The sequence below is a fragment of the Bacillus rossius genome, chromosome 6 (assembly GCF_032445375.1).
Source record: "Bacillus rossius redtenbacheri isolate Brsri chromosome 6, Brsri_v3, whole genome shotgun sequence".
Lineage (NCBI taxonomy): Eukaryota > Metazoa > Arthropoda > Insecta > Phasmatodea > Bacillidae > Bacillus > Bacillus rossius.
In genome coordinates, this window is record NC_086334.1 from 921,660 (window position 1) to 992,368 (window position 70,709).

At 40.6% G+C, this 70,709-nt stretch overlaps 1 protein-coding gene across 1 annotated transcript; it reads right to left on the reverse strand.

Annotated features, from left to right (window-relative positions):
* Positions 1-18,227: 18,227 nt before the first annotated feature.
* Positions 18,228-53,589, reverse strand: LOC134532457 (uncharacterized). The gene is made up of 6 exons (XM_063368866.1): positions 53,471-53,589; positions 39,381-39,524; positions 33,648-33,751; positions 27,954-28,247; positions 24,592-24,807; positions 18,228-21,763 (listed from the first exon to the last, which is right to left on the reverse strand). The coding sequence occupies exons 1-6, from the start codon at positions 53,514-53,516 to the stop codon at positions 21,545-21,547; spliced, it is 1,023 nt and encodes a 340-aa protein (XP_063224936.1). The 5' UTR covers positions 53,517-53,589; the 3' UTR covers positions 18,228-21,544.
* Positions 53,590-70,709: the final 17,120 nt, after the last annotated feature.

Genomic DNA, 70,709 nt, shown 5'->3' on the forward strand with positions numbered 1-70,709 from the left:
TGGGCTCGAACCCACGATCCTCGCCGCGTCTCTTCTTGTGCCCGCGCGAAAGTGCGCCTTAAGGCCCCGCCTACCTGGCCACACACACGGTGCGCAGGACCTCAGCTCAAGATATCCGAGTTTACGAACCGCATTTACGAGTTCTCTGAGGGCCGATAAGTACATATTCTGGTATCCGGAATAAGTTTTAAGACTCTATTTTTAGAAGAGTTAAAATGGCTAAAAGGTGTGTTTTCAGAGTAATTTTTAGGCATAAAACAACTGGTACAAATACTTGCAAGCACTTGCATTACACTTTATCCGCCATATAATATTACTGTTACCGCTCAAATTTCACACTTGTCTAATACCCTACGAGAAGACTGCGCGCCAGTCCACAGCCTTAGAGGCGACACCGCACTAGAAGCACCAGCGAGCGTCGCACTTATCGTCCCAGGACTGGCCGGGTCGCACAACCCAGAGTGTTAACGCGCCAGTTACAAACCTCTCATGATATCTCTGAGTTGTCTGAATACGAATAGCATCTAAGAGCCGTTAAACGTCTCTAACAAGTGTCGTTTCGAGTTTTCGTCTTTAACGTGTATTTTTTTGACAGTTAAAATAGCTGAAACGGGTGTTTTCAAGTATGTTTCTAGGTATGAAACACACTATAGCTAGTACTGTAAAGTATACGGGAAAGTGAAGGAAACCTTTGTCTTTAATAATGAATGAGTCACCTGGAAGACTGCACGCCAGCGCACAGCGCACGCGCACAGGCGAACAAGCAACGGCGGTGTCTTAATTCAAGATGGCCAAATTTTTTATACAATTTAATTAATTAACTTTTTAATGACTATTGAAAATTTTCCCGATTTTCTAGCATAAAAATTATGTATTTCAAGATGGCGGCTGTAAAAAATTTGCAATCGTGACGTAATAATTCAAAATGGCATAAACTTATAGAAAACGAAATCGTGGATGTAAAATTCAAAATCGCTCAATCTAGGATGGCGGATCCAAGATGGCCGCCGGGGTCAAAGTAAAAGGTCAAGGTCAAAAGTCAAAGGTTTAGGTCAAGGTCATATAATATTGCAACCGTGACATCACAATCCAAGATGGCGTCGACAATCCTCATCCTCAGCCTGGCGCCGGACCGGCTAAGCTATACTACTGAGGTATAATTAGCTACAATTTTGTATTAATGTAAATACAACACATTTAAAACACGTTAATGTGTACATTAAATGTCACCATAAAGAACGAATTATAAATTAATAACAGTTTGCTAAATAGATATTCAAAAAAATTTAATACACCATAATAAGTTCGATGTTTAGTAAACACATTAAATTTTAGAAAACTTTCATTTAAGGGATCCATTTGACGTTAAACAGCCTTACTACTTAATGTAAAAAAATTGTCTAACTATCCTAAAATATTGGAAATTAATTTGTAGATTATCTGCCAAATAAACATAATAATAAGCCAGGAAATATTTACGTTAAAATAAATTAAAAGAAACTAACAATTGGTTGCCAGAGTGATAAAATACTTCCTGGCTTCTGGGTTGAGATCGTGGTCTGTAAATAAAACAGTTTAAAATTTTGACGTTTCAACATGTTTTTTAAAAGTAATTTCATTGGTTGGCTTACAACTGTTGTTAAGTTCGTAATCACCCTTAATGATTACCACCAAAATACATGTCAAAATAAAGGCACGTGGATATTTCATAAACGTAGTCCCAACCGAAAGGCCGAGAAGGAGGAGGAAATATGATTATTAATGTTGACTCGCAAGTATTCTTAGATCCCCGTGAGCTCGCCTTCAGCGTATCGGGGCCAAAGTGAACGTGTTGTTGGGCTGTAGCGATCCAGTGCGGAGGAAAAAACTCCCTCCCAAGCTGTGCAGTTTCTTCATCCCTTTCCACGTGCCTTACCGTTGCCAATCACAATCACGTCTGCTTGTCGCGTGGTCTCGGAGGCTGGGCTGGACCGCCGGCTGTACCCCCCCCCCCCCTGACCCCGTGACCATTCATCTTCCCCGATATCCCTTCATTTCATGCTGCACCTCCGAAGGAAAAAAAAATCTAAAACAACATAAATAAGTCAATTCCCGGCTCTGATTCCTTTCCCTCGCGCTGATTCACAATTCGGAAGTGTTCTTTTTGCCGGGCGGGCCTCGACTTGGAGATAGACATCGACGTGCGGCAAGACACTCACTGGGAATGAAAGAAAATAAAGAAGAAAAGGGAGTAGAGTTACTACCCCCTCCCCCCTTTTCGTATATAGGCGACAGTGTTTTCGTGCGGCTGTCGGTCGTGTTAGCCGGGTCAGCGAGGAGGAGGAAAAAACCCGAAATGGAAATACAATGAAGGAAAGTGATCCGGACCTTCTCCTAGGGGCTTTACTGCCCCGGTGTGGGGGGGGGGGAGGGCTGCTGGCCCATTCGACCCACGGGCCGCGGTATAAATGCCGGTCTGTGAACCGCATCAGGCACCAGTCTACAGCTGACCGCCCTCCGAGGTCTGGCAACTAGCTCACAGGTGAGTCCGCGGCTGCATGTCTGTATTCGTACACAGTTGCCAAGGGATACAAGCAACATATTGTAACTGAACAAAACATGGCTATTTTTGCATATATTAAGTACCTACGTTTTTAGAGATAATAATGAGTATTTACTACGAAAATTGGCGCATAATTTTATATTTTAATTTATGTTTCATTCCAGCATAATTTTTTAAACCAAGGAATATATAATTTAATATTCAATAATTTGACCTTATTCGTTTTATCATGCTTATCATGTGAGCAGTCAATACTCCAAAGCTATTCAGGGAACGGTTTACAAATAAATTTAACTTACTGGAGGTACTGGGACAACTCAAAGCATAAATGCCCGGGTGAAATCCGAACCCAGAATTATGGCGAACATTATTTGGTAGTTTTCATGTACATGTACAAACATCTGTAATTTTTCATGAATACTTCTGTATCATTTACAAATATAATATATTGAGGTTGCCGTCGGTTACCAGTGTGAGAAGGGGGGTGGGGTGGTCCGTTGCCTCGAAAGCTATAACAAAAAAAGGGGGGGGGGTACATACATGGGAAGGGGTTTAAGCGACTGAAGCGTCTCTCACAAATCACCCATTATCATAACTGATAACAATGTACACTGGGTAGAATAACGTTTTATTTCCTATGGGTAAGTTGGAAAGGCATTGGTTTCTGAACACGAATCTCGTTTTCTTTTTAACATGCTTTTGGATCGCAATGATAATATTTTAACAGTAGATAACTATGTAATGATTTTATTATGTGTTCATGTTACGTCCTGCAATATCAAAGAACACGTAGTAAGACAGGAAGATCACCAACACAGAATACATTTTCAAAATGCACACTATTAAATCATTTTTGAATAAATCAAAGTAATTTTGGTTTTACAACGAAGACATTTATTAGTGACAGTAAAGTTATGCTGTCACTTCGTGGATATGACAAACCTATTTTGTTTTCACCAAATTTTAATTAATTTTTTTTGTAGATTTGTGGTGGACATACACATTTTGTTTTCAGCGTGCGTTCGCTTTACCGCTGAAGATTATCTAAAGCTATTTGTTTTTGTAGCATGCCCGGAGAGATTTCAATTTATGTTAGGTTGCTGCTATAGCACTAAGAGTGTAAACATTGGCTTGTATGTACGCGTAAAAGTGTTGATTTTTTTTTTGTCTACAGGCTAAACCTTCTACAACCGCAAACCGAAACAAAATGAAGGTCCAGTGTGCAGTTTTCCTGTTTTGCTTCGGTAAGTTAAACAAGGGTGTTGGGCAAGTTCAACTCATAAACTAAAGAAATAATTATTTTGTTGTTCAGTAGCTGTCGATTTGTGTGAATCAACAACTCAAACAACAGGGTTTTATAATGATGTTATAATACCCACACACGAGTTTTCCTGCTGTCTTTAAAGTTGAAAATAACACTTGGTACTGGAATGAACTAGGACTTGAGACAACACAATGCTATAATGCAACAGGTGCAAACTTTCATGAACCGTTTAAATTAGAATATTCACTGCTAACTTTAGTATAAAATGGAACAAATAGAGGGTGAAAATCTTACAGAGAAACTTATGGGTAGTTTTCCGAACTGTAGAACAATTAACCCTCAATTTTTTAAATAATATATACTTATAAAAACACATGACAAATATTCCACTTCTTAACCGAACTAAATGTTAACAGTTATATTTTTCCCTTTTAAACATTTTTTATTGCGTACTTCTAGAGAATAATTAGTAAAAAATAACTAAAAAATGGCGAACTTATTATTTTAATTTTGATTCCAATCCAATCATAGCATTATCCATTGCAAATATTTACTCAGGTATCTTCCTTCACTTCTGATCTTCTTTAGACCAAAAGTTTTTGGTAAAACGTTTCAATCGATATTTCGCACTTCATTTCGGACTTAATCTACTCCAAACGCGGTCCGTATGGCCTCATATACAATATATCGGATGTCCAGCTATGATTTTGAATCAAAATAAAAAGGTTACGTATGAAAACCTGTGCCTTGTTATTCCACTACAAAAAATATATAATACGGGTTCGAATCATCCTGATTTCGGTTTTCCCGTGGCTTCCTGAAATAAGTTCTGGAAAATGCTGAAATTATTCCATACTATAGGCCATGAAAAATTACTCCTCCAATGATCCTTGATTTATGCCGTGTGTTTCAGTCCCCAGTAACTTCGCCGACAGCAGTCTTAAATACTTAGCATAAAGAAGGACAAGACAAGAGTGCGCATTAGTATCTGATCTTCTATCTCCTTAAAATATACTTAATGCAATTACTATGATACAACATTGTTAATATATCTGAGGTAACGAAATTGAGAATCAAGAAGCGTTTCATTGGTGTTGCTACGAATGCATACGTGTACGCTAGAGGTAAAATATACATGTCAATTTTTTATTAAATAGTGTTGTGCAATAAAACATCAAACTATTATCTTCAAAAAAGTATTTTCCTCTAGTAACTAATACCAAGACTATTGTTCTAAATTTTCATAAAACAGTTCCCATTACTAGCGAATAAATCTGAAAATAAAGTTGAAATAATTCGAAAATTTGTTCTCATGGAAAATTAATATCTTGTGACATGGATTTATTTCTCCTTCGTAGTATAGAACATCTACATAGCTCATTGCAAGAATATATTTTATCTTAGAGATAGAATTTCATCACAAAAAGGGTTCAATTAATGTTTCAAAGGGAAGAAGACTAGGAAAAGTTTCTACAATACTTTACATAAACCACCATGAATAGGTTTCATAATATGTTTCATAAAAAATTTCTTACCCCAATACTGAGCTATCTACGCCTAATATGAGGGACGCTAGACCAGACTAACAGACTGAAGTAAGTTTCCTGTTATTAGTTATTTTTTGGACAGTCGTGTTTAAGTTGGGCTCCTCGCGTACTTGACATAACATACGTTACTGAAATGGTTTGATGGCTCGCTAATCATTGTTCTGCTCTGCTTCCCGAGGTTTCGCCGCCGGCTCCGCCCAGGAGGAGGGGCAGCGCGCACAAGGGTCAGACGTCAGGGTGAGTTCTGATGCCTCCAGACATATCATGAAACTACACATATTCAACTATTTATTTTATGTGCCAATACATAAAAGCATAATTTCACCAGCATTACACCAGTATAACCAAAAATTCTGTTTCTTCAAGGACTTAAATTGATGTTCATAAGGAGCAATTGAAAACAAATTTTAAGCTATATGTCACAGTTATTTATCGATATATTGCCACGCTAACACTATAGCTACGTGTTATGTGCCAAAGAACACACAAATATTCATTAAATTCATTAAATTCATCGCTCTTGGTATACTCCTGTTATTAAGAATATGATGATTTCAAACATAATAAAAACATGACTAAAAATTGAAGGGCTCCGGAACATAATTAAGCAATTTACCATTTCAAGTTTCTTGGGGTGTGGGATTCAGCCGCGTCGGGAGCAAAGTTTCACAGGCGTTTCGATTGGCATCGCAGTAGCCATCGTCAGTAGGTGCTACCCTGAAGATGGCGACTGCAATGTCAGCCGAAACATCGGTGAAACCTTAGCCCTCGACGCATAAACCCGACAAGTCGAGACACTCCAGAAAATGGCCACAAAGTCTGAGATGTTTATTTACATTACCAATTATTAATCTGAACGTTTTGGAAAAGAAATGTGTAGTTAACTCAGAGCCGAGAAATTCTTTACTTACACCACTAGGTTCCGAAGTCACTTAATTCAACGTGAATTTGTTTATAATGTTATAATTAAATACTGGTTTTGATAAGTAGTACAATTAGTAGTGAGAATCTTCACGAAGCCAGCTAACAAATAAGAGTTGCATATGTTCACTTTCCTGACGCAATTGTAGGGCGCCACTGTGGTTATGTGGTCAGATCACTAACCTCCCACGTGCGATCCGGGTTCGATTCCCGGCTGCGTCGAAATTGCATTTTCCGCGATTAGGAAAACGTATTGGACGTTGCCATGAGCCGGTAGGTTTTCTCGGAGTACTCCCAGTTACCCCCGTCAGTTAATTACGTCGCTGGTCCATCATTCACATTGCTTCACCGCTCATCGACTCTACTGACTTCGGTACTGACGAGGTGATAAGACATGGTCTCGCTCACTGACTTGCGTAGTGCATTTTCTGGGCATTACTATTAATGGAGAATTTTTTCCTGTCATTATTCATTTATCTCCTTTGCATTTTATTTTTCGTCTCAAATTTTCGTGACACGTCTTCACTAATTATTATTATCTGATAGCGGAAAAGATACACTAAACTATTAACAGTTGCATATGTTACAATTTGAAATTAACGTTTCGTAAAAAAAATACATGTCAAGAAACTTTGTGATCCAACAATAAATGTAAGAGGTGTGGGAACAGATTAACAGACCGAGCGTAAGAGAACCGCCTAGTCAGGGGCGTATCTGTGTCAGTGAGGCGGGTGGTAAGTGCGACGCTAGCTGGTGCTTCTAACGTGGTGTTGCCTCTAAGCACAAGTTTATGAACTAGTGCACAGTCTTTATGTCGTGCATAGGGTAACTATGATATTTGATCGGTAAAAGCATACTATTATATGGTGGGAAAATGAATATAAAGTTCTAATAAAGCTCCTTGAGTGCTTTCAAGAATATTTTCCTGGTGTTTCATACGTAAATATTGTTCCAAAAATACGCATTTTAGCCATCTTCAATCTTCTAAAAATGCAGTTTAAAAACTAAATCCGCAAAGAGAACCGATAATCTGGTCAGCGCATTCTTAAATGCAGTTGGTAAATAGACATCTTCAAAACGCATGGTTTTTTTTCCTGAATCTCTGCACGCTGGATGTGTTCAGGTAGGCGGGGGCCTTAAGGGTGTGTGTTCAGGTAGGCGGGGGCCTTAAGGGTGTGTGTTCACGTAGACGGGGGCCTTAAGGGTGTGTCGACCAGTAACGGGACATACTCCCTTAAGGCCCCTGCCTACCCGGGCACACACACGGCGCGCAGAGCTTCAGGAAAAACAACGTGATTTCTAACACATCTCAAGATATCCGAGTGGGGGTCTGCTTACGAAAAGCATTTAAGAGTTCGCTGAGTGCCGAAAAGTACTTTTGATTTAGGATTTAGTTTTTAAACTGTATCTTTAGAAGAGTTAAAATGGCTAAAACGCATATTTTCAGAGTAATATTTAGGTGTAAAAAAACCAGAACAGATTCTTGAAATCCCTTAAGGGACTTGCATTACATCTTTTACTTCATTTCTCGGCCATATAAATTTACTGTCACCGCTCATATGCACTGGGAGAAGACCGCGCGCCAGTCCAGAGGAGACACCGCGCTAGAAGCACCAGCATCCCGCCTCACTGACACACACACACACCTGACCTCGGTCCCGGCACGGTCCGCAGGTGAGGCGGCACTACGCCGACGACCTCCACGCCTTCGGCGCCGACGACGGCGGCGACTACGGCTCGTACGGCTACGGGGGCGGCCACGGGGGCGGCCTGCTGTCCATCGCCCAAGTGGCGGCGGACCAGGCGCACCACGCCGTGGCCAGCCAGCTGGAGTCGGGCGCGCAGGCCGCCTTCCAGGCCAAGAGCAGCCTGGCGCAGCACGCGGCGGCGGCGGCGGGCACGGCGGCTGCTGCGCTGGCGGGCAAGCAGGTGGGTGCCGCGCTGTGTGGTGTACTGGCATGCACGTGCTCACAGGAGCGACGAAACCTGATCCAAGAGAAGGGGTAATGTGAAGAGCTGTAGGACTGAACAAGTGTCGCGTTACAATTATTTCTCTTGTACTGTCTAGACCTTGTTCACTACATTTATCTGCTAGATCTTCGAAATGTGATCACGCACTTTTTTTCGTAACAGCATTGAATATATATAATGTATAGAAGTCGCGAGCCCAGGTTAAATTTTCTGTCCGGTTTCTCAGAAGAATTGTTGTAGTTCCAAGCTCCGCCGCTGCGATCGCTTTCATCGCTGGGTATCGGCCGTATACGCCCCTGGCGGTATTTGGCAGAACTAGGTTAACCAGCCCAGTCGTGACATCATCCTTCACCCCCCCCCCCCCCCCGCGAAAATCCCAGACCAACGATTCAAATTACCCGGCAGGTCTTATCAGCATCGTTAGGCGACCTTGAAGAGGAGCTTCCCTTACCGTCGTTTGAGAATGATGAAATCCCAAAAGAAGCTAGCCACGTAAATCACTGAATGATGGGATTCTGTACCCGAGTGAAGTGAAAATTAGCTATTAAAACTTTGTATTGGGCCAATCGTCAGTGTTACGTTCAAAATATGGTTTTATTTTAAAAGTAAACTACTTATTTAAACTATATTTCGCGTTTGTACAAATTTACTTTTAGATATTGGCAAGGAAAATCAACATACCTTAAACAACCTTCTCTTATTCAACGTTATCTATTAAGTAGTAAAAGGGGTAGATATTATTTTTAAAAATAAAAATAAAAATGTAATCCACTAAATCAGTATTGGCAAGATATATATATAAATTCAATATTAAAATACGCACATTAAAATTTTTTGTAATTAACTTTTTTCGGTAATAAAAATTCAGGATGATTTTGGTTTAATTGGTTTACGTATATTGCTATATTTTCTAAATCACATAGAAAAGGGAAAACAGTGCATCAGTGAAAATTCAAAAATTTAGTTTAAGTAATACTAGCCATACCAAAAGATCAATATGCGAGATAAGAAATTTGGTAACTGCTCTACATTTCAAATAAAAATGCATTGGTTTCATGAATACTGAAATGTATGCGTAATAAGGCATATTATGTTATTATACTAAGCATGACTCTAACTAAAAAAATTACAGTAATTTAAAACGATGGCAGTCTTAACATACAATAAGTGCGCGAGCCTTAGTTTATTTTTTAATTGGCTTCTTCGTCAGATGGAAAAGAGTTAAGTTTTCATCAAGGAAAAATATATTCTCAAAGTCACTAAACCGGGAGATAGAAAATAAGGTAGGTACTTAATTTTAAATAAAAGTTAAAATAGACTTACGCTAAACCAATTAAAAATAAGTCGTAAAAATATTTTTATTTATTAAATATGTTCTATACTTGACAGTTCTTTGTGTATAATTCTTCAAAAATCTTTTAAATTTAATGCATATTTTCTTAAAATGGTAGAATATCAGCAATACCCGGAAATTACGTGAGCAAAGCCACGGGTTATTAGATACACTTTTATTATAAAATAAAAACAATTATGCATTTGTAAATCACGAATGTGATATTTTGTTTATTGCTTCACAACATTCATTTGCCAGTCTCAAATTTCATCGTACCACTTGTCAGAAATGTCACCAAAAATGAGAGATAGTTTTTTTTGACGAATTTCAATGACGAGGAAACCTTTCGCAAGACTTTTTTCTTCGCAGTAGTCACTGGGACACCATTAATTTAAATCCACTAAGATAATAAAATTGTATGTATAATGATTTGTTTTTGTATATTTATATAACTTCCCAACCAATTTTTAATGATTTTCATGTGAATAAAAACATGTAAAGCAATTTAATTAACTGTGTCATAATACTTCTGATTAGATGGAAATACAAACTTTTCATCAGTAATATACGATGATAAAAATATTTATTATTGCAAAATAATATTCACTGTTCAAATGCAAATTTAAATAGATTATTCATACATGTTTCCTGCTAATTAATGGTTTAAAATAATTTTTTAGTATAAAATCATTTTTCTCTTGTGTTAAAATGGGTTGCTAAAATGAGGAATTATAAATTATGTCACTTACTAAGTCCGTGCACAGATTTACACAAAACAGCAATGTAAATAATCTTTTTTGGTAGTTTCTAATTTTGTGCCCTGGATAACATGAATTTGGTTTAATTCATACCAAAGTGAATTTTTTGAACAACTTAAATTGATGTCATAAATAAATATTTATTTTATATTAAAAATCCACAAACAGTTTTTAAAATATAATATTTATCACGCCAGATGGAATAATAAACAAAAAATAGCTCTTATATGTTGTCTGTGTTTAAAGAATTAATTGTATTATATTTCATGGAAATAATATTTACCTTTCGGTTATTAAAAGAAAATATATTTGTATTCAAAATACTTGCGCATCGTTTTTACGAGCATAAAGGCCGGGATACATTCGCAATAGCACGCAAACAGCACACAGATAGCACACACGCACAGAGATAGCACAGAGCTTGATGCTACATTCACGCACAACACAACACAAAATAATACCGGAAGCATTCAAAAAAGTTTTTTAAATGTAAAACTCCCGTTCACAATTTTGGTCACTGAAGTTGGCATACGTGACGTTTGTTTAGATTCGTGTGTTGTTATTGTGGTACGGTTTTCGTTAAACCCAGAAATATTTTAAATATTTCAAAGTTTACGTACAAAACACAATGAGCATTCAATAATATATATCACTGTTTATTTCAAATCCGGCTTCTTTAACACATTCAGACACAGAGTTCCAAGCATTTAATTTAGCTTCTTCATTTTTGTATCCTGCGGATCCCCTGTCATACAAAATATTTTTACTTTCTATTACAGCTATCAAAAAGCTATCAAATGTGCCTTCCATTTTTATGTTATCGCGTGTTTGAAAACAATAACAAACTACTCAAGTCAAGAGCACCAATACTTTCGTGACAATTGTTCTTTTATAAGCCCACTCGAGTAGTACTTAAACTGTTTGCTGATTGGCTACCACCATGGTCGCGCACAGAAAATAACCTAAAAGTTAAAAGTTAATGAACTTTCTGTGCGCCGATCCTGTGCTATTTTTCTGTGCGCGTGCTATTTGCCAATGTGGCAGCTCATATCTAATAGTGTATGTTGAACTTCTGTGCGTCTGTGCTGTTTGCTTGCTATTGCGAATGTAGCACGGGCTTAACTTGTGTATCTAACCTCAAAGCAAGGAATATAAAGAGTGGGAACTCAATGCTATAACAAACACTCTTATTTTCTTTGGAGATCCGGGAAATGTGCGTTATTTATAAGCAACTTAACATAGTAAATCGTTAACTTTTCAGATCTATGTTGGCAAAATTGATTTTTTTTGTGGTCATTCGCTACTGGGAATATTCACCATATAACGTTTAAGATTATTTATTTTGAATTACGAAACAACCAAAACATTATGTAAAAATGCTTCATCTTATGTTAAAAAAATTATAAACTGCATAGCAACAAAGTATGACATCATACCATTAGTTTCAGTTACTAATAACAACACGTGCACGCGTTTGAACAGTCATCGCAGCCATAGTTGTTTCATAGCTACCAAAATCATTCAACGTTGTCAAGAATTATTCCAAATTATGTTTTGCCATTTTACTCAATGCGCCACTCCGTTAACACAACATTTTATAAATTCTGAACTACGAATGTCAGTGGGAATGTACACTATACTGTACATTCCATTCTGATACGCTTTAAGAAATTTCTGTAGTTTTCTTATTATTAAAACTTAATTTTTGATGTTGGCATCTTTTAACCGCACTTTTTTTTTTTTTCGGTGGCCGTACTCCTCCAATTCAGTTGCGCCCGCCCGTATCTAAGCGCTCGGATTTCAACAAAAGGCACCGCCTATCGATAGAGTGAAACAGAGAATTACGCGCACGACCTTGAAAAAAGCGACGCTACAGCGCTCTGGCGTGGAAGCTGGTAACTACGAGTACCCTCTTGTGGAAAGAAGAGCTGTCTAGCGGCGGAGCTAACAACTACCTCAGTTTTGGATCCGAAAATTGGAATAATAAATCCTATCCCCTCGCGACTTCTATAAGTTATATATATTCAATGGTAACAGCTAGACGTGTGTAATCTCAGCCGATCAGACTGCGATAGCCGTGACGAGTCACGAGTTACGACTGATCCAGTTGTCGCTCAGAACTGGAGGAACTGGAGGAACGGAATGGGCGCTGGGTGTGCCGGCAGGTGGTCGTGGCGCAGCTGCAGCAGCAGGTGAGCGAGCTGCGCGCGCAGCTGCAGGCGGAGGCGCAGCAGCTGCAGCAGGCGCAGCGGGCGGCCGCCTCGGCGCAGCAGGCCTCGCACAAGGCGGAGCAGCAGGTGCGCGCACTGTCCGCCTCGCTGAGCGCGGCGCAGGAGACGGCTCAGCAGGCGGCGCGCGCGGCGCGGGACTCGGCCGGGGAGCTGGCGGCGCAGAGCTCCATGCTGGCGCAGGCGGAGCTGCGCCTGGCGCAGGCCTCGGAGCAGCTGTCTGCGGCGCAGGCCGGCCTGCGGGCCACGGGGCAGGCGGCGCACCGGGCCTCCGGCGCCGCAGACACGGCGCGCCAGCACGCCGCCGCCTCGCTGCCCCACCACCACCACCTCTACTGAGCCCTGCCGGAGCTGCGCTCACACTAGTGCTTAGGCTTGCTTTCCTGACTGCAGGGCTGCATGTGCAGCCTGCTCTCAGCAGGAAATAATGATCGAACCGTAACGACACTTAGAATTTCCAAGGCAATGAAAGGGAAAAAATTATGACTTTAAAACTAAAGCATCAAATTTGTAATTTTTTTTTTTTGCATTTTGACTTCATGCCTGTATTATAAAATGCTTTACTTGCTCTGGCTGTATTATCTCCGGAAAAAAATTGTATTTGATATTTAATTAACTATGATCCTGAGTGTTGTGTCGGTTCCTCATGTTTAAAACGCTTGTATGCTGTATACTGAAATACTCCCAGCATTGTTTAGATATTAGTGTACTTTCAATTTTGTATTGTTTTATGTACCACGAGCTATTTTATAATAAAAAAAAATTATGCCTATAGTGTGTAGTTTTGTCCTTGAAACAGATATCCCAGCAGAAATTATAACTATCGAATCTTTTCGTATGTGATAATTTCATTCAGTGTTCGGGACTCAGGAAACCTGGCTAGTGAACAACAAGTCCCAGGTTCTAACCTCGTAAAATCCTGGAACTGGTGTTTTGTTGAAACTTTCCTTTCAAAATGAAAAGTCGACTATAAATGACCGATAGAAAGGGTTTGTATAAAATCATACCAATATCCAATTTCCGCGTTTTTTTCTGTCATTCAAATTATGATTCAACTGTTAGGTCTACAGGCATCTTTTGTGCTATATTTAAAGATAAATAGATTTGCTACAACTTCAATTCTGACTATTTTTGTCGTAGAATCAGTATGTTCCCCAATATATGGCTCAAAATGTAACTCAAAACTTAAAATTTCGCAATTTAGAAAAAAAAAAGACAAATTATGGCAAGAGTGCGTTTCTCGGTACCACATATACTGTTGAAATTATAAGCGCGAAAGATAAAAAAAAGGTACGAAAATATTGCTTTTTTTTTGTGAATATCTCAAAACGCACTAGGAAATTTTGTTGGATAACTCCATATTCGAATTCAGCAACCCAAAAAACATAAGGAATGACAATTAAACCAACAAGTGGATTTTTTGCAACGTGATATTACCATTTTCCTGTATTATAGTAAATTAATTCGAACTAATGAAACACTTTCATCTCTTGTATTGCTGGGTTTCGGGAACAGTGGATTCTGTACACAGCTTCTGTGACAAAACTCAGTACTCAAGCTTCTAGGCATGTTAATAAAGCAAAACGCATAGGTTTTATTTAATTATAATAGGTTGGAATGTGATGATTGATGTTATTTTGGACACTATTGAGAATGATAACGAAACTATTTACAAGCACATGTTAATATTGTAGTCGTTCATAAAAACTGACTTTGGCCAAATTTCAGAACAAGATCAGTGACGACAACATGTTACTCTCCACAGCAAGTGTCTGATCTTTAAATGAGTTTGATATGAATTGGCGCGCATAAAGTAAATATTAGCTTCAACATGTTATAGCCTATTTATGTATTTAAAAAGTTCAAATTCTCACGTGACTTACTTGAATACTAGTCACTATGTCTATGGAACATGTCATGTTGACAATTTAATTAATAATACATAATAACCGAAATAAGATAATTTAAAAGTAAAAAATAAATAATATGGTGTATTATTATAGCTATCCAAAACATACGGATTTGCGGAGAGTAAATCAAATCCTCAAAGTCTGTACTAAACCGAAACCTAAAATGTTCGCTATAAATAACTGATATTAAAATTGCAATTATTCTGATCGCGATAATAGTGACTAGGAGGATAGTTATATTAAATGACACATCTTCACGTTGTAAGTGAATTACCGCTGGTTAAGAAAGTCGACCATGACCACAATGTAAGTCAAGACAATGCTCACCAATGAAACCAAAGTACCATTGTTCATACTGAAATACCCATACACTGTAAAGTTCATGCTGTGTATTTCAGTCTGAGTGAGAAACCTGTGCACTTGTTTGGAAGCGTCTCCTTCTAGCCTGGCGAGTATGTCGATCTTGGCGAGTTGACTCTTCAAGGCCTCCGTCTTGTCGCAGATGGAGTTGCAGAAGTAGAGGATGAACACCAACCTCATGAGCATGACGAGCGACAGGTATATGCCGAAGAAGCTCACGTTGGAGTGCGCATTGAGGTTCTCAGCGGACCTGAGGTTCATGGCCACCGAGAAGCGCACTATCATCGCAGCCAGATAAAGCGCGAAAGTAACGAGAATCTGCAGCTGGAACTTGGAGTTGATGAGGCGCGCGATGTCGGACAGCCTGTCGTAGATGGCGATGAGCCGGTGCAGCTGATGGGCCGCCTGCGTCTCCTGGAAGGTATCGAGGATGGTGACGACTTCGCCCAGCAGGTACACCAGACGCTGCTTCAAGAGGAAGAGAAGAGTTGTGAACTCCAGCAGCAGCGCCCAGTTGAGGGTGTGGTACATGCAGTTGACGAAGAAGGCGTTCAGTCGAGTGACAAAGTGCTCGTCGGGCGGTCTCTCGACCACGAACATGAAGACAGTGAAGGACGTGAGAGTGACGGAGAGCAAGCAGACTATCTGTTTGCGCAGCAGGACGAAGGTGCTCCGGTACAGCGACGCCCTCTGGTGGATGAAGTCGTCGTCCAGGGCCTGCAGCTGCTGGAGGACGGAGTCCGTGCGCCTCCAGCGGTAGGCGAGCGCCAGGAGGATGAAGGCGAGGTCCGTGGCGAGCGACAGGCACCGGTGCGCGGCGAAGGTGAGCGCTTGCTCGTCGAACACCTGCGAGCTGAACAGCTGCGGCGAGAACTGCAGCTTGAGCAGGGACGACGCCGCCAGCAGCACGAGCAGGGTGTAGCTGTAGGCGCACCACAGCCACGACAGCTCGTAGCCGGCGCCGCGGCGCGTCACGGGGGCCACGCCCACCAACTTGCCAAGGTAGCAGAGCGGGGTCAGCGCCGAGCGGACGGTGTGGATGTCCTTCATGGCGCCTGCTCCCTTGTGCCGGCCCCGGGCCCAGGTGGACCCCGCCGCACGGCAGGGTCGATACAACCAATCCCCGTAATGTCAGGATAAACAACTCGCCCCGACACACTTCACCTGCTATTCACTCCATCATCCGTCACTCGGCCTTAAACAACTTCAACGATTCCAAAACTATGTGTACATACAACATATGTTTGTCTGCCATGTTGAAATGTGTAAGTATTCGATAACAAAAAAAATTATATATTTTTTAATTTATGTGTACGGGTTAGTTATCAGAAAAAAAATATGAAATCGGTTGATGGCACTTTCTATTTTCTGTAAAAAAAAAAACACATTATTTTTTTCTGATGTCTTACAGCATGGAAATTAAAAAAAAAGGTAATTTTGTTAAAATGAAAATTCAAATTTTTCAAGTTATTTTTTTAATCATCATTAAAAGCCATAACTTGATAAATGTTTTTTTCACTATGACTTATCAAATGTATATGTTTCTGCTCTAGAATTAACAATTCATCCAAAAATTGAATTTCAACCAATGATAATATTATAACCTAGATTTTCTCAAAATTATGAGACTGGCATTTAGATCGTTATTTATTTCAAGTCTTTTATTATGGCTAACAGAGAATAAAATACCTATTAAATTTTAGTTTTTGCCACTTCTTATGACAACTCATCGTTGTTAATCACTGACATAGAAAATTCGAACCTAGAATGTAAACAGTTTAAAGTTAACCAGTCCGGATATCCTAAAACCGTTATATTTTATCTATTATTAATCTGGTAATTAATGTTTTCAGTGATTTAAAGTTCTTCTATATTTCCATTTAAGCTGTAATTTCTCAAATCTTACCGTATTTTAGTAATTTAAAAGTGTGGTTCCCATGGTAACATCGGCAATATATTTGTCACTTTAATAAAAAAAGGCTTCATATTTCCTCCCAAAATTTACATTAAATATTTTTAATGTTGCAGTACTAAAGAAACCATATTTATCTAAATAATCTAAAAAGATTTTTACAGTGCTAAATTATGTAGCGGAGCACTTGCAAATATAATTAAATGAAAAATGTAAATTGTAACAAAGTGGTTTAGAATTATAATTATAAGGGGGTTGCTTGAAATTAAACAATAAAACCACAACCTGATACACAAGAGCAGATGGTAACTTTCTTTGGGGGAAAAACTACGTAACTCAAACAAAAAGAACCAAATCATTATTAAGGTAGAGCTGCGAGAGTATTTACGACATTGCCATTATGTCAGGGATCTATTTCCCTCCCACACAGGAGGTTACAGGGTATGACTACTTACTATTCATAAAGGTTTAAATAAAATAATCTAAATAACTTAAAACTTAATCCTATAAACATAAACATTATAACAGAGATAATGCTTTATAAAATATAATACTCGTATAAGTTTCAGTTTCAGAAATAATTACTTAAAGTGTCAACATTCATTAAGTTATCGATAACGAGACCAGTTGTGATTAAGGAAGTACTCGAACTTTAGTAAAGTAAACATTGCTAAACTATTCGCTTAGAGACTTCAAACTAAATACTTATTATGAAGTTACTATCGACTGAGTCTTGGATAAAAATTTTAAATTACATGAACTGGAACTCCTCTATGTTATCGTAGATTAGATGTGTCATTTCACGAATTAACACTTATCACCATGAACTTTCAAAAGTTTGAACGTTACAGCTTCTTTACGTCTTAGGTTTTTACAGCCATAAGTTTCGTGATATTTTCTTGCATAGTTTCTTGCTGATAGAGGTTAATCATTTGTAGTAACCGGTTTCCGATCCCAGTATAGCCATTATAATTATAATTTCGGAGTTACATGATGTCCACTTAACTTTTGTATTATTTTACTTTAGGACATCCTTGAGCTCAATATAATCATATATTTCTTAACACAATTGACAACATATTTGATAGGAATATATCTGATAATGTGTGGTTTTGATCCCTTTGTTATTCAGAGTTTATTTTATTAAACTCAAATACCAAAGACGAAGAACAATTAGTAGTGAAAGTAGATTGCAAAGAGAGTAACTAACAAATTTACTAATAAAAAGACTGTGTAATCTAAAATGAATAATTAGTGAAATTCCTATCTCTAATGCAAACAGATAAAACAGAAAATTCCCGTTAAATATAATAATTAGAAACTGTCACATCAAATAAAATTGTAATTAATTATTATAACTAAATGGAAACATTTAATAAAATAATTTTTACAACATAAGTCAAAAAGGGATTAATATTTGCACAAATATAAATGAATTTGAGCATAGAGGTTTATATTTTAAAATAAAACACCCATGTGCTTTTAAAATTTAATCATTTCTCATATTTAAAACAAAATTATTTAAATCTGATAACATGTGCTGTAGTCCTTGTAATTTAAAAACAAAAAAAAAATTGCATTGCACTAACAAGTCACTTAATTACAATAAAATTACAAGTACAAGCTTGGTTTTAAATTTACACTTAATTATCTAAAAATATATATATAATTTCTTTGTGCGAAAAATCAATATGTTTTTTTATTTGTATTTAGCATTACTTTGTCTTAAAAACTATATATTTGAGACATTATAATGTTCTTGCTGTAATTAAATACAAATTTTTTTATGTACTCGTAATTTTGAACAGACATTCACCTGATTTTAGTATGCAATATTTATTAGAAACATTCGTATTAATTTTTTTAATATATTCTAAGGTTTACGATGTGTACCATATGTAATCTTATTTGATAACAACCAGTCTAAAACCCTTTTTACGAATATAGCCATAAGAATATTTAAAGTCAAGTAATAATTATTGTTTAAACAATATTACATATTTTTTTTTTACTTAAACTGCACACAATAACACTGACATGGCACGCACTGCTTTTACAAACAAAATTACGTTCAAAGGAATTATCTATATTGATCGCCCTTCTTTGCAGTCTTTGTGTAGTACGGTATGTATATATGGGTACAGCGTATTCCTGATTTTGATACACATATTCTGCTGACTAACTCATATTTCACATTTGTATACAGTTATTATAAGCATTAAGAAACATAATTGTATTCAATCTACAAACATAAAATTATGTTACGTAAGCAAGCAACCTCAGTTCGGCTGTGAATTTATCTGAATTCAAAAACTTATTTCAATTGGTGCACACAAAAATTTTGCCGTTCTCTTAAACCACGTAATGTGAACTATTTATTCTGCTAAACTCCAAAATAACCATTATAAAGAAACATTCTCAATCTATACAATATATTCTAATTCTAATCCGTAAAAAATGTTTAGTATGAATAGAATACCTATATGTTTTACTAAAATCAAATTATCTTCAGTGGCTAATCTCTATCGTAATTTAAGTGAAATGAAAATTCTAAATGTTTTTAAACCGTGTTATTAATAATAAAACTATCTTCAACTGCTAAATCTTTAAAATTTTTAAAGTTATTGTTATTATCACATGAAATCAAGTTTTTAATATCGTCTAAAAAAAATTTTGTACAAAAAAAGTTTGTGTAAACAATATAAAAATATCTTAAGTTTTCTGTTTTAAAACTGATAGGTGTATTGTAGAGGCTGTTTTACTGCTCTTTGCTCTGCGTGGGTATCAAAATTCAACAAGTCTCACACCGAATATATTTCGCCTTATTTTTTCATTGATCATTGTTTCCAGCAGACATAAATTATGTAATTATGTAATTACTGAAAGTTAGAGCAAAATTAATACTCATAGCACTTGGCAGATCGTCTCTGAGCCAACCTCATTAAGTATAGTCCAGACGGGCTTGAAACCCAAACACAACTGGAAGAATTGGTGAACAGGAGAGAAAAATTAGTCAGGAACATTAAACCAAGCTTTTGTAAGGCAAAAAGGTAAACTGGAGTAAGTCAACTTTATAAAATACCTTCAGCTTGTCAGTATTTAGTTATACTTCCAAGCGAGAGAAACATTTTTTAAAGTTAATAATTTATTGACAAATAGTGCCTACACATATGCATTTAACTCTGTAGGCCACAATGAGTTTCAGACACTATCTGGTTTTCGCTAAAGACGATATCATAAATTAGATTTAAATAAATCAAAAGCAGTAATTTATCAGCCGGTACACTGCGACATCAGTAAAAGAACACTATGGGTAAATGACGAATTCAAAACTACAAAGCAAATTTTACAGGACGTAACTTTTGAGTGATCACAATATTTAAAATTTACGCTCTTTATTTTGTCACACACACTACCCCAATCAGAAATGTATAATTGCATCAAACACAACCACTGAAATAGATTTCAATATCTTGGATCCGTTACCAAACTACGATGTAACAAAAACCTTCAAAAAATTGTATACATGTGATCCTCGTCTCTCGTACATTCACAATTTCATTTTCGATATTAGGTATATCTATGTATGTAAGAATACGTTTAGAAACTACTTTAATATCCATATGACTGTTCAGAACGATAAAATAATTATCATATCAGTCTATATTCTAAAGTTAAAAATATATACTGTAGATCAGAGAAAACTAGAATGCTAACTTAAACATCCTAATTTACACGTATCCCTGCTTTAGAGAAAAATGATTCTTCATGGATGAAAGGAAATATAATTTAGATGTGATCAACAAACTAAACATTTCTATGGAATTTCTGGAAGTGCCATAAAACCTGGAAGAATGCGTGTTAATAAACATTTAAGTCTAAATTAGTAATATTTTACCCGTTGCAATGGGCCACCTGGGAAAGCTTAGCCAGTAAGTCTTGCCCTGAGACCCAGACACAGACAGCTCACGTGTTGCTTCCGCACCGGGGCAGGTTTTACTGTCCTCGCTGTGTATTGTCATTGTATGATGATGTGGTCAGAGGACGTTCGTATGTTCGACTGGGTTTCACATGCTCCCTCAACCCATATTTATCTTTATAATTGACCTAAGGGTCGTCAAAGGTTTTATCGCCCAGTTTCTGTCCAATATTATGAATTATTAATTTTTAATGTTATTCCTGACCTTAAACAAAGCCATGATTTACCTCAAATAAACATTTTCGTGTGTTTTGGTAGCAAATTATTGTACTATTGGTTATTTAATATATTGTGTAAACTGAAAATATTCATAAATGAGTTAATAATTAAGATTTTATTTCATATAAATGATACCAATCACACATAACAGAAGTTACTTTTTCTGTTACTACAGCTAGGTAATGTATATGTACAGTTATAGATATATAGTCTCAGTTTAGTATGTAGTTGTGTACATATATCCCTAGTAAACAGTCGGGACCGCGGTTCTGGGGTCGACTACTAGGAACGCCTACGGAACTCTTAGCACACATTGCTTAAGATACATTTCAGAAAAGAAATGCTACCTTAATAAGACATGGTAACGTTTCTATAACATTACTGATAACATTTATAAAACTGTTTAGAACACAATGATTCATATAAATGCTACTTCGTTGTAAATACGCAATGTTTCTGTGGCATCATTATTTATACATATGTTTCTGCAACGTTATATTGAGCCATGTGTGACACTGTCGGGTGTGTACCTAAGTGAAAATGCGACACGATGCGTGTGGAGCTCTGCGCACACTCGCAGGGTCGCTGCGGCCAGTAGGACTACGCCTCGTTCTCGATGGGGAAGAAGAGCGCCTTGACCAGGCCGTAGGTGCTGGCGATGGGCGCGTTGCTGTCGTAGAGCTTCTCCGCCGCGCCGCAGTCCACGTAGAACCACCAGTTGCAGCGCAGCACGCTCTGGTCGAACAGCGTGTAGAGCGGGCAGGCGTAGGCGCGAGCAACCACACTGCCGCTGCTAGAGTCCACACACGCGTGGAACACCTGCGGGCAAGCGACCAGCCTCTACACCAGGTGCCTCACTGCACACCACCAGTTGCAGCGCAGCACGCTCTGGTCGAACAGCGTGTAGAGCGGGCAGGCGTAGGCGCGCGCCACCACACTGCCGCTGCTAGAGTCCACACACGCGTGGAACACCTGCGGGCAAGCGACCAGCCTCTACACCAGGTGCCTCACTGCACACCACCAGTTGCAGCGCAGCACGCTCTGGTCGAACAGCGTGTAGAGCGGGCAGGCGTAGGCGCGCGCCACCACACTGCCGCTGCTCGAGTCCACACACGCGTGGAACACCTGCGGGCAAGCGACCAGCCTCTACACCAGGTGCCTCACTGCACACCACCAGTTGCAGCGCAGCACGCTCTGGTCGAACAGCGTGTAGAGCGGGCAGGCGTAGGCGCGCGCCACCACACTGCCGCTGCTAGAGTCCACACACGCGTGGAACACCTGCGGGCAAGCGACCAGCCTCTACACCAGGTGCCTCACTGCACACCACCAGTTGCAGCGCAGCACGCTCTGGTCGAACAGCGTGTAGAGCGGGCAGGCGTAGGCGCGCGCCACCACACTGCCGCTGCTCGAGTCCACACACGCGTGGAACACCTGCGGGCAAGCGACCAGCCTCTACACCAGGTGCCTCACTGCACACCACCAGTTGCAGCGCAGCACGCTCTGGTCGAACAGCGTGTAGAGCGGGCAGGCGTAGGCGCGCGCCACCACACTGCCGCTGCTAGAGTCCACACACGCGTGGAACACCTGCGGGCAAGCGACCAGCCTCTACACCAGGTGCCTCACTGCACACCACCAGTTGCAGCGCAGCACGCTCTGGTCGAACAGCGTGTAGAGCGGGCAGGCGTAGGCGCGCGCCACCACACTGCCGCTGCTAGAGTCCACACACGCGTGGAACACCTGCGGGCAAGCGACCAGCCTCTACACCAGGTGCCTCACTGCACACCACCAGTTGCAGCGCAGCACGCTCTGGTCGAACAGCGTGTAGAGCGGGCAGGCGTAGGCGCGCGCCACCACACTGCCGCTGCTCGAGTCCACACACGCGTGGAACACCTGCGGGCAAGCGACCAGCCTCTACACCAGGTGCCTCACTGCACACCACCAGTTGCAGCGCAGCACGCTCTGGTCGAACAGCGTGTAGAGCGGGCAGGCGTAGGCGCGCGCCACCACACTGCCGCTGCTAGAGTCCACACACGCGTGGAACACCTGCGGGCAAGCGACCAGCCTCTACACCAGGTGCCTCACTGCACACCACCAGTTGCAGCGCAGCACGCTCTGGTCGAACAACGTGTAGAGCGGGCAGGCGTAGGCGCGCGCCACCACACTGCCGCTGCTAGAGTCCACACACGCGTGGAACACCTGCGGGCAAGCGACCAGCCTCTACACCAGGTGCCTCACTGCACACCACCAGTTGCAGCGCAGCACGCTCTGGTCGAACAACGTGTAGAGCGGGCAGGCGTAGGCGCGCGCCACCACACTGCCGCTGCTAGAGTCCACACACGCGTGGAACACCTGCGGGCAAGCGACCAGCCTCTACACCAGGTGCCTCACTGCACACCACCAGTTGCAGCGCAGCACGCTCTGGTCGAACAGCGTGTAGAGCGGGCAGGCGTAGGCGCGCGCCACCACACTGCCGCTGCTAGAGTCCACACACGCGTGGAACACCTGCGGGCAAGCGACCAGCCTCTACACCAGGTGCCTCACTGCACACCACCAGTTGCAGCGCAGCACGCTCTGGTCGAACAACGTGTAGAGCGGGCAGGCGTAGGCGCGCGCCACCACACTGCCGCTGCTAGAGTCCACACACGCGTGGAACACCTGCGGGCAAGCGACCAGCCTCTACACCAGGTGCCTCACTGCACACCACCAGTTCAATACGCACAGCCGTTGAGAGAAACCAACTGCCTGGGAAGGAGGGCCTCCACCCATTATTAAACGTACCATTTTTCAAACCCGAAACTAAAAAAAAACAACTAATCATTGCCATGGTCAAAATGGCCAACACTATGAAGGTGATCTACGCGTAACACATAACTAATAAGGTTTCCATTGGAGTTTTTTAGCATGAGACATATTGTATTGCGGGCCGCAACGCGCGTTGCAAGTGGAACTCCACATACAAAATGAATATAAACTATAACTTTTTTAACTTAGGAAAAACTATGCAAAAGTGTGTAAAAGTATCCATAAGTATACAAAAATGTGCCAAAGTTTCCAAACGTGTGCAAAAGTATGAGAATAATATAAACGTTTATAAAAGCATAGGAAAGTATATTAAATCGGGATACTGCTGTCATCTGTAATCGGCTGTAGCAATGTTTCAGTTCGAGACTGTTTTTAAACGCCGAGCGATCGAGCATGCTAGTCACATACTTCAAATACCTTTACGATGCACTTCAGGTTTTTGTAGTAATTGTCTAAAGCTGGAGTAGCAATGCAATGACCAAAACGACACTACAAATCCGGCATCGTTTCAGCACGACAGAGTTAATAGCGTAGGGTCACAATACCACGACAACGTAAAATAAACTTAATCATATTTTGTGCAATAGACTATTAAATGTTATATTGTAAAGCACTTCAGCTATCAACAGGAAATAAAATATGTCTGTATAAGCTACACTGATGTTGGCCCTTCGTGTTAAGCCAACATTCAAATAATTATAACTTAGTGCTTCTTTTGCCACTGGTTCAGTTTTTATCTGACGGACTGTGAGCCAATAAGAACTCTCAGTCGCAGAAGTAACTACCCGGCCTAGACACGGGATGGCAGAGTACTCCGACTCGTGAGAGGAGCGGTAGAGCCTCACCCGGCAGCCCTGCTGGCGGTCGGCGTACAGCCCGGGCAGGTACTTCTGGGCCTCGCAGCGGAACGGCCGGATCTCCGGCGCCAGCTCCAGCGAGGAGGAGGAGGTCGAGTCCCCGGGTAGCTCCGGGTAGCCCAGCGGGTAGTACTCGCGCGGCGCCTTGCGCACCCAGGCGCGCCTAGCTACCCCGGGCGCCGCCGTCGCCATGCCCGCCAGGTCCTGCGACACACGAGTCCTAGCCGTCAGCAGCTGCGACCGAACCAGCTACCTCGCTCGTCTTCCGACTACAACCATCCCGTTACACAGACGAGCAACATCTAGGTTCAAAGAACCCTCGCATGCTCTTATTGCAGTTGGTGACATGTCAGGACAATAACACACACACTCAGTGACTGAAAGATTAAAAGACAACAAAAGTAAATAGTGAAGCTGCAAACAACCTTTTGTTTGTAAATCAGGCCGTAACACCATTCCTATTTTTCCTTAGATTGTGGTAATTTATTTTATGTACGCCAAATGTGTAAATTTCATTATTGCTCTGTTATATAGCGAAGTCACCATTAATCGAATTTTACCGTTTGTTTAGAATGGGTTTTTACAAGCGACTGCATGTGAGGGTGAATTGTAACGTTAACTATCAGTGTGAAAAAATTGATTCACAAAGGAAAGGGTAATCTTGAACACTGATTTAAAAATTGAAAATTAGTTTTATGTTTGTTAGTATGTGTGACTCGTGTTAAAAATAAATAAAATACAATATTGTATAAACATTTCCAAGTCTCTCGTACTTTACGTACTATTTTTGCAAGTAAACAATTAAGTTTTATTGCAAAAGCTCCGATAGTGATAAGAATAAAAACTAAATAACTAATAAACATGTGTAAAAAATATTTGATGGTCGCAGTATTGACAGATTATGCGGATAGCGCGCCAAACTAAGTCTTTGATGTCCTTGTTTGTGGCGAGGCAAGGCTGAAGACGCGACCCCTGCATTGGACTGAGTGTCTGTGAGTGCGACCTGGCGCTTTCCATGGAATCCTGCTAGAGTGCGCGCTCTCTTCCCTGACATATTTGTTTATTTCCACTCGCTGGTCGCGGCGCCGCGCACATGAATAAAAGATACCGTCGTGGAGTGCCTGACTTTCACCGGCCGTCGACAGCTGCCTCAGCGCGCGCAGCTACCGACACCGCCTTAAGCAACAGCTGCGTCAGTCCTCGCAGATCTGACCATGAGATGCTTCCTAGTCTTTCAACTGCACGCTCCAGGCTTGGATCGACGGGACTCCTGGCATTACAATTGGCTTCAGACTGCTTGATTAACAACTCGAAGACAGTACGTGGAGTTATGAGAGAGGCTGAGCTCGATTCAAACGATCGTAGCAATTAATCACGCACTGGCAAGAAAAAAAACTTTAGTTTGAGCAATTTAATCTAACTTTCTTAAATAATAACTAATAATTAAATTTAAAAAAATATACATTCGTAATTTGTACCAATGTTTGCAAAAATTGAACAAGAATAAGATTTTAAAAAAGCAAATAATTTTCTAATGATTTTTTTAGTTTGTAATATGTAAGCAGCAGAAAATAGTTTACATGTAATTGTAAAAATAAATAGGTTTTACTTTTGTAGTTGTAGTTTGTGAAAAACTACTTGTCACCCATGATTAAACTGAGCACAACATATATTGCAGATAACGTATTTCATAAACGCAGAGGAATGAATACAAGAATTCTGCTCAGATTGGTCTCTTGTGCCGTTATTGCTCTGATGGCGTCGCCACTCGTTGAAGTGAAACTAACGAGCAGTCCCGGCGAGTCAGACCCTTTTGGATGACGTCACAGCCGCCAGCCGTGCAATCCTCCACGGCATTCGCTCCATCGTGATCCACTCATATTAAAACATTGCATATAAATCAGTATAACTTAATGTCTGATTAATCTAAGTAATTAATTTTTTCAAACGATTTCATGCACAATGTATCTGAATGTGACGATCCCTTTGTTTATGAAATAATTACCATGCTCCTTAATTATGGACATTCATCTCATACACAAACTTCTCGAATGTTGTAACAACAGCCATTTATTTTAAGATATTGCTAATGGTGATTGTGTGTCTTTGTATTTAGAAAGATCTTTGGACTAGCGGAAAATATATGTTGATGAAATAATTAAATTGATAAGCAAATATACGAACCTTAATATCATAATTAGTTCTCCTAAAAACTTTTAAAATTAATAAAAATCAATATCGTTCCTATAAATTACATACGGTGACAAATTTAACTAAGTTCTTAAAGCAATATGACATTATTAAAAATAAAATATAAATCAAACACCGAAAACTGTCTGTAATTATTCTAAGGCTGAACCAAAAACATTTTAGACTTATGTTAAAATCATGAAAAATAATTTTATGAAACACGAACATTAAAATAGAATACGATATTATAACTGACCCTCAGGTAATTGGCGACAATTTATGCATTTTTTCTCTCGATAAAGAATGGGATAGTTAAAATACATCTACTAGAACTAGTCTAATCTCTGCTTGTGTGTACCTGCTACGACCATTAGAGTACGCTATGCTATCAAAATATTAAAATACAGAACCTGTACTGGGCATGATAAAATTCGCAATTAAAGGCTGTACTATTTTTTTTAGTTTAGTACTTAATAATAATTTTTACACCTGCAATTGGGAATCCGCTTGGTAATGCTTCTTTATCAACTGATATTCTCAATATTTATAAATCAGCTACTACTGTTCCAATGCACAAAAACAAAGCGATAACATATAATTGTTGTTTTATTCATGTTTTAAAGAATTTTTAGACAAAATAGTTGCGTGTACTTATGTACGCGCGTTATAAGTTATAATTACTTAGTGTAATAAAAAAACTAACTTTAATTTTGCATTCAAATAATTCATAGAAATAAAATAATAAAAGGACTGGAGATATACTGTAAATACGGTTAGTAAAGTATAAATTCATTTAAATTATTTTTTAAACATATACTAGCTATTAAATATTAATATAAACATGTGTACAAATTATTTATTTGAATTAGTAAAATAATGAAGATATATTTGAGCTAATAACGAAAATTGATAAATATGCTTATTTTTAAATTCTAATTTATTAATTTTAATTATTTATAAATTACTTTATAAATTAAAATGCAAACAAATTATACATACGGGAACATAACCTCACTTACACTTGAAAATACACGTGAAAAAATTTATAAATACAATTTATATCACTAATACATACAGTAAAAAAAATTGTTTTAATGCAGTGGACCAGTGTTGAATATCCATCACTAGATGCGGGAGTGCGGCAGAGTCATGGGACCCACCTGGAAGTGTCCGCCGGCGGCTCGCAGCACCTTGCGGAAGGCGGCCGAGGTGGCAGCACTGCCGGTTGCGGCGGGCGAGGTGGCAGCACTGCCGGTTGCGGCGGGCGAGGTGGCAGCACTGCCAGTTGCGGCGGGCGAGGTGGCAGCACTGCCGGTTGCGGCGGGCGAGGTGGCAGCACTGCCAGTTGCGGCGGGCGAGGTGGCAGCACTGCCCGCTCCGGTGGTCTCAGAGCGGGGCGCCTGCAGCAGCTTCAAGGCGCCGTCGAAGCCCGTCGACAGTCGCTTGGAGCCCGTCTGCGGACACGCGCATTGCTGGACATTAGGGACTCACGAACACTCTGCCCAATCACGAGAAGAAAATTGAATTTTTTTCCCTGTTGATTTAAAACGATTTCTTCAAGATTCAAGTTACATTCTGCGAATTCATTTTCTTTTCTTTTTAAATTTCTTTTTTCTTTATTTTTAGGATTCCTAAGATGTTTCGTTAAAAGGAAAAAAGGGGGTTGTCTGTGAAGTCGGTTTACGGACGATAATTTTACGCGATAACGTCATAAGAAAACATTAATTAAAAACTACATAATTTTTAATTTTCAAATATTATTTAAATTTTTTGCAAAATTAATTTAAATAATTTGTTTAAATATAATCACGAAAAATTAGTTAAAAATCCCGCCTTAACCTGTTTGATATTACAGAAGATTTTCTCGCACGGTGGTTGGCCGGTTCTTGCACGCTCGGCTCAGGCGGAACGTGACAATTTTTCGGCGTGCAACAGGCGTTCATCGATTTAAAAGACGTTATCAAGTCATAAAAATATGTTTTATCGTGTTGACCACATGCTACTGCAACCTTTGCTCATCACTTTCAGCCAAAGGTCACAATACCCGCCCCCAGCTGGGTCCTAAAATGTATAAAAAAATGATCTAAATGCAAAAAATTGCTGTGCCCAAAATACTAACCACGTCTAAAAACCCACAAATCAGAATGGGGGCAGACTTAAAGAAAATATTACAAGATGTTAATATCCTAATTATTTCAAAAGCTTTAAAAAATTCTTAACCGCAGAAAAACAGCATAAAATAAGAGATAGGGTCAGTTTGGTACAGCTAAGAAAAACTACAACCGAAATAAAGATAAGCATCTAATATTTATTTTCCTAAAAAAAAATTATTAAATTTGCCTAACATATGACGTGTTCTGAGAAAAAACATTACATTACGTAAAGCACGTCGCATAAATAAGTTGATCCAACTACAATTACGTATTAGGCAATATATAAATTCCTTATATTTTAGACGAGATTATATTTAGTCCAACCTCGTTGCCACACTCCATATAAATATCATTACTTCCTTCAATATATTTCCTATATTCCCTACCCGGAACGTACATTTATACAACTATAAAATATTTGAGAACATTATTAACAAAATTAAGAACAATTTCAAACCTTTGCTGGCATCAAGGAAAACTAAGACTAAAATATTAAACTTACAAATAAATACGTCGGGAGCTCCCAAGTGAAGTAAATTCCGGCTCTAGCAATATAAACGTTTTACAAAAGCCTACTAAAAATAAATTTCTTAAAATTAAGCCTGGCATATTATTATTATAGAATACCAATATATATATATATATATATATATATATATATATATATATATATAAGTTCCATTTCAAGTACACGGCCGTGTGATTTCATTTATAAAGGTCCGTGCGCACTAAAATTGGGAAGGCTTATTAAACGCAACGAGAATACCTGTTTCCACTGGTAGACTTTAAAAATAACTAAGTTCATTTTACGTTTCACCAAAAGGTTGAGACGGCCACCACATTACAAGTCAACTTGTAAAAAAGTACGTAGATTTCCCACACCTGTGCCAAAAACTTGCAAGGGGCACTTACTTGAGTTAAATATTTACTTGGGCGGTATTTCCGAAAAAAAAATGTTAAAAATCCGAAAATACCTTTATCATATGCTCTTCAACTTCCTCTTTTAATTAAAAGCGGCGGAGATAAGAAATTCCAAATACTTTAATAGATATCGAATTTTTTAATTTTGCAATACAAGACCTGTGGAACCATTTGAGCTGCGCCATTTTTGTTATTTTGCCGTGTGTTCGTGAATACGTGAATCGTGAATGCGTAATTAATAAAATAGTTGATTAGGTCAGGTCAGTTACATTATTAATACTTTCAAACTAAGCCGACATTAAAAATTATTTTGAGAATTAATTTTAATGGCTGTTTAGTTTTAAAATATTTATAGTGTAACTGACCTGACCAAACAAACCCGGACAGAGGGTGAACAGTAAACTAAAATGGTTGATTAGGTCAGGTCAGTTACATTATAAGTACTTTCAAACTAAGGTGATATTAAAAATAATGTGAATTAATTTTAATTATTCTTTAGTTTTAAATTATTTATAATGTAACTGACCTTACCTAACAAACCCGTAACAAAGGATGTACAGTAACAACTCACGTAAATTTTTTTGTTACTTATTACTTGCGCAACAATATCAAAATAACAAATAAGACTTTAAAATTAGAAACGTTAAAAACTCACCTAAGTTGGAGGCGGTAATTAAACACAGTTTTAAACAATAATTGAACTAAATAATCACGTATTAGTTCATTTGAATTCTGGCCTATCACGAACAATCACATGACGACATTATCCAATAAAAAAATAGATACTCGTACGTAAACAAGAAACAATGGTGCACGCACGCCACAGGAATGCCCTGGTTTTGTGCTGAAATTTAAAAATTCTATATCTCCTAAAGTATTTGGGATTTCTAATCTCCGCCGCTTTTAATGAAAAGAGGAAGTTGAAGAGCATATAATAAAGGTATTTTCGGATTTTTAACATTTTTTTTCGCAAATACCGCTCAACTACATATGAAGAAATTTAAAAATTCGATATCTCCTAAAGTATTTGGAATTTCTAATCTCCGCCGATTTTAATGAAAAGAGGAAGTTGAAGAGCATTAAATAAAGGTATTTTCGGATTTTTAACATTTTTTTTCGGAAATACCGCCCAAGTAAATATTTACCTTACTTGATATCCTCTTCTGAAAAACGTTTACCGTATATTTGCTTAAACTTGCAAATGCTCAAGCAGACGTCCGTTTGCGGTGAAGGTCACGCCCAACCGGCCAAATGGGACGAACAGCTGAGCGGTGTGTGGCGTGCATCGCCCTCGTACATCACAAAAACGTAGCTTCTTCAAAAAATAAATACCACTGATAACTTCCCAGTCCAATCCACCAAGCTTCTTCATGCTTGTTAAATTTAAAAGTTTACGTCTTTGCCAAAAAATAAGTACTGCCCACTGCAAACACGTCGTGACGCCATCAAAACAGCTGCCAAGCGACCGGCCTCCACGGCCGCGGAAACCCACTATACCCTTGCTGTGCGCACGAGCGCTGGTGCAATTCTAGCGGCGACTCAAGGAACTAAAGTCCGTTAGTAAAGTCTAAAATTCCAATTAAAAATACTCGACGTAAAACTTAAATAAACCAGGCAATAAATACAACTAATAATAGTAAAACAAATTTAAAAATCTGAATTAATTAATGAAAATCTTTCTAAAGCTGACTAACACGATGGCTTTCGGCCCGCCTCTAATGGCCAATTAAAATATTGGAAAATTGGAAACATAACTAAATTAAAAATAAAAAATACCAATGATTTAATAACAAGTTCCGGGCTTACAAAGCTAAAATAAAAATAAATAATCTAGGGGTAGCAGACATGCTACACTACTACTTGAGGGCAAAAATAACAATTTTTATGTCTGGGGCGTCAGTCGGTGACCAAGCGGAAACCCTACATTTCACGTGTGTTTAAAAAATAAATACAAATGTGTAGAGACATGTCTTTCTTCCGCTAGACGATTTTGAGACTAGCTGTGTGTACAGCATCGACTGCGTTTCGTAATTACTTGATTTCTTTGAGGTACGAGTCTTGCTATCGGCCCACCAATCACGGCCCTGGACTGGCCAATAGAGTAGCTGCATCCCTTGCACACAACCGCCATTCTCATTAGCAGTCTACTGAGTGGTAAGATTTTTCATTTTTTTTTTTTGTGAAAAATACCTGCCGCTATTGATGAGTTTCACTGGTTCTTAGTAAAACGTCTTCGTACAATGTAAAAAATTTTCACCACAAATTTACGAAAAACGCTGGTTACAAATATTTAAAAGTAATTCTGCGTTTAATGTCGTGTCCCGAGTTTCGCACTGCAAGTGCATCTGCAACATGAACACACATGAATGTACTCGTCACCGAGGTAAGGTGACTCACATATCTGGCGAGGGGAAGCCATCTTTTCACAGACGAGAGAGCCAAACGCCCGATCGTGCTTCTTCGGTATTTTTTTTTTGTTCATTGTAACTCATGATAATTAATGGTCAATTAGGTTAGGTTAGCTACATTATAAATACTTTAAAACATTGTGGGACGGTTGATTTGGTTAGGATAGCTACATTAAAGATACTGTGAAATCATGTAAACGGTTTCCTAACCCTGGATAGCTACATATTAAAAATTTATTTGCTACGCAACCATAAAATGATTTTACAGTATTTTTAATGTAGCTATACTTACCTAATATAACCAACCATCCACAATGTTTTAAAGTATTTATAATGTAGCTAACCTATCCTAATCGACCGAAAAATTTAATGCCACACCGGTTTATGCAATGAGTTAGAACGGAAAAAAGAAGCCAGCATGAACTTCGGGGAACTTCGTGTGTGGCTCTCTCGTCTGTGAAATGCAGGCTTCCCGACTGAGGCCGCAAGCTCTCCGGTTTGTCCGGACTGCACAGTCCTCGCTGCGTCAGCGCGACCCAAGCCGCGGAGTTTAGAAAGCGGCCGCTTCTCTGCGGTTGCGTCAGCAGCGGTCGAGCTCCCGCCTTACAGGCAACCACGTGACCCTCCAGTCGGCCAAACGGGAATACCACAAACTACAAGGTTGTGGTCCGCGCGTTCTTCTGAGGTCATTTCACATCCGCAGTTACAGACGTGTCTCCCCTACACCACGCGATTTGGGACACGTGTGACTTGAGTCGTTATACTTAGTGAATAATGCATAATATCTATAAAAAAGCAACTTATTGTCAAATATTGCTTTATTTTGTTAAGGCTACTCTGTTGCTAGGCCTTGCCTGTTTTTATTGTGCGGATAAATTTTCGTTTAGTACCTACAGCCTGGAGGAAAAAAATATTTGTATTCTCGTGAGATTATAAACCGACTTATACCATTTTGAAAATTAGTATAAAAAAATAACTTAAAACTGAGAGAATTCAGTATATATTTATAGATAATGTAATATGAGTACAGTTGTTAAAAATACCTTTATAAAAAAATTACATTCCTAGTAGTACCTAGCGTTTAGGTAGCAAGGTATTGTAGTTACACCTTTGGAAGAAATAAATAATATTTTAACCATAAAAAAATATTGGAGAAGTACTGAAGCAATGTGTATATTACTGTCAGTAAAAAATAAATATGAGGCATTATGATGACCAAGAGTTTTGTGTCAAAGCCAGACCTGAGCGAATATTTGAATTTTCGAATACGAATAATAAACTATGCATATTTGATTCGACCTCGAATATAAACACTTGGTTTGCCTAGGAATACCGGACATAGAACACCACTCTTGTTATGACAACTACTCACCTGAGCTGTGCTGTTGCTGCCTCGCTTGGCCTGGGTGGATCTCCGCCGCTCTTCTGTCTGAGAGAAGGTGGGCGAGAACCCCATCTCATCGCCGAGACTCAGTCCTGCAACAGCACGGGCAACATGGAGGTCACAGGCACCATGGAGGTCTCAGGCACCATGGAGGTCACAGGCACCATGGAGGTCACAGGCACCATGGAGGTCACAGGCACCATGGAGGTCACAGGCACCATGGAGGTCACATGCAACATGGAGGTCACAGGCACCATGGAGGTCACAGGCACCATGGAGGTCACAGGCACCGTGGAGGTCACAGGCACAATGGAGGTCACAGGCACCATGGAGGTCACAGGCACCGTGGAGGTCACAGGCACCATGGAGGTCACAGGCACCGTGAAGGTCACAGGCACCTTGGAGGTCACAGGCACCATGGAGGTCACATGCAACATGGAGGTCACAGACACCATTGAGGTCACAGGCACCATGGAGGTCACAGGCACCGTGGAGGTCACAGGCACCTTGGAGGTCACAGGCACAACGGAGGTCACAGGCACCATGGAGGTCACAGGCACCATGGAGGTCACAGGCACCATGGAGGTCACAGGCACCGTGGAGGTCACAGGCACCATGGAGGTCACAGGCACCATGGAGGTCACAGGCACCATGGAGGTCACAGGCACCGTGGAGGTCATAGGCACCGTGGAGGTCACAGGCACCTTGGAGGTCACAGGCACCATGGAGATCACAGGCACCATGGCGGTCACAGGCACCATGGAGGTCACAGGCACCGTGGAGGTCACAGGCACCTTGGAGGTCACAGGCACCATGGAGGTCACAGGCACCATGGAGGTCTCAGGCACCATGGAGGTCACAGGCACCATGGAGGTCACAGGCAACATGGAGGTCACAGACACCATGGATGTCACAGGCACCATGGAGGTCACAGACACCGTGGAGGTCACAGGCACCATGGAGGTCACAGGCACCATGGAGGTCACAGGCACCATTGAGGACACAGGCACCATGGAGGACACAGGCAACATGGAGGACACAGGCACCATGGAGGTCACAGGCACCATGGAGGTCACTGGCACCATGGAGGTCACAGGCACCATGGAGGTCACAGGCACCGTGGAGGTCATAGGCACCACGGAGGTCACAGGCACCTTGGAGGTCACAGGCACAACGGAGGTCACAGGCACCATGGAGGTCACAGGCACCATGGAGGTCACAGGCACCATTGAGGACACAGGCACCATGGAGGACACAGGCAACATGGAGGACACAGGCACCATGGAGGTCACAGACACCATGGAGGTCACAGGCACCATGGAGGTCACAGGCACCATGGAGGTCACAGGCAACATGGAGGTCACAGGCACCATGGAGGTCACAGGCAACATGGAGGTCACAGGCAACATGGAGGTCACAGGCACCATGGAGGTCACAGGCAGCATGGAGGTCACAGGCACCATGGAGGTCACAGGCACCGTGGAGGTCATAGGCACCGTGGAGGTCACAGGCACCTTGGAGGTCTCAGGCACAATGGAGGTCACCGGCCCCATGGAGGTCACAGGCACCATGGAGGTCACAGACACCATGGAGGTCACAGGCTCCATGGAGGTCACAGGCACCATGGAGGTCACAGGCACCATGGAGGTCACAGGCAACATGGAGGTGCCAGGCACCATGGAAATCACAAACTTCATGGAGGTCACAGGCACCATGGAGGTCACAGGCACCATGAAGGACACAGGCACCATGGAGGTCACAGGCAACATTTCTCATATTATTTCGGTTGTTTTTTTGCAAAAAAGCGGGTGTCTGTAATGTCGGTTCACGGACGATAATTTATGTGATAACGTCATAAGAAAACATTGATGAAAAATTGCATACTTTTTAATTTTCAAATATTATTTAGGCCTAAAGTTTTTTGCAAATTTAATTTAAATAATTTGTTTAAATATAATCACAAAAAATTAGTTAAAAAGCACGCCTTAACCTGTTTGATATTATAGAAGATTTTCTCGCACGGTGGTTCGCCGGTTCTTGCACGCTCGGCTCAGGCGGAACGTGACAATGAGTCATGCTTTTTAGTGTGTGCAGCCTGCATTCATCGATTTATAAGACGTTATCACGTCAAAAAAAAAACCAGTGTAGCATTTGTGATGTAATGATCGTGCACCCTTATAGAACGGCCAGTGTGAGACTCGACTGGTTGCACAACGCGCCGGTGGGCTGACAGTGGGCTGACAGTGGGCTGACAGTGGGCTGACAGTGGGCCGACAGTGGGCCGACAGTGGGCTGACAGTGGGCCGTGGTCAGGTGGGCTCGCGGGTGTCTGGGAAGGAAATAGGCCCGCTACGCCCGGGGTTGGGTTGTGACGTCACCTCGGCGCCGAGATACCTCAGTGCTTGGCCGCCGCCTGACTCACAGGCAGTTCTGCTCACTACACTACATCTTCATTACAACATTATCTTAGATTTTCAATTAACCTTATTCCTCTGCATCGAAAAAAGTTTTTTTTTCCACTTCGAAACTGCACCGAATATATTATTCATGTAAAGTTACAGATATTTTATATTTTGTGCATTTACATGAAAACTACTGCACCACTACAAAATAGTGTTCGCTGTAATACTGGGTTCGGTTTCATACCCGGACATTTATGCTTTGTGTTGTCCCAGTACCTCCAATAATTAAAGTTATTTGTAAACCGTTCCTTGAATAGCTTTCCAGTATTAAGTGCGCACATAATAAGTATGATACAAAAATTAAGTGTAATTGTTAAATATTCTTTAATCTTTTATATTTAAAAATATTATGCTTGAATGAAACATCAATTAAAATATAAAATCATGCGCCATTTTCGTAAGAAACATCCAGTATTAACTCGAAAAATGTATTTTATATACACAAAAATAACCATTGCCAAGTGTTGTACAACTTTATAGTATCTTTCTTATAACACTACAAAATATTACTTGGCAACTGGTTTCCAAAGTAATCTTTCGTAATCGTACATATTTTTTTCCTCTGTGCAGTCTATTGGTAACAAGTGTCGCAAGTAAGACCAGCTACGTGCACCCAACACGAGAGAGGTATGGTCACTGCTCATAGAAACTCTGGCCTACATAGCGCAGATCCGCGTGAAGTTGGCCGGAGGCAGACTATTAAGGCGAGCCGCCAGCGATGCCTCAGGGCGCGCCAACCGGATTACAAGTAGGTAACCACTTTCCCACGCCACGGTGTTGTCGCCTGGTCGTTGCCAGCAGTCACGAGCAGTCGCGAGCATTCACGAGCAGTCACAAGCAGTCACGAGCAGTCGCGAGCAGTCACGAGCAGTCGCGAGCAGTCGCGAGCAGTCACGAGCAGTCACGAGCAGTCGCGAGCAGTTAAAAGCAGTCGCGAGCAGTTAAAATCAGTCACGAGCAGTCACGAGCAGTCGCGAGCATTCACGAGCAGTCACAAGCAGTCACGAGCAGTCGCGAGCAGTCACGAGCAGTCGCGAGCAGTCGCGAGCAGTCACGAGCAGTCGCGAGCAGTTAAAAGCAGTCGCGAGCAGTTAAAAGCAGTCACGAGCAGTCACGAGCAGTCACGAGCAGTCACGAGCAGTCACGAGCAGTTAAAAGCAGTCGCGAGCAGTCACGAGCAGTCACAAGCAGTCGCGAGCAGTCGCGAGCAGTCACGAGCAGTCGCGAGCAGTCACGAGCAGTCACGAGCAGTCGCGAGCAGTCACGAGCAGTCGCGAGCAGTCACGAGCAGTCACGAGCAGTCGCGAGCAGTCACGAGCAGTTAAAAGCAGTCACGAGCAGTCACGAGCAGTCGCGAGCAGTCACGAGCAGTTAAAAGCAGTCACGAGCAGTCACGAGCAGTCACGAGCAGTCGCGAGCAGTCACGAGCAGTCGCGAGCAGTCACGAGCAGTCACGAGCAGTCGCGAGCAGTCACGAGCAGTTAAAAGCAGTCACGAGCAGTCACGAGCAGTCGCGAGCAGTCACGAGCAGTTAAAAGCAGTCACGAGCAGTCACGAGCAGTCACGAGCAGTCGCGAGCAGTCACGAGCAGTCGCGAGCAGTCACGAGCAGTCACGAGCAGTCGCGAGCAGTCACGAGCAGTTAAAAGCAGTCGCGAGCAGTCACGAGCAGTCACAAGCAGTCGCGAGCAGTCGCGAGCAGTCACGAGCAGTCGCGAGCAGTCACGAGCAGTCACGAGCAGTCGCGAGCAGTCACGAGCAGTCGCGAGCAGTCACGAGCAGTCACGAGCAGTCGCGAGCAGTCACGAGCAGTTAAAAGCAGTCACGAGCAGTCACGAGCAGTCGCGAGCAGTCACGAGCAGTCACGAGCAGTCGCGAGCAGTCACGAGCAGTTAAAAGCAGTCACGAGCAGTCACGAGCAGTCGCGAGCAGTCACGAGCAGTTAAAAGCAGTCACGAGCAGTCACGAGCAGTCACGAGCAGTCGCGAGCAGTCACGAGCAGTCGCGAGCAGTCACGAGCAGTCACGAGCAGTCGCGAGCAGTCACGAGCAGTTAAAAGCAGTCACGAGCAGTCACGAGCAGTCGCGAGCAGTCACGAGCAGTCACGAGCAGTCGCGAGCAGTCACGAGCAGTTAAAAGCAGTCACGAGCAGTCACGAGCAGTCGCGAGCAGTCACGAGCAGTTAAAAGCAGTCACGAGCAGTCACGAGCAGTCACGAGCAGTCGCGAGCAGTCACGAGCAGTCGCGAGCAGTCACGAGCAGTCACGAGCAGTCGCGAGCAGTCACGAGCAGTTAAAAGCAGTCACGAGCAGTCACGAGCAGTCGCGAGCAGTCACGAGCAGTCACGAGCAGTCGCGAGCAGTCACGAGCAGTCACGAGCAGTCGCGAGCAGTCACGAGCAGTTAAAAGCAGTCGCGAGCAGTCACGAGCAGTCACGAGCAGTCGCGAGCAGTCAGGAGCAGTCGCGAGCAGTCACGAGCAGTCACGAGCAGTCGCGAGCAGTCACGAGCAGTTAAAAGCAGTCACGAGCAGTCACGAGCAGTCGCGAGCAGTCACGAGCAGTTAAAAGCAGTCACGAGCAGTCACGAGCAGTCACGAGCAGTCGCGAGCAGTCACGAGCAGTCGCGAGCAGTCACGAGCAGTCACGAGCAGTCGCGAGCAGTCACGAGCAGTTAAAAGCAGTCACGAGCAGTCACGAGCAGTCGCGAGCAGTCACGAGCAGTTAAAAGCAGTCACGAGCAGTCACGAGCAGTCACGAGCAGTCGCGAGCAGTCACGAGCAGTCGCGAGCAGTCACGAGCAGTCACGAGCAGTCGCGAGCAGTCACGAGCAGTTAAAAGCAGTCGCGAGCAGTCACGAGCAGTCACAAGCAGTCGCGAGCAGTCGCGAGCAGTCACGAGCAGTCGCGAGCAGTCACGAGCAGTCACGAGCAGTCGCGAGCAGTCACGAGCAGTTAAAAGCAGTCACGAGCAGTCGCGAGCAGTCACGAGCAGTCACGAGCAGTCATGAGCAGTCGCGCGCAGTCTCTTCAATTCTGTGTCTCAACTCGGGAAAACATTATGTAGCGGTGGAACGTAGACACGATCTTTCATGAAGCCCCAAAAGAAACTAACCGCGTGTCGTTGTGTCAGGTGACCGTGGAGGCCAGCGAACAAGAGCTCTGTCGTCTCGACCATTACGACCAATCAGAGGCCAGGGACTCGGGCGTTCAGCCATTGTCGCACCAAGTGGGGAAGGCTGGTATAAGAAGGGGTGACTCACCCACGTCGACGTAGCCCTTGATGCCGCCCAGGTTGCGCACGCGCACGATGCTGGACTTCTTGAAGCGGCAGTTGACGGACATGCCCAGGTTGCCGACACCCACCTCCAGCACGCACAGCGCCTGCGACAGCTGCCACAGGCAACCTGCCACACACACACACACCTCCGTGTCGCCCACACACACCGGGATGTCTCCTAGTAAGGTAGCGAACAAGCACCGCCTTGCTGGGACACGACCATCACCTGACTCGCGGACCGTATTTCAGAACGTGTCCAAACCGAAGCCCAGTAGGGAAACAAATCGGCAACCGTTTGAATAAACTCTGCCCTGCGCGAGGCTAGAAACTGGTTCCAACGCATTCTAGCGGACGTTTCGCTACCATCGATACAATTATTACGGGGAAAAAAATCCTAGAGACAGCAGCACAAAGAACTTTCTTTCTTTCTTTCTTTCTCAAGTCCTTTTGAGTTGCGATTATATCCTGTTATTACCATTAAAGTGTAAAAAATGTATTCCAAGATAGTTCCGCTACCATAAAGCTTCGTTTGGCAATCAACACGCTTGGTACGTCCGCCAATTATCACGAAAATGAATATGTACGAGTTAATGGCGCAGACGCGGGGCCGTCATCTGGACTAAATGAACCAAAATGTGAGCTCTGCGCATTCGCTGAGTTTGGGCGACACATAGGTCACGGATAGGACACCGAAACATGTTCCCTAAAAAAAAAAATGGAACTGGCCGTTTATTATCGTGCACTAGAAAAAGGTTAGAGCCCAGGTCTAGCAATATTCAACACCTAAACCCTTATTGTTGTCCCTTGGAATATCGATCCTAGACTTTAACACACTGCTCTAGGGGCAGGTATTTTTTCGCAAAAGAATCTGATTATTCGTTAGACTGCAATAAGTCATGCCTGTGCTAGCGATTGTTTCCTTGTGATTGGCGGCCGTCTGCAAGAGAAGTTATTGTCCTGTTTGGCCGGACCAGTCAGGACGCGTTTGCTTCCGCGCTGACAGGTGCTCTGACAGTAGACATGAGCGTGAAATAAACCCAGCCAACCACGAAACACAGACAATCCTACAAGTTTAAACTTACACTAGTGGCTATTGTTAGGGACTGTAAATATTCGCATTTTTAATGACCTCTATGATTGACTCCCAAGTCATACGTATACTCGAGAATGTGGCACTTGTTCATTGGCTGCTTACTCGTGATACGCCCCAATTGGCCAGCCTTTGAGTCGGTGCTTCTTTAGCTGATGGTAAGAGCTCACTAGCTAAACTATTAGTCGATAGTTGAGCAGCATTAATGTACAAGTATTTGAATTTTAGCCCATCGCGAAATAAATCTGCGAAATTTTCCGATCACTGGCTGTGGTCGGGAAGAAGTATTGGCCCATACTTGAGTTGACCAATGGCACGAGGTTACCTGACTACTAGAAAAAAAATCCACGATTTTACATAAATAAACCACTATTTTTGTGCGCATTCATTGGGTAGAATATTATACTTAAATACACAGACGTCTGCTCCACGCTGATGACTGGACAGTGCTCTTGACATATCCTTTACGACCCTGAGCCAGTTGTGAACAAGTAGAGGTGGTTACCCATCAACTGTGCCGCACCTTGTTATCGACCATTGGGAATACAACTAGACTCTATTATACGAAGGCAAGTTGAGTCTCGACTATAATAATTATACAAATGAAAAAATAATCCCACAGAGAACAAGCTTAAATCAGTTGACGCAGATCATTCGATTTGCAGAGCGAAATTTTAAACTATATAATGGAAGGGCTTCGATAAAAGCTGAAACGACTTAAAAAAAAAAAAAACTAAACCCCGGCTTGGCACCTTTCGACACGGAATTGTATTAAAATACTGTCCAGCTTGTTAAAATTCAGTAAACATTTAATACTATAATTTTTTCCTTTTTGTACTTTGTGAACTTTGGTCTGCGTTATCCGCCGCAGATTGCAGCGCCGTGGATGTTACACATTTCCGCTCCTTCACTTCCGTCGCATTTTTCGATACTTCCTCAAAATGCCGTGTACCCAGTGGCGGCTCCAGGGTTAGTGTCTGGGTAGGCCCGGACTGCACCGCAGGCGCGTATACGCAGATTTGTGAGTCCGGGCTCTACCCTTGGGGAAGGGGGGGGGGGAGGAATCTGGCCCCTATATCAGAGGGTGGTCCGCCGGGGAATTTTTAAAATTCAGTTGCAAAATGGTAAGTTATTTGGATTTCTGAGGGTAATTTATTTCTATCTGAAGTCCAATATGTCTAATATATTAATCATAAGAATTATTATAAATGTATAATTGTATGTAAAATTTAATACCTATAAAGCTTACAAGATTAATATTGTTAGGATTAAACTGGTGTTAATATAAGGTGAATATTATTACAACTCAACTCTTACATTAATGTAAAATGTTACTCATCTGCAGGCGAATGTATAGTTTCGTTTCTTTGCAGATTTGCCCTTCTCAGAAGGGCAGACGATTACAGTTTGTAATGAAAATAAGATTAACTTTTCTTATAGATTTTAAAATAAACCTTACGTTTAATATGAATTGTGTATTATCATAAAAAGTCTTATTTCCAGTTTTTAATTTTGGAAATGTTGGTTCGGCCCGGGTCTGCCCGCTAGAGGCGCCACTGCGTGTACCGAGGGCTAGGTTCACGTCACAAAAAGACCTGAATCATAATTTACCTCATACAATTCGTTAATCTGCGCGGCACATTCCCATTTAGTAAGAAGGTGGCTCCGCTCTGGAGGAATGTGAAAGTTTTTATTGCAACAGATGACTGGCCCACTTCGACATTTCTCGGCACTATAGTGTTCCACCATCCAGTAGCCGTGAGCTTACAAACCTCCCGCGAGTATTCTGGACCGATGTCTCTACGCATTTCACAAGGACAATAAGGCGAGGTTGCGTTCATTTGGTAGATACGTCCTCATAGGCAGTAATTAGTGTAAAATACCGATGAAATATAGTGGCAGTGATACCGACATTCGCAAAGCAACAAGCTGCCATCGAATGTATTGATTTATTAGCTTTAATAACTATGTTGCAGTGTTACTGAAAAATCGGTGATTATGTCAGAATTTTACTGATCAGGGCAAGGTTTGTGCTTAATTGGTGAGAACTATAACTTTACCTACAAAAATGCATATGCTTGAAAAATAATATTGAATAATAATTTATCTCAATATATTCAAAAGTTTACTTGCGAAAAAAAAATTTTTTAAGGCTGTTCACGATTTGTAAAATATCGGTTGGCCATGCAGTTTGTTCGGTGGCCTGTCACATTTACGATCGAGTTTCCACCAAGGGTGGAAATACTAAAAAAAAATTGTTTAAGAGCTTTGCCAGTATCCAAAGAAATTTTTGTCTAGGTTCTACTGTTTACCAATTATTCTTACTGGATGCAACTGGTAAGATCAGCGACACAGTGTTTTGGCAGGCTCTCGATTCAGTTTTCAAGTTCAATCACTTTTCTATGCCGTTGGGGTACTTCATGAGCTTTTTCAACTAAGGGCCCCGCCCACCCGGACACACACGCAGTGTGCAGAGCTCAGAAGAAACCGCGTCATTTGAAAACTGCTCAAGACAGCCGAGTGTAGTCCAGTTGCGAAGATCATTTAAGAATGGGCTGAGAACGGATGGGTAGTTAAAGTTCCCGTATTTAGTTTTGTAAACTGTATGCGTAGGAGAGTAAAAATGGGTGAAACGCGTGTTTTCAGGATAATCTTTAGGCATGAAATACCCGGTACAGATTCTTGAAAGCACCTAAGGGACTTTCATTACACCTTTGCCTCTATTTTCCCGCCATGAAATGTCATGGTTGTCGTGCATGTATCATGGTTGCGGTGTGCACTGGGAGAAGCTCCAGCTTCACTGACCCTTGACCCGCTGCTTGGAGTGTGTGAGGTCGACCCGAGTCCATGGCCGGGTTGCTCGACGCAGTGCACTATCGCCGGGTCACAGTGTGACCCCTGTGACCCCTGCCACCACCTGCCAGCTCCTCCCTCCCCGTGCAGCGCCGAGGAAGATGATATTTGTTTGAAGTGTGGCTGCGGGTGGCTGGATCCAGGCGCGCGAGGGAAAGTGGTCTGCCGGGAGACTGCGAGGAAGCAGTATCGGCCTATCAGAGCGCGACAGGCAGCGCCCACTGGCGGCACACTTGCGTCATCGCGGATCAGCCGGCGGAAAGCTGACCCCTCCCTCCCTCCCCTCCTTCCTCGTGTGTCGGCCGCTCCTGCGAGCCTGCGTCGCCGGGACATTTCAGGCGGCGGTTTAACATCCTAGGCCCTTGGCATTTGGCGGGACTAAGTTCGGATGTCGCGTGGAACGGAATTGTGTAACCACGGTGCTGCCATCTGAGGTGGATGGCGCAAACCGAAGTTCATACGAGACAAAGGGAAACGTTATACTGTTATGGTGTGAAGTGACTAACTTGCTTGGATGTGTCCCTTACTGAGCCGCTGTTTGCTGCTTTAGCGATGCCTAAGCCTGCGGTGTAGGCAACTTGTCGCGTACCGGCAGCCTGTGGTGTAGGCAACCCGCCGGGCACCCAAACAGGGCTCCAACAACAGACATGACGCCATCGGAAGCATTGCGAGCAACCAGAAGTTCGCAGTGGAATGTCCCAGGGCTTCTGGATTGCTGCTGAGCAGGAGTATGTAAGGGCGTGGTCTCCACAGCCAGGAAGTCGCGCGCCGGAAGAAGATGGCGCCGACTCGCCATGTGACGTCATGTTGCCCGTCGTCACTGGACCTCCGGAGTTGGTACGAGCGTCACAACTAGTGAAGTTGGGTGATGGAATACTCCGCCGAGTGCTCCCAGGGGCAGATCACCGGCCACTCGGGCAGTCAGCCGTGACGTAGTTGCCTCGCCATCGCCATGACGTCACAAGGAAACTGTGCTTGACCACGCCTCATGGTTTTCACAAAAAAGCGCGAATTATAATCTTCGTCGTCAAACACAGCCACTTTCATAAAAAAAACCAGTCATTTGAAACTGTTTCCACATTTCGTAAACTACACTTGAGCCAGTGTCCTAGGCGTCTAGCCGACATGGCGGAGACCACGCGCTGGACAAACACGGCCTCACCGGCTGCCTGTAATCATGAACTGTGGCGCTCTGACTCTGGGGCAGTGGATAGCAGTTCCTGAGACACGCCCAGGCTGGCGCGGTGACGCAACCAGCGCATACCGCGCGCTAAGTGAAAGCTCGCATCTCCACACGATCTACAGCGCCGACATTGTTAGCAAATAAGTCGGCAGCGAGCACAGGCGAGTCTTTTGTCTGTCCAGCGTGTCCTCCCGCGTGACTCTCTCTCACTCTCTCTCCCTCTCTCTCCCTCTCTCTCCCTCTCTCTCACCCTCTCTCACTCTCTCTCACTCTCTCTCACTCTCTCTCCCTCTCTCTCACTCTCTCACCCTCTCTCCCTCTCTCTCCCTCTCTCTCTCCCTCTCTCTCCCTCTCTCCCTCTCTCTCTCCCTCTCTCTCCCTCTCTCCCCCTCTCTCTCCCTCTCTCTCTCCCTCTCTCTTTCACTCTCTCTCCCTCTCTCCCTCTCTCTCCCTCTCTCTCTCCCTCTCTCCCTCTCTCTCCCTCTCTCTCACCCTCTCTCCCTCTCTCCCTCTCTCTCCCTCTCTCTCCCTCTCTCCCTCTCTCTCTCCCTCTCTCTCCCTCTCTCTCCCTCTCTCACCATCTCTCTCCCTCTCTCACCCTCTCTCACCCTCTCTCACTCTCTCTCACTCTCTCTCCCTCTCTCTCCCTCTCTCTCTCCCTCTCTCTCCCTCCCTCTCCCTCTCCCTCTCTCTCTCCCTCTCTCACCCTCTCTCCCTCTCTCCCTCTCTCTCCTCCCTCTCTCTCCCTCCCTCTCCCTCTCTCTCTCCCTCTCCCCCCCTCTCTCTCCCTCTCTCACCATCTCTCCCTCTCTCTCCCTCTCTCTCTCCCTCTCTCACCCTCTCTCCCTCTCTCTCCCTCTCTCTCTCCCTCTCTCCCTCTCTCTCCCTCTCTCTCACCCTCTCTCCCTCTCTCTCACCATCTCTCTCCCTCTCTCTCACTCTCTCACCCTCTCTCCCTCTCTCTCCCTCTCTCTCTCACTCTCTCACCCTCTCTCTCCCTCTCTCTCACTCTCTCACCCTCTCTCCCTCTCTCTCTCTCCCTCTCTCTACCGCTGTCTCTCTCTCTCTCCCTCTCTCTACCGCTCTCTTCGGTGCCAACTTCACGCAAAACATCACTGGGGAATGATTGGTCAGCTTTAACGGTTTTAACCGCGCGGTAAACACGCATGCCTGGCTTGCGTACGGACTGCGTAAGTGAACCACACGAATTTTCGCGACAACGCATAGGAAGTTTTCCAACTCTCACTTAAACGCATACTGAAGGGTGTATTTGGATTCGCCAACTAAAGCATTGTTATACTGTTTATACTATGTGTAATTATTTTCATAATGTTTCTTTGTTAACGATAAAAATTAAGAATACAATGGTGCAAGAAATATAATGTAAACAAAGCCAGAAAATAAAAACAGTTTATAAAACCGAACCAATTTTATATATCTTAGACAGCGAGGTCGCTGAAGATAACACAGCCTTAAGAGACTAAGGAAGTTATTAACCATGGCTAGGGACTTGGGACCTTCAGGATAGAATACACAGTACTCTAAATTTTCGGCTAAATCCCGCCAGTTCATTGGTGAGTGGTCTCAAATTTTTTGCCTGTGACGATTTCTCGTCCGCGAATTTTTCTGGTCTCTAACCATGGCTAGGGACAGGCATTTTTCGCGAGATAAACTGAAAGCCTATTAGACTGCAACAAGGTATACGTGCGCACCAGAGGTTTCTTCCTTGTGATTGGCGGCCGTCCGCGAGAGAAGGCTGAGCCACTCAGGACGCTTTTGATTCCGCACTGATATACTGTGATAGGGGTTGTAACAATCGACATGCACCTGGAAGAAACTCACCCAATCACGGAACAGAGATGATGCTACAGTGTTCTATACTTTCAGCTAGTCTCGGAATCTTTTCGCGAAATATGCATTCCCCTAGCCATTGGCAATTGTAAAAAAGAAACGCATTTCAGCATTTTCCTAGAGTGATTTATAGAAACTATTGTAGACCAAAATCAGAATGGTCTGACCAGGATTCCAACCACGGACCTCTGGATTACAAGATCAGTGTCTAAGCCCTGCGCCTCATCGCGCCATGACTTCCCTGTATTAGTACGCTCTATCGAAGAGGGATAATAATTACAGTGTTTTATTTTGAACATTATGCTGTGTAAACGAGGGCTGAACTGAAAAAAAAAAATATATATATAAGGACACCCTGCAATGCATCAATGCAGGAAGCACCCAGGAAAAAAAAAAAACAACGAATTCACATTCGTTCACGTAAGTGCTGCGTATTACGCACGCACTTTATTTTTGTATTTACTCTACTCATGAGTGCGTTACAACAAAACAATAATTGCACTCTTTGAATGCTAATTTTCTAAACATTCTTCAAATAGGCTACTAGCAAATAAGGCTGTAGACTAATGTTACTAATATTATTTTCATTAAATGGTTGTTAGTAAACCGAAATTATTTAATTATATTAATTTTGTTGCATATTTTCTTAAATGTTCATGTTTTTTTTTTTACTTTGAGTGAAATACAATTTTTTTTCTTGTCCCAGGATTCCAAAACATAGTATTAAAGACACAAAAACTCTTCGATTGTACAGTCCATTTCAATGACAGATTACAAATGGACGCAGAGGAAATTTTAGTTGCTAAGTAAAAGGTTTAAAACAGGTACATTCAATATGAAAAATTAAAAGTGAATGGACACGTCATTAACAAACCACACAGAAAGAAAAGTGGTCAAGTAAGTAGAAGAAGCAAGATTTCAGATGACGTAAACTTGGAAAGGTTATGTGGGAAATCCAAAAGAACATCTGAAGACCGGTTTTATAGAACTTTAAACAAACCTTATACGTGCCTTTCAGAAAGACATTTAACTATTGAACTTTGTTCGGTAAAGGCACGGTTTTAAAACAGCTGTTTATGAAATTTTAAAATTATGGTGCCTAGAAGATCACAGTGGTTTCTGAACATCCAAGAACCGAAACAGTACCTATAAACTTATTTTTTAAAAATAATATTTGTAAGTGGGACACGCAGACACAAGTCCCAGGAATCTCCCGCCTGACGCTACACAAACCGACCAATTTATGGTTTATTTTATATTTATGTTCATTTTATTTCCTTTTTTTTTCACATTATTACACAATTAAGATATTCAGGAAATATACCAGTCGCGAAAACAAGCTTATGCGTGAGTGCTAGTCTATTTATGGTATGTGCGGTGTTTTAACATTATTAATTATGTTATAAAAAAGTATAATTAAGAAAAATACAAACATTACCAAAATATAAATGACTCAACAAAACAAAATAAAATCTTCAGTATATAAAATTCGATTTTTAAATAGCATTTTTTAAATTAAATAATATATTACATTTATTTAAATATATATAAAATTTTATAAAACGATTTTACAAACACACATAGGCTTACATAAACTACCGGAGAAAAGAAACCCCTATTCAAATATAACAGAAATATCTTTGTAATTTAAACTATCCAGCTAAAGGGTGATGTATTTTTTTTTTAAGAGGATTTCATAGCTACAGTTTTTCGGAAGTAAAAATTCTATATGTCTCAGTTTTTGGTTTTTTCAATAGAGGAATAGGTAGATTTATGTAATGTTTATGTCGTGTGGGATTATGAGCTAGATAATTAAACTTATTTTTAACTTCTATATACAAGTTATTACCTACATATGTAATGTACAATCTAATAATATCGCATGCTCTCAATCTCCGGAAAGAGATCTGTCTACCCAAACAGGGAGACGACAGTGTCGAAATGCCACTCCGCGTCAGGGACACCTACACACTCTTCAAGGTCACATGCTTGGGAATACACACTCCCCCCCCCCCCCCCAGGCTCCCCTCGCCTAGCCGCGGCACGCGCCTTGCAGGAACACCACTTATAAATAGAGACCGGAAAAATTCGCGAATTCATTTCGCGATAGGCTAAAATACAAATAGTTATACCTCAGTGCTGCCTCTGATATTGGCTCACCACTCACCTGGGTGACTCTGGGCCAATGAGAAACACCCGACCAAAGCTTTATCGAATCACCGGCTGCCACGTTGGAACGTCTCACAAGACAGCAGACAATGAGTGGGTGGCATTTGACCGAGTGTACGTAGAACTATGGAGTTCATCCTGGAGGTCATTGAACCCGCGAATTTTTCTGGTACCTGCTTATAAATCATTAAACAATTTTTCGAGTTACCGCTCATTATTAATTGCACTTTTGCATCTCGGCCAGTTTTTGTTTTAGTTATCAAACTTTATAACGTGTTAATATACATTTTAAAACATAACAAGGGCTCAGCTAAACAATTCAGACATTTTTGAGGTTATAAATACAACCGTCCGTCGGAAGTTAAAGCTTGGCAGGGATGGACGGATGGGATTCCCTGCGATTTGATTGGCTGCTGGCCACGTGATTGACGGAACAGGTGACGCATGGATGCACGGACCATAGTGAGTCCAACTTTAATTTCATTCATTTTTTAAAAAGCTTATAGTATGCATTTTTAAAATTCATACTTAACAAATATTGTGAAAAATAAATTAGCTCAAGTAACGAGTTTTGTACGGCAATTTCGCGATCAACATGTCGATTTCAACTCTTTACAGTGAAATCGTATTAATAAAAACCTTGTTAATACATTTCCATTAATACAAAGTATTTTCATAGTCCCTGAAATTAATATAGGAATTATAGTGCTGATTAATTTGTATAGTGAAAAATATAGTTATTTTGTAAAACAACGTAGTTTTTGTTCCAGGGGTAAACAATTAGAATGGATAATACAAATATTTCAACAGTGTGAAATTTAAACTAAAAGAATAATAATTCATGATATATTGGGGGTAAAAAATTTGGAAACTTTATTCTTCTAAAATTAGGGTAGTATGTTTTTATGGAGGTAATTTTTAAACCTTTACTTAATTCTTATATCTTAAATCCTTTTAAGTGTAATACAGTAGAAATATATATTTGAGCTACAGCGTAGCCATTCTAAAATTGTATTTTACAATCACTAACAATAGTAAATTTAATGTGGTATAAAAATTTTCAAGTTTTTTATTTAAATTTGATGTAGAAATTATGTAAAAATTGTGATTTAATTTTGTAATACGATGCATGTCTGGAAAGTAAGTACCATTATTGTAATTAAAAAAATAAACTCATGAAAAAAAAGGTTTTATTGAAAGTTTTAGTTTACTACATGTCCACGCCACATGTCCACATAACCGCCACTCAGTCCAAGCACTGTTAGTGGCCCTGCACCAGTTCCTTGCCCCTCTGCACTGCAGTTCCCCGCCTGGAGTAGGGGGGACTCCTTGGCTGTAGGCATCACGCACTTCGAATACGCAATGCGTGTAGTCTAAGTGAAGAAGCTTGGTAACAATCTCCGGATCTCGAGCAATCTCCATGCTCAAGCGGAAAAATTATGGCTACCGTTTTCTGAGACGAAAAGAGCTTCATTTTGGTTGATTTAATGAAACGTGAGTCAAAAATTACAGCAAAAAGTACAAACTGACGATTGTCAACTGGTTTAGTTTCCAGGCGGCGAACTTCTATGCAGAGGAGTTAAATAAATTGATAGAGCGTTGCGAAAAGTGCTTGGAACGGAATGTCGACTATGTGAAAGTGTGATGTGCGTAAGTAGTAAAATTAAACTTTAAACTTTTTTTTTCATGAGTTTATTGTTTTTAATGACTAAACGGTACTTACTTTCCGGAACCGCCTCGCAGTTTGACTAATACCAAACCAAGTTATTGCAAAGTGACAAAGTCATGGTGCCTTCAAGTTTGTGTTATTGAGGGTCGACTGTGTTCCGGACATGCACGGGGTCGTCGACCTGGTCTGGACACTCGAGACACGGGCGATGGACGGAGCACCGGGCCGGGAGTTCCCCGTGTGACGTCACCTTCCCTCCCGGATCCGAGACGCACTTTCTCCCTGGTCCTGGGAGGTCCGGCCCCTCCTGGCGTGGAAGTGGATCCCTGTGTTCCCTGGGGAGACCCGCTCGCTGGCAGAACCGTGACTGAGTGAGGCGGGTCTCATGTCGAGACCACGTTTCATGGGTAACTTTCTGTTGTCTGCTTATTACATGCACATGGCCAGTGCAGAACAAGTCCAGAGAGGACTTGCAACTATGGGGCCACCCCCCCCCCCTTTGCGGGCCTGCGGGCAGGGGGAGATCATGCCGTGATCTTCGCCGTGGATCAGCAAACCTCCCCCCCTCCCTTGACCTCCACCCCCAGGTTCCCGCGGCCTGTTGTGCAAAAGCCAAATGTCACGGGAACCGATGATGCACGCCTTAAACGAGTGAAAAGCTCCACTGGCGTGCAAATATTTAAGGTAAAAAAAATACAGACCTCTGGCAGCAAAACTTTCTTTTCTAAGGGAAAACTTTTGCAATATTACAACACGTATTTGTACACAGAAACAATTTTTTTTTGTGCTTTTACAAAATATTCCTTTGGAAAACAATGGCCAATAAGTAGTTTCTAACACTACAAGAATGATTTGTAGCTTTGTACAACCAAGGCTATGGTTATTTTTGCATTTATGAAATACGTTTTTCTGAGATAATACTGAGTACTTCTTACAAACATTTGGCACATAATTTTATAATTTAATTTGTGTTTTATTCAATTATATATTTTAAACCACACAAACTATAACCGAATAATAACTGGAAAGCTACTAATGGACTTCAACTATTAGAAGTACTGGAACAACACAAAGCATAAATGCCTAGGTAAGAATCCGAACTCAGTTTTACTGCAAACACTATTTTGTAGTGGTACAGTTATTTTCAGACTTTATGTAAGCTTTTGGACATACGCCATTGCTAAGCACATGTATGTCTGTAGAAGAAAACTACAAAAAACACAAATGACAAAAACACAAATTAAGCAAAAAATTTCTGTTGTCAGGATATAAACACCACAAAATATTTCAAAACAGGAATATGGTCAACAAACAAAGAAAAACAAAGAAAAATGAACTAACAGAACGATAAAACCCCCACAAATGATGACAGCACAACAATACCGAACCCAAAAAATTCAGCACAACAGTTGAAACGAGGACGGGAGCAGATAAAAGTTCCCGAAACGTCACTTGTTTCTGTTTTAGAAAACTGTTGTGTTTTTTTCGTCTTTTCGTTTTGTCGTGTTTTCGTCTCGTTTAGACTGTTGTGCTGAATTTTTTGGGTTCGTTAATTTTGTGCTGTCATCATTTGTGGGGGCTTTTACGTTCTGTTAGTCCATTTTTCTTTGTTTTTCTTTGTTTGTTGACCACATTCCTGTTGTGGAGTATTGTGTGGTCTTTATATCCTGACAACAGCAATTTTTTGCTTAATTTGTGTTTTTGTCATTTGTGTTTTTTGTAGTTTTCTTCAGACATACATGTGATTAGCAATGACGTATGTCCAAAAGCTTACATCAAGTCATGCACTCCCATTGCACAAATCTTTTAAGTATAATAGTTATTTTCAGGTTAATGTAAAATTTTATAAATATTTATAATTTTACATGTTAATTTCTGATCAATTAAAAAAATTACAGTGTATTAAACCAGCGTATAACTTAACAGTAATCGAGGAACAAGCAGATCAAATAGAAAACTAAATCAATATCATAGTCCAACAGAATATCATCACCATGTATCTCCACCCATTGAAGATTTTCTTTATAACATAATAAATAGTTTCCTCATTAAATTCTATACATTAATTATTAGTCGTATCTAACTAATCCTACTAATATTATAAAATCGAAAGTTTGTGTGTATATTTGTTACTCCTTAACACACGAACCACTGAACGGATTTGGATGAGATTTGGCATACAGCTAGCCCATAACCTGGATTAACACATAGACCACACATTACTATGCAATTCCGTCCCTAATGGAGTGAAAACGGGGTAAATTAATTTTTACCACACTTTTTATATAACAGAAAATCATAGGTCATAGACATACAAACAGTGAGTGTGTGTCATATCTCCATGTCCGCCACACGGTCATACAGTAAGGTCTGGCAACTTCCTATCCTTCTCCTTGGCGAGACCCGACCTCTTAGTGGAGCTCGCGGCAGCTAGCGAACTAACGGTGCTAATGCCAGTTTAGTTTAGAACTTCGTCAATAGATGGCGTTGCCTTGAATTTAAAATGCACTATCGTTTGGGGCGTTCGCCATGTCTTGAAATTTTTCGTTCGTTCCGTAAGCGTTCCTATACCATTCATCCGATTGCGATGAAATTTTTGTGAGTTGTTGCGAGCATGCCCGCGAAGATTCCTGAGTTAGTAGAACTATTTTAACTATTCTACAATAGGTGGCGCACGAACCGTTTCAACATTTTTATCCGTCAAATCTATGTTGAATTTACAAATAGATTTTTACTGGGTGTTGATTGCAAGGTGCAGTCCACACTATGACACAGCTTCAGCACTGAAGGTTGTGGCAACAATGTGTGGTTTCGTTAGGTCTCGTTGTCGCGACAAGACATCTGGTGGGGTCGTTACCACAACGCAGAAATACCATAACGCCGAATGTCAAAATTTACCACAACGCCGACAGCTAGAAAACTGCTGTGTACCACAACGCCGAAATAACAACTTAATGATTTTGTGTGTGATCTTAAATGTACCTTAACACCGAAATACCACAATCAAACCTAACCTTACCTAACCTAACCTAACCTAGCGTAATATAACCTAACCTAACTTAACCTAGCCTAACCTAGTCTAACCTAACCTAACCTTTGTGACAGTCCTGCAATGACATTTTTCGGCGTTAGTGTATTACGGCGTTGTGGTAATTCGGCGTTGTGGTACACAGCAGTTTTCTAGCTGTCGGCGTTGTGGTGCGCCTCCACCTGGTGGACGGCGCGAAGACCACCGGTACGACGGGCTCGCGAGCTTACTCAGCAGCAGGACGGCCGTCAGCTCCATGGGGGCCGTCAGCTCCATGGCGGCGACATGCCCGCACTTGTCCGCACCGCGCTGACTCTCTCCTGCTGGCCGCCGCGCGGGACTCCCGCACTGCACTGGCGGCTCGCGGCCGGCCGAGCCCGGCTCGCTCCCTCCCCTCCCTCCACTCTCCCCCTGTCCGCCTCCCTCCACTCTCCCCGGGCCACATTTACATAACCTGATGCCTACATTCAAAAATTGGTTGTCTGTAAAGTCGGTTTACGGACGATAGCTTAACGTGACAACGTCATAACAAAACATTGATGAAATGATTGCATACTTTTATGAATGAAATTGAATCATTTTTATTGAATTATCACTATTTTGTATGGATACAAAGAAGGAGCGAAATAAAATCTACGATTTCATTAATAAATTTACTTAATTTGCACTCATTAATTCAAGTATGTTTATTACTTTAACGAAGAGATTATTTTAACAGACTATAACTTTTATGCATGTTTGCTATTTAACTTCTTCCAATCTGTGTTATTCTGTTAAGGATAGGACGATGATAGGAAAAGTAGGAAACGAATGGGAGTGTTTCAAGTTTAATGTGCCTCGAAAAAGTCAAATCAATGGTTGTTCCAATCGAGTGGAAGAGATATAGATGCGGCACAAGCGTACAACGAGCGTAACGGGACACCGTGTAACGGTACAATGTGCGTTACGGGACACTTTTTCCTGCGTGCAGCCGGCGTTCATCGATTTATTAGACGCAATCACGTCAAAACAATCTCACAAATACTAGTTTTCAAAAATTTCAGTAATTCAACAATATTGCTAATGGAACAAAATATTCCGAAAGTAAATAGGTATGTATATAATTAATTATTTATCCTATAGCTTGAAAATAATGTGATACAGATACAGACACGGTTAGAAAATCCCTCATATTAAATTTTCTTTCAGTGAAATTTTTTTACTATATTCAACGTACATATATTTTTTTTAATATCACTTTATTCAACAATACACTATATCGTTCCTAATTTTTTTCTTTCCAAAGACACAGTCCAGCAATAATTTAAAAGTCTCCACACAAAAACTAAAAGCAAGGAGATCGCTAATAGATATCTGTAATTATAACCAATTTAACATCCAAAAGCTCAAATCCCTGCTTCCTTACACTGGTCGTTTAAATTCTGGTTACGTTTTATACATCTCAAACAGGGCTCTAATTAACGTATAAGAAATCTCTTGTTTACCAAATAATCTTGAAAATCAATTTGATAAACTTTGTTAGTTTACGTTAGTGCTTGAGGAAAAAAATTAATTTTAAAGTGCACATTTCGTTGGGTATTGTCATATAATTACATTTAGCAGATTTCTTATGCAAGGGAGTAGGAAAATTCGGTCACAGCAAATTTAAATTCTTAGCTAAGCAGTGACGCATCTGCTCTCGGGTTTGTTAAACCTGAAAAAAAATGACGCTTCCACTTCTCAATACAAATAAAGTTTGTGATTTGAGATAGGAAGGTTGTCAGCACTGATTAGAATATAACCAGTCTTAAGCCTGATAATATATAGTTTGTTGTATAATTTAAAAATTCAATTGTGCTTCCCAAAGTGCTGAAAGGTGTCGGTTCGTCGTTAAGACACACATAATGGGTTACGTTGCGCTACTTGGCAGTTACGCCGTGCGTTGTGCAAGCCGCCATGTTGCGCTCGCGGCAGTTTGACGGACGGGCGGTGACGCTTGCATAAGCTCGCGCTAGGATGGCTGCGTCATGACTGATTGCTGAGGGCGCGCCCCTGGAGCCGATCTGTGACGGAGCATTGTCCTCCTGGACCGGGGGGGGGGGGAGGCACGTGGTCGCCGCACCGACCTATCGGCGGCGTGCAAGGAGGAAGCCTGACATTCACTCTCACTCTCATGTGGTCCAGCTCCCGTACCACATATTCTTACGTGTCTGTAGTATTTTTAATGTCGCTGGACTTGCCAAAACTACCCTACTAGTAAAAATATGAAACAATTTTTTCCCCGAGAAAATTAATATATTAACAACTATTATTTACGTAAATGACCTATCAGAATCAAAATTTCGATTTATTGACGATATTCCTAGACGTGCGAACTCCCACTTTTCAAAATTAACTAATCTTATTTTTGCGGAAATTTAATTCGTGCAACACCTAACCTAAACTATATTTTATTTCCAAAAAGCGGGGGGTAAATCCAAAGGTGCACTGAAGTGCAATATTCGGGCGCCTGTCAGTGAATCTCGTGAAAGCATCGAGCAGCGCGGGCTCCCCTCGTTAGCTGCAGCGACGCGTGGGTGTGAAGTGTTGTAACACTCTCCCGAGTGTTCGCGGCTGAAGAACACGCTACATCCTCGTCTCTCGACCACTCAGTCGTCAGCTCGGACTGTTACAGGTCACACAGCAAGTACATGTCTGTCTACAACATGTGGTCTCCCAGTTGGTGACAGTGGTGGACATACTTATAGGCTTGTTGTAAGTAACAAAAATAATTTTTATTATACATATAGGAATGGCCATTACTCATATTGATGATTTAACCACTTGTTTTCTGTATTCATTATTATCTAATACAAAATAAGTATCAGTGCGAAGGTCCAGAGACCCGAATTCTGCATACTGTGGTCCTGACCTTCCCCACTTTATTCCCCTCCTTTCCTTACCCTTTCTTCCAGAGTTCACCCTGGTGGTGAAGGCCCCATGCCAATATGGTACCATCACATTTGGTGACGTTTCATGTATATATTTATTTCAGTTCATTCTAGACACCGATATTCAATTAACTTGCGTGAATTACCTTTTGTCAGAAACCGTTAAAAAATTAAGATTCGAAAATAGGTATTATTAATAACAGATCTTTAAATTCAGAAATACGTGAGCCATAAGTGTTTTTCATAGCTGCTGCAAAAATACCTTCCTTTAGCATAGGTCATTACATGGCTTTTATGCCAAATCATAGAAATTACACTCTACTGCAGTCAAGAGTAGCCTGTATTCTAAATAAAAATAATATTCCATAAGCTTAAAAATACTATTGTAAAATACCTTTTCTTTCACTTTTGTATAAATATTAATGATATATTTTTTTTTTTTACTAAATTTCGAATATGTAGTATTATGTCATGGTCAAGCTTATAATTGTCAGCAGACTTTGTAAAGGGTGCTTATTTAATGTTTCACAGTTCTATGTGCCTGTCAAACTCTTTAGAACAGTTCCTGCCACCGATGATACTATAAATAGGCCAAAAGATTTTATGAAAAACCAGGTGCGTTTGCAAAATTGCACAGCCGATTCAGTACATAAAGAAGGTTTAAGCAACTCATTAAAATAACAACTCCTTTGTCAAGTACGTCAGTAATTATGCGCAGACGAGTCATGTCACTGAGAGACGCCGATGTCTCAAGGGTCGAACGTGGGTTAACGTTTACACAACGATTGCACTGTTGCAATTAGAGGCGACAGGCTGTCAGCTTTCTATGCTCACGTTGGGTTTTTTGCTAGGCCCGACCCGAGACGCAAGCCTCGTCAGTTTCACAATCCAGACATTAGCACCGTGAGGAGCGGCGACGAGCGAGGAAAGACAAGGAACGCCATTACCGGCGGCAAATCATCTAAACGGTCTCGTAGGCCTTAAAACAAGCAATTATTTGGAACATTAAACGCGCCGCTTTGTTCACGCCGAAAGAGTTGGCTACGTTTGGGGTTCTCCACTTAACGTGAAGCAGGTGCTTATGAAAGCGGACAATATAATCATGGTAGGCACGTGACCTAAACTCTGCGCGCCTTCAAAATCGACTTAGGCTATGGCTTAAGTTCGATAAAACGTTTCGTAAATAAAACGTGCTGAAAAATTCTTTTGTGTCCACAAAACTATTCAGATCAAGTTAATTTCAGTCAGTGTGCGTTAAATCTAAGAATTTATTTTTTCACATTACAGTGTGAATTCACAAGAACTTTCTCAATGCAATTTGTGACCAACTATATGTTTATAATTTATAAGGGGGAAAATTGTACCTATGTTTTTAAAATATTTACGTTCACGTTAAAACATAAGCTATATGCAGTATTACCACTTGTCCTCAATTTATTTGAATTGATAAAGTTATGAAGTGTAGTAAAACATTTTGACATTTGAAATGGGGAATATTTGGCTGGAAAATATCTCACGCATAAAACGAAAGGGAAACTGAGCTATGAATTGTGTAGTTCATTTACCTGTCAGAGACCTCAGTTCCAGATTTGTATCACCTTTCTCTTCCTATTCGAAACCGGTAACGATACACTTGCAGTAACAAAACCAGTTCTGAACTGGTCGACGGCAAAACGGGAAGTATTTAAACAAACCTGGAAGTCGAGGAATCGATCTTTCTTTCACTGAAAAAAGGTTTTGTTAGATATAACGGTAAATTCAAAATTGTGAGGGAGCCTTTCAGTATTCACCATTAATGTGTAAACATCTAACCTTGGTAACGAGAAGGTTTATATGTTACACGTGTAATACAAAATTCGGAAACGAAATTAAATGTAAAATTCCTTAAAATAATGCCGAGCGTTAAAAATACACATACAAATTGTGTTTTCAACTACATTACTTGACGCGAATCACATGTAGTTTCCGCACCCGCCGCTAGACTTCGCTGCCGGAGCAGCTACTTCGACTATTGAATCATTTTACTAGCAGACCGAAATTTTAAACTATAGAGAAACGACTCCCATAAAAGCAAAAAAAAAAAAGACTTGAAAAAATATAAAACCCAATCTTCGAACCTGATTTTTTACAATAAATTATATTAAATTACAGCCCATTTTGTTAAAATTCACTAAACATTTAATTCTTTAAAGTTTCCATTTGGCTTTGTGAACTTTGGTTCATGCCATCCGCCACAGATGGAAGCACCGTATTTGTGACACATTTCCGTTTCTTACACGTAATTACTGCCACCAATTGCCTTATACCGAGAACTGAGATATTGCAAGTAAAAAATTTGAATTGTGCGTAGTAGGCTATAAACAAAACACTTAGTAGGCTATAAACATGACACATTATAACCTTATGAACAGCAAAACTTATTTTGTCCTTAGCCATACAACTTCAGTAAGCCATTGCTTGAAAAATGCATTTCGCTATGAGAGCTGAAGTCAATCATAACCCCACCGAACTCCAGTTTTGTAAGCTTTTTATCTGTTGCTGATACTTCAATACTGGGTCCTTTAATGCAATTAGTATATATTATAATTTTTTTTATTCAAAGCCACATTTGAGAGTAAAATATTTTTTGAAAGTACACCACAAAAAAAATTGAATGGGAGTGAAACAGAATGTTTACAAGAAGATTAATCTTGAAAAGAATGTTGTTAACTTAACAAAATATGATTTTAAAAGTTGATTTGTCCTTGCAATAAAATATACAGTTGAGCCGAGGAAGTTCATGTGATGAGGGAAAAAATCTTCCTACGAACCAATCGGACACTTTTAATATATTTATTGATAAATGTATTCACTTATTTAAGTGGAGTACTTGTGTATCTCAGTGCACGTGACGCAAAGCAAAAGGATATCGCGCTTCTGCCGCGGCCTTCATGGGAAGGACATCAGAAAGTGCGATCTGAAGGAGTCCTGCGGACATGCAAGACCTGAGCCAACCGCGCAAGGACACGGCCGTCGCGAAATCCTGCTCCTGATTCGCGACAGCACAATCTCCTTTATCATTCAACCTGTGATAATATACCTTTCTCTGGCCTGTATATAATTTAAATTAGGGCGTATAGAGTGACTAAAGTACAGCCTCAGATGATCTTAGAGGTGAGAAACTCTATGGTAGAAAGACACTTTTAAGGATTTACAGAATTATTGAACGTCCTTTCACTTTGGTTATTTGTTATGATATACGAGCTTTAAGTATGGCAACTACCATGCTGCATGAAAATCACAAACCTCCCACACAAACAAAGCACTCTCTTCGTCAGAAGCAGCTCACGTACCAGTCGGCCACGCTGCAGATACTCTTTGTCCACTGAACGCACTCTCACGCACTTCCTGGACTGCGGTCTTTCAACTTGATAGAGCATGGAGCATAGCAATGTCACGCCGCAACACCCATCAATAGTGCAATCAATATTACCTATATTTGACTATTTTTTGTGTTAAAGTAATTACCGAGGCACTGAAAAAAAATTTACGTTTTATTTACAGACTCCCAACGGTGAAATGGGTTTCTGGCACATGTGTATTAACCTAGTACAAAATATGAGTAATAATTTAAAGTATTGTTTAATTGAATCGTGACTAAGGCATCGCGCACGAACCACACGTATTGCGTGGATTGTTGGAGCACCAACTAACTTCCGAGCCGGATGTTCTGGGTTCGAAACCCAGGGGGGTGACGGATGTGCAAGGCTTGTCACTCACATGAAACCCTCTTTCCCTACCTCCTATCACCTTTTCCCAACTGGCATAATATCGGGAATGTGAACATTTTTTGTAAAAATAGAAATCACGTTGCTTTTCTGATTTTGACTTTTGTATGGCTTAAAAACTCTTCCTATATTATCCGCGTACTCCAATAATCATACAGGTATAGCAACCAAGAATGATACTCTTAACATTCTAAACCATATCTACATCAACTTTCATTTTAAAAAAATACCTAAAACATCTATACCTTACCCGGGGTTCGAATACAGAAACCATCACACTTAATTTTAATATTCAACTTTCTCAGCCAAGGATGTTAGCAAACTCTTTTCGTGCAAACTGATTCTAACATACTTAAGTTTAAATACTGCTCAAAAATAAAATCATTATAGTTCAACGATAATATTATACCTATGAAGCTTATGGAAATTTTAACACAAATTTTACATCGACAAACGTCAGTTCGGAAATGAACGCAAAAATAATAGTACAAGATACAATCAAGTCGCTAAGAATGGTTGAATATCCTAGCAATTAGGTTAACAGCAGCAGAATTACAACGCTTACGGTTTTTCATGTTTTTAATTAAATAGCACAAGTGTGAAATATTAAAACAAAGTCACTTGAAAAAAAAGTTCCTACCAGCATCATTATTAAGCACAAAGATTAACAACAGAGAAGCTGAAAGTCAAAGGCGACACCTAATGACCATAAAGTGGAAAAGAAACAGACTGGAAATCATGTTCTCTGATTGTGTTTATCATGGTTAAACCCTTTTTTACATTTTTAATGCTCATTTCTACCGTAATTGAAAATGATTTTATGAAGCCTAATGTGCATTTAATGAGGTTTGTACGAAAACCTTTTGCAATATGCCAATTAGTCCTGTGTAGTTAATTTTTCACGCCAGCTACCTTAATGAAGTGCTGTGGAAATCGCATCCTAATTAAAGGCAGATCGTGAGCGCAATTGCGTTTCACACGTTAGGTTTAATTTTAATTTATTTTAGTTTGTAGAAGTTTGCACAAAGTTATTGGGACAAGTTGTAGTTTAAAAATTAAATCAAACAATATTAACAAATTCAATAAATTGCATATTGCTTGTGGCTGGTCATAAATGCCACGTTAAAGAAAATAAAAGACAATAAAATAAGAACTAAACACTAAATTTTTGTAGTGATTTTAACACAAATAGATTATATAAATTAATATCTTCTATAAAACTTGAAAATTTGTAAAATGCAATTACTTATGTAAAAAGAAAGTCTCCTTCATGCGTGACTTAAATTAGAGCGCAAAGAGAAACTCCGCATAAGGTATAATAGGGTATAATTATGTATGATTAGGTATCATGATTGTTTTAGTTTTATGGTGTTTCAGGGACTAATTAAATTAATAAAATTATTTTTATTTTAACAAATTTGTACACTAGGATGTAATATAATTATCATAACCGCGGTAATCTTAAATTCTAGAGATCAAATGTAAGTTTACTTATTTTTTATTTGGTCCGACAAACAAAAAAAGGCTGTAAAGGACGTAAAGGTAAGTGTAATTAAATAGTAGGATAGTAATATAAACAAAAATCGTTTTCTTATAATTGTTACAAATTTTAGATTTCTATTAAATAAATTATACATATTAACAACTAAGTAAAGTAGCTGTGTGTAGCCCAATAAAGATCACTTGTCAATTTCTTCCCTCAGTCGATTAAGAACTGGGTTTTAAATAACATGACAAATATATTATAATTGCGAAATTACGTGTCTGTCGTATACAACATAGGATGCTGGTTAGATAAAGGGTAGCGGAATGTGTTATATAAACTTCTTGCTCACGCAATTACAAGACAGGAAAATAAACTGATGCACGAAAAAGATATTTAATTACGTGTGCAGCTGTATGAATGTCTATCACGCAACGCAGCTTCAACAAATAGGCACACTATGAGCTGTTTGATGCACGGGCATTCAATTCTTTATGAATGCTCCTTAAGGCTTGTTTCTTCCGACAGTTACAATCCGTCTTAGAAGGTTGATTTATATTTACAGTTTCGGAAGATAAGCTAATTTTGGTTCTGGTTGCAGTATTTCAAACTAGTTACATCAGGTATACACTAAAGTCATTATCGTCTTATAAAAGAGCAACGCTCGTCAAAACAACACGTTATTAAATTAAATAGCTAATTTGTCTTACAGGTCTTGTCTTAATTTGTCTTACAGGTCGTTAGGATCGTTTGTTGTTTGGAGGTGGATAATGAGACTGCACAACCTCAGATGAATCATGTATCTTCAATCTTCCGTGTCTTGACAGTTTTCAATAAGTTAGTAAGTTACCTCACAGACGCCATCAAACCGTCCGAGCATGGCAGGAAGCACTGTCGACAGGATGTTCGGAAATTCTCTTCCTTCTTTCGCATGTTCAAGAACAACAAAAAGAAATACCAACGAAGTCGAGATGTTAATCTTACCAAATTTTAACGAGAATGACTATAAATTGGCTAATAACGGAGTAGCAGGGGTAAAGTTGAGCCCCTGAGGAAAAAAATGTTTTGGTTTTAGAAACCAAATGCCGCTCTATCCTCAACTACTTAACACTGTTATGATGTGGATGATTATCTTACTGGTAGTTGATATAAGGGCAAGTCATTCAGTAAGTCACAAACTGATATATTTGTTAAAGTAGTGGCAATTGCTTTTTAAGAATGATATTCCTTTCACATTGACTTGGTAGAACAGCAGCCGTGTCCTAATGTGGCTGAGACAGCAACTCATAGAATTTTATGCTGTTAGTATTAAGGCATTCATAAAATGATGGGATGAATGCATAAAATATTGGTAGAGAGAGATCATCATCCTCATAAACTGCTTCCAGCCTGACTCCCACTTCCTCTGTCACTCCATCATTCCTCATCCTTCTCTCTATCCAGTATTCCCCTCTATCCTTCATTCCTTTAACTATCTGCTCTTCCCACCTCCTCCTTGGTCTTACTCTGTGTACTTCAAATCCAGCATTCCCCTAGGTAGCTTCTCTTTTCCCATTCTCTGCATATGACCATACCACCTCGTCCTTGCTTTTTCTCATATCTCATTCAAGTCCTGCACTCCTGCTCTTGCTTGTACAATCTAGTTCCTGATCCTGTCTCGCCTCGTAACTGCCAACATACTCCTCATATAATGCATCACTATTGCTCTGATCTTCCCAGCATATCTCTCGTCCACAGTCAAAGTCCTTATCCGGAAGTGACTATGGGCAAATATGAGAAATAAAACAAAAGTGAATTAATTTGCGTTGTAAGTTGTTTTATTTAACTATCTTTTATGACTGTGAATGACTTTACCTCGTACTATATAACTGTTCCTGTAACAAATAATTGTTATAAGCTGTGTTTTATAATTTTCTGTTTCAAATAATTTTGTCGTTGGTTGTAAAGTATATATTACTATAGATTACATACAAAGTAGGTAAAAAGATGGTTTTAAATTATGTATGAAAATGGGACACTTCAAACTAGCTTTTATTTCTCGTGTTTGGATGATGAACAGAACCAAAGCTGACAAGCTTATGAGTCATAAATTGAGAATCTTTTAGTCTATTGCTGTCTACTACTCTTTTCATCGACGTGACTTGCTTGACTCGTGAGGACAAGCAGGACGAAGGAGCGACCTCAGGTGTCTCTTCGTCTGTGCCTTTCCCAGGATCCCGCGCCTAAAGGATCCCGCGCCTGAAGGATCCCGCGCCTAAAGGATCCCGCGCCTAAAGGATCCCGCGCCTGAAGGATCCCGCGCCTAAAGGATCCCGCGCCTAAAGGATCCCGCGCCTGAAGGATCCCGCGCCTAAAGGATCCCGCGCCTGAAGGATCCCGCGCCTGAAGGATCCCGCGCCTAAAGGATCCCGCGCCTGAAGGATCCCGCGCCTAAAGGATCCCGCGCCTAAAGGATCCCGCGCCTAAAGGATCCCGCGCCTAAAGGAAATCCGCGCCTAAAGGATCCCGCGCCTGAAGGATCCCGCGCCTAAAGGATCCCGCGCCTAAAGGATCCCGCGCCTGAAGGATCCCGCGCCTGAAGGATCCCGCGCCTGAATGATCCCGCGCCTAAAGGATCCCGCGCCTGAAGGATCCCGCGCCTAAAGGATCCCACGCCTAAAGGATCCCGCGCCTAAAGGATCCCGCGCCTAAAGGATCCCGCGCCTAAAGGATCCCGCGCCTAAAGGATCCCGCGCCTGAAGGATCCCGCGCCTGAAGGATCCCGCGCCTAAAGGGCCTCGTGCTGGCACTTTTAGTTTTAACTTTCCTTTTTTGTTTGAGTTTTGTAAAATATATGTGCATTGATGGAAAGCGGAGGAATGGTATTATATTTCATGTAATTTAAAATGCTGGTCAACACCTTTAGATTTTGATTTAAACTGATTTTTCATGATTTCGTATACGAAAAACCTCCAAATATATTGTCCACACATATGACGCTATTTCAACAGACACCGATCGTTAACTTTTATAAAACTACCTCATATGATACTTTAGCAAAACCATAGTAGAAATTTAAGTAACAGATTGGCTTATATTAAATATTAATAATGTTCGCAGGCTTCCACGGCCATTGTCATCATCGGGGAGCAGTTACCTACTTGGTTACTGATCACTGATGATGGTGACTGCAATGTTGACCGAAACGTCGGTGAATTATTTGCCAATGACGCGGCTACAACCCAGAAGCCAAGCTACATTAAATTGAATATTGTTTAAAGATATATATCACTATTTTTGGCGGAGCGCGCCTGCGCCTTCCTAGCAGAGGTTCTGCGGCTTGTGTGCTGGGCCACCAGCGAGGCGTGTGATTGGCCAGGAGCTCTGCTTGTCCGCGTCCTCGCGGCACATGTGATTGGCCCGCTGCGCGCTGGGCTAATGGACTCGGCCACTAACTTGAAGCCAGACAGCTCACCACCAGGCTGCCTGAAGTCTTCTCTCTCATGCTCTACCGTCACGCTGAGTTGCAACAGGGCGTCTGACCTTTCAGCACTATTTTCCGAATGATAAGTGGCTCTTGAGATCACTTTCTGCGCTGAGTGCTTAAGTACTAGAGTGCTAGAGTGCATGTGTGTATGTGCATTATATGTGTGTGTGCCTCCCTCCCTTTTTTTCTTCCATCAATCATTTTTCCCCATTTAAGTGGTTCTGATGAAATGTAATATTTAAAAATATGTCAAATTTGGTTGAAATTTTTTCGCAGCCACTAAATCTATATTTAGTCCTAATTTATATATTTCGCAAAAAAAATCTTTCAAAATATGCTTGGTTAAATATATTTTTCAAATTTAAAAATTAAATTTTCAATAATTTATAATAGGGATTCTTCGTGATTCTCATGATTCTTGATACTGGGAAGATTGTTTTAAAACATTTGTTTATGGAAATACGCTATTGAATTTTGGACACTGTATGTCATTGAGTAACAGGCTCAGGAAGTTCTTCTGTGCCGACGTCGTTGTGTCATCCAGAATATGTGTTCAGTTTCATCACTGGGTTCCCTTCACATCGCTTCATTGTCTTTGTGTTGTCCAGATTATCTGTTTTTGTATCATCGCTGGGTTCGTCTGTTCGAGGTCGTCGTTTGTATTTTTTTTCTGTTCTCGTTAGAACTTTTTCGTCGTTGTCAAGTCCATTGTGTTTGCTTGTGCCGGGATATTTTTCCGACTTATACTTTACAGGGTATTCTCTGTACTGTCCCCGCATTTACATTTGACATAAGCTGAATTTGGCTTTTTTTCCTGTGTTTTTGTCTTTTTAACTTTTTGTTAATTCTTGTGCCTTCTCTATGACGTGCAGTGGATATCAGCAATTGCGTATGTTCATAAAATGTTTTAAATAAAATAGTTTTTAATGGTTCCATAATATTGAAATATTCCTGCAACAAGGAATAATTTAAGTTAATTCCGGCTAACAAAACAAACTTTATTTATTTCGAACATTACATATTATTATTACTTAAAAACCAAGCTTATTTTAAAAAATATGTCACGAGACAATTTAAAATTTTCATTCTTCATAATAATAACATACATTTATCAAAATATTTTAAAAAACTTGTCTTAAGTCAATTTGATATTTAATTTAGGCTCTTATACGTGTACGTAATCATGTCTCAATATAATTTCTGTAGTAAAATTCTCGTTTAATAAATTATACACAATTGGTTATTGGCACCTTTATAACCCTATAATTTAATTACTAAATATAAAAATATTAGCATTTGAAAATCCCATTATTTCCAAGTAAAAGCCTCAACATAATCACAGATATAGAAATAATATATTATCCAAACAAATGACCTATTAATAATTTCAAACTTGAAAAAAAAAACAGTTCCCAAATGTTTATCTATAGCTTCATACCTGGAAAATTCTGGCTAAATTCTTCAGAAGTTTTTTTTTCTTTTTTTACTTAACTGCGGGCGAAGGTGAGGGTGCGCCAATCAGCAACGAGGTTGCGTTGGGCAAGAAACTCTCAATGTCGTGGAAAGTGAGTTCTCTTATGTTTCCTCGCGGCTGCTGCAGACCTCAAACCTGCTTCGAACACCGCTTTCTCTTTTAAACTGTGAACCTGACAGCGCCAATATCTGCATTCCAATTTGTGTTCCGAGTCGCTCAGAAACTGCAGCAGGACACGAGAGTTCCCGGCTTATATGCCGTCTGAGACCACAAATGTAACGCGAATGTCATTTGGTGCGCTGACACGTCATTATCCCACTCCACAACATCGTGACTTGGTTTCGGCGCGCGTAGCTCCGATAACATCTTCAGGAACAAACCTTTCCGCTTCTCTGTTAAAATAGAGGTTTTTTTGTGAGGCTTACGTAACTAAGGAGTGAGGAGTTTAAGTAAAAGTTACAGCGATAATTCCAGAAATGTAAAGAAGGAAAGACTTGAAAGAATGGGACCCCATTCTCCTTCGACTATAACGAAAACCGAAACTTTTGAGTGCAGTGTCGGAATCAAACAATAATTGCTGACGTCGATGTTTGGACATTAAACAATCGAGAATACATCTAAAGGATTTTTTTTTTACTCAGAAATACTATAATTTGTATTATTTTATGAGATGTTTGAAAATGCGCGTGATTAATATCTCTTGAGTGAAAAAAACGAAATTATTTGTCAAAGAATTATTAATAAATACGCCTATGTCCACTAAAATAGAAAGTACAACTAAATGCCATTAAGTTAAACAATCGCACAGCAAACATTTTTTTATTCACATTCCAGTCAGTTTTTCCTTATATCTATGTCATTAAAAGTATTTAAATAATACCTAGCAGTAATTGAAAATGCTCTTAATAAATTATTTACCACAGTTACAATTTAATTATAAAACGTACAGGTTAGGTGATGAAGATATACCTACAGTGAGGATGACAAAGCAACCGTGCTACACAATAAAAATAAAAGAGAGACTAAACATTGACTTAATCTCAAGCAGGAAATAATGAATACACAACTGTGAGAGATCAGCGCAGCTGCACCAGCAGCACCACATAGGTGGCCAGAGACCCCAGCAGCGAGCAGAAGGTGCGGCGCTCCAAGCAGAAGAACCCCCAGGCTGTGAAGACCACGGGTCTGCTGCACACCTGCAGCTGGAACATCTGCAGCTCCATCCTGGCGGCCGCACTGAGAGATCTCTTCAGGCTCAGCTTCTGCAGCAGTAGCACTGTCTTCTCCGTCTTGTCTGCCACATGTTGTGGTACGAACATTAATAATAGAAACACCGAAAAGTGACAGCTACCCAACAGTAAACTGGACATTATAAATGACCATTTAATGGGTACTTGTTTCAGGTTGTTGACATTGATTAATGAAACTTCTTTGTTGGCATAGTACATAATAAAACTAAAACTGGTAATCAGTGCAACTAATATCTGAAAACCAAATATTTTATCTACCATTGCTAATGTTTCGTGTAGATAGAAATATTTTTTCCTTAAGTTATATAGCATGCCAGCAGTTATATCCCGAGTACATGTTTGGTTTCTGCGCAGAGAAGGTCGACACTCAGGGCACACTGTGACTTGCCTGCCTCGACTGAGTGGATAAGGGAAGATACCATCATCAGAACATGTCGATGACTGGTTGTGCAATGTAACTCCAACTCTATGATTGTTTTCGAGCATACCTTGCCCACAAATACATTCTATTTCTTTGTTTATGTAATCCAAAACTTTCCCCAGAAGCAATAGTATGTCTAAATAAAATAAAACTCCCAGTCGTGATAATGTAGTCAGTATACAGTTTACAAGGGTAGTAAATGCACAAGTCTTTCGAATATAGAAATCTGTACAGTACGCACAGATTTGGAGCAACGCATCACAGGACAGTTGAATCCATATAAATGCATTTACATGTCGATAACTAACCCAGGTCTTTGGGAGGAGTTCTTCATCCAAGTGGCGTAATCTTCTGACGATCTTGCCAACTCGAGAGCTTGCGTAGAAAAAAATTGTTAAAGCAGACCATACTATTTTCATAGGTACAGTAAGCCAATAAGCAAATTCATCAAACGTTGAACTAACATCTACGTCAGGAGAATATCTTGTAAAATAACGTGTTCCCAAAATAAATACAAAAACTATGTAAACAACAGACTGCACAGTTCCTGCTATGCGCGTTCTGTAAACATGTAGGTAATCGTCTCCTTGATATCTGAGTGGCGCCAGGCCAAATATTTTTAGAACCACGGTCAATGGCTTCACAGCTGAGGATAAACTGTTTGGATGTGCAGGTATCTTCATTGCTGTTATTATGTAGGTATTCGTGTGTACTACTTACAAAATAATTAAAACCCTATATTTAGGCTCAGCACCTCAACAATTATTTAATAATATAATATAATATTGCTGTTTTTAACTTAAAACAGAAACCATCTGTTCTAATACTATAAAAAAAATTTTTTTACTTCCAAGCGGACAGTTGTCTTACAAAATATATAGATGCGTCGGGATCCAAGCAGCACATACACGATACTAAATTAAGAAGCAGTGGAGTGTGAATCATGAAGCAATTTCCCTGAGTACTTTGATCTTGTAACCAGCGATCGTTCGATTAACAATGCAGAGACGAGTATTGTCTGGTATATCGATTATTATAGCATCGGCGTTCCTAGCTGTCAGGGACTCGTGCATAATCTGTTATCGCACTCTGAATATAATTTTAACTTAATAATCTTGAGTACGTATAAATATTTCACTGTGGCACTTCTTACAAATTGCTGGGATAAAAGCGTTTTCATAAATGTACTATGTTAGCACCAACTAATTTGTAGCTGCAACAATTTAAATCCATAGTGGTTGAAGCAAAACTCCAAACTACGCTCTGTGAATGACCAAATATGTGACGAAGACTTTATACAAAATCCCTTCCGCCACAGCCTACAGATTTCGAAATACTTATTTCTTCTGGAAATTATTTGGAAACTTCTATAAACTCCTGGAACATTTAAGAAACTTAAACTTCATAACATATAAATGTTTTCCAATATTCCAAAATTATCGATTAAACATTTTCTCGTATTTCATGCAGTGATTTTTTTAATTAATACATGCAGCATTTAAAAGCTTATAACGAATTTCATATTATGCTTACTAAGGTAGTGATGAATTATTTTGACCTTCAAACACTATTTTTCATCCCTTGCCTTAAAAAGTGGTCGTAAAGTATTAAGATGGTTTATAAAAAATTCGAAAGAAACTGATAGTAAGGAAGGTTGATTTTTTTATCTAAATCTTTTTTTTAGTAATAGATATTCTCGAAAAAAATTGTTTTAGCCAAAAGATTAGATAAAGTTTACAATTTTTCTATACATTTTAACGAATTTGATATTATATATACTTTTTTTTCTTTCAACTTTTGTTATATTTACCCTTTGCATTAATATTTGGTTACATAAAAATTTACTTAAGACAACCATATTAGCAAAATTAGAAAGTTCGAAGTATATATATATTTTAAATTCACCCCTGGTTTTTAAAAACTTTTTCAATGGTTCGTTTTATGAAAAAAAATGCCAAAGTTTTAGATAATTTTTAGAAGATTTACAAATAATTGTTACAGATTTTATAGTTTACGAATAAGGGAGTTATGTTTTTTTCCCTTTAACCCCTGTTTATGTCACCCTTAGCAGAAATGTTTCAAAAAATGTTTCTTACAAAAGTTTTATATCATATTCATAAGGTTTAAAAACAATCTGAAGAAATTTATTAATGTTCTTACCAAGGGAGTTAAGCTATTAATTTTTTGTTCTTTAATCCCTGTTATTTTCCACCCATTGCAGGATGGGTTTATAGCATAAAAAATTATTTCGACGAAAGTTGTAGAGAAGAGTGTGAATTGCGGACTGGACAGATACTTAGTGATTTGTAAACAGTCATTAAGTGTGGTGATTTTATTTGTCATTTAAATATTAGCACTAAATGAACCTCTATAAATATATTTGGGCTATCTTTACGAACCAGTTTTCCCCACTCGTAACAAAATATCTGTTGAAAGTCTTGCTCTGCTTTTGGAGAGCATAATTTTTAGTTCCGAAAATTATTATTGTTTAAATTTACGACTCAGAATATATACCTACTAAAACTCTTAAAATTCGTCAGTATATCGAATATTTATCCATAGCATAAATTTTTTTATAATATAATAATATACACATTCGTTTTATATACACTGAGCTCATACCTGAAAATAATACTCTATTTAGCTGCCACTACACTTATCAAATTATTTACATGTATGTCTGATGAAAATACTTCATA

Bases quoted from the DNA above. Each gene is read 5' to 3' on its own strand.
- LOC134532457 (XM_063368866.1), bottom strand. From the start codon at position 53,516: ATGGAGCTGACGGCCCCCATGGAGCTGACGGCCGTCCTGCTGCTGA. The intron at 33,752-39,380 runs GTGAGTCACCCC...GTGCTGTTGCAG, and splicing joins CAAGGGCTACGTCGACGTGG to GACTGAGTCTCGGCGATGAG. The intron at 28,248-33,647 runs GTGAGTAGTTGT...GCGTGTCCGCAG, and splicing joins GCAGCAACAGCACAGCTCAG to ACGGGCTCCAAGCGACTGTC.